The following is a 72,089-nucleotide window of genomic DNA, read 5'->3' as shown; positions in this document are numbered from 1 at the left end:
TTCACACAAGAGCCTTGGAGACTGCCCAGACCACAGATATCAGCATACCCTCAGGTGCAACACAGACCGTGGGCTCCCACATGTACAGGCTTTGGTGGTACCATGGGCCACAGGCATCAACACAGACCACAATAGGATAATGGGACCAGACATGGCCCTTGGTGATGGCACAAAACCAAACATCAAATGGCCTGCAGGCCACTCAAATCAGCCTGGTCCTCACTGCTGTGACATCTCCAGTTCTACCTCCCTCCTCAGTGTCCACATTGCTCCATTTTACTATCTTTCCCATGTCTATATCACATATTTGTTCATTGTGGTAATAGCCGTCCACCCATATCTCAAGGCAGGGTGCCTCAGGTGTGGCACATTGTAAAATTATTTTTAAGAGGCTATATGTAGTATTCCAAAACAATACTAATAAGTTTCTCATGAAGTTAAACTCAGTAGACAGTTCATTAAAATAGAAAAAAAATATTATTTGTATATAAAGCTTCATTTATTTTTCTTTCCTCTCTCTTATCACAGGGAGGAGGGTACCAGAGTGAAGTTGAACTCTTTACTGCAGACAAGGCTGTCATGGTGAGTCAACGGGTGAGTTGTAGCTTATTAAGTAGAGATTTTGGCAAAGGTTCGAGCACAAGGGATTAAAAGAAAGGGAGGGTACAGGAAGAGAGTAAGCCCTACCTGAGAATACAGGTGTGGCTTCTCATGGAAGAACTGTGCTTCTATGACTCAGCTCATATCTTACAGGATGCTGGAAACTTTTGAAATTTCATTGTTTAGTGGGCTTCTAATCACTTCATCTTTTCAATAAGTAACATTATAGGGTGAGTATTAAGTGCCTTGTATAGAATTGTTACCTGATAAGAAAAAAATGAGTCACAAAGGTTGCACAAGGAGCTTAAGACATCTTTTTAGTATAAATGGGATGTCTTGTAAGATTACTAGAAATTCCATGTTTGCAACAAGGAAAGAAAAAAGCCACACACATTGGCCTTAAGCATGATTTATTGTTACTTTAACATTCCTTTCTGTACTTCCACTGACAGAGAGTCTGGGAAACATGAAAGAACCTAAGAGATATATGCATCGTACCCCAGAGAAGAGGAATGAGGCAAGATCTTCTGAACAGATTGGGAAAAAGGCGAGGGGGTAGGGGGGAATAGGAGCTGGGAAGAAGAGAGGGGGAGAAGAGGAAGAGAGAGTAGGTCATGGGGGAACAGGAAGGTTGAGTGGGGGGTAGAATAGGGGGAGAGGGAATCATAGGTTAGAAGACAGATCTGGCACAAGTGAGACCTCTAGTGATCTAAAGGGATGACACCAACTGGCAAGCTAAGCAATAGTGGAGAGACCACCTCGAATGCCCATTCCTGATAATGAACTTGATGTCTATAACCATTCTGGAGCCTTCATCCAGTGACTGATGGGAGCAGAGGCAAACACCCACAGTTTAACACTGAACTGAATCCATGGGACCCAGTGACAGAGAGAGAGGAACAATGAGCAAATTGGCAAAGAATGGGCTGGCAAAACCAACAGAGACAGCTGATCTGAACAGGGGGGAGCTCTTGGACCCCAAACTGACAGCTGGGAGGCCAGCATGAGACTCATCCAGGCCCCCTGAGTGTGAGAGTCAGTGACTAGGCCTGGGCAACCTATGGGGCCCTGGGCAGTGGATTAGTGTTTATCCCTGTCATACAAATGGACTTGGTGTGTCCATAACACAGAGAGGGATGCTCTCTCAGCCTGGACTCTTAGGGGAGTGCCTGGACCCTGCCCTGAGTGAAATGACAGACTCCAGATATTCCCTATGTGGAAGGAAGTGGCAATAGGGTGGGAGGCTGGGGGGATGGGGAGTGAAGGAGGAGGGGAGGGAGAGGAAACTGGGATTGACATGTGAAGCAAGCTATTTAAAATTAAGATAATAAAATAAAAAAGAAAACAAAGGAAAAATTCCTTTCTGAAATATCTCCCTACACAAGGAATAGTGTCTCTATGTGATGATGTTGAGAGCAACTGTTAACTGGGTTAGAGTTCTTGAACTAGAATATTTGATCTTGAGCTGGCCAGAGGATTCACCCAGTCTCAACTCACCTCATTTTACATTGGAACAAAATAGTTCCTGATAAAATGTATTCAAGCTTTACCCAGGTTTTAAATATGAGGTAAAGACTGCGGGGGTTCGAATAAAATAGCCCCCATAGGCACATAGGGAGTGGTACTATTAGGAGGTGTGGCCCTGTTGGAGGAAGTTTGTCACTGGGAGGGGGTTTTGAGGTCTCAGATGCTCAAGCCTGGCCAGTGTGTCACTGTACCATCCTGCTGTCTGTGGATTCAGATGTAGAACCTTCAGCTCCCTCGTTGGTATCACATCTGCCTGCATACCTCTGTGCTTTCTGACATAACAATAATAGACTAAACCTCGGATCCAGCCCCAACTACATGTTTTCCTTTATACAGGATGTCTCTTCATAGTACTAAAGCCCTAACCAAGATAAAAACTGTCAAGTAAACAGAATTTTTGAAAACAAAATTCAGAATATAATTCTGCCACTGACATTTTTATTCTTACAAAGTATTTTGATAATACTTGCCTGCCTACTCACTTGACTATGAAGTTTCAATAGAGATATTTTCATTGATTTTGGTTTTCCCTATCTGAGGTATTGTCATCAGTTTTTACTCTGTCATGTACAGAGAGACAATTTTCCATTAGTATGAAAAATTAAATGATTCAAGCATGCTTTAATAGACTATGTTGGTGAACAATTTTGATTTTAACTTGGTCCAAACTTTCTGCCAACATTTTTCTTAAAAAGATACTAAACAACCTCCTACTTCAAAACTTCGTTTTCACATTATTAGTGCTGGATAGATCAATTCTAAGTCTAAAACCATGTGTGTTAAGAAAAAGGACTATCACAGGGAGGGATTTGGCAAAATAGCTAATGTTGTAGATTAGTTAAATGTAAGTCTTATGACTAAATGATGCCTGGACAACTCTCAAAGCTGTATATGCTAATAATTTATTCTTTTTATGTAGAGGTATATATAGCCTATGGCAGGCTTGTCTTCCTAAAATTAGAGAGAGAGAACCAAAAAAAGACTTTTTTCTTTTTATGAATATAATGAAGCATTAAATTAGTTTGTTTATCCCAGTACCTCTTTAAATAAACAATACAAACATCAACCCTAAAAACTATTATAACATCTGTTCTCTGTTGTTACATGCAATAGGATTGTGAACATGCCGTTTCCATCACAAAACATTAATTTCCTCTCTTTGGTTTATGTTACTTTATTGCATTTATTTTCCTCAGCGTTTGTTGTTGAACAATGCTCCAGGCATTTCAATTAATCAATTTACTAATTTTCAGCTGCCACATACTAAAGTGAAAAAAAAACCTGACAAAATTGGAAACCAGTTTTAATTGCATATTCCATTTACCTCTTCTATTAGAAATGATCTGCTTGGCAAAAAAATGCAGAGTTGTGTAACTGGGACAGAGAAGGAACTGGGTACGTGTGGCTCCTGACAAACCCTTTTTCACCAAGTGCTTGCAGACTGCACTGAAGTCAGCCTTTGTTTTAGAAGAATGCTGATGTGGCCTCATAATATCTGCCTTCTAGCCATCCTACAATCTGACATACAGGAATTCATATTATAAATATATTATAAGAAAATAAAAGATCCAAGGGTTGTAACAGTGTTGCTGAACAGATGAATTTGGAGGAAGCCTGCTGCATGAAAGAGTCAGAGGGAAGAGGGACACAGCAGGAGGAGGGCTGGTGGTGGCCCCAGGTCAGGGCATCTCTAATGGGTATCTCCTCCCTCTGGACAGGAGGAGTGCAGGAGGAAAGCACTTCTTCAAGAGTGTAGTCCTCCCCGAGTTCTTAATAAACTTTTATGTCTAAGTGCTGTAAAGTCAAGAAAACATCAATGTGGAGAAACACATGAGAAAAACTAAAATGTCGATAGGGCATCTGTTTCATATCACCTTTTTTTTTTTCAGACAGAATTTCAAAACCATGTCCACGCAAGTCGCCAGCAAGGTTACTAAACTACTCAGTTATCAAATTAAGCTCCTTATGTAAGATGGGGTTAGAAAAACAAGCTAAAGTAAAACTCAAGACTATAATAACTTGAAGGACGTTTTTAATCAGCACATTTTTTAGGAGTATCTCTGTTCTGATAATTGAGGACGCTTGAAAAGCATTTACTTTAAAAACATTTGAACTGAATTTGCTGACACTGGACAAACATATACGAGCCGAGATTCTAATTTGATTCTCATACCTTATAACAATTCCATACAACTATGATTTAATAATTGATGTTCACTAGGTACATTGACACATAAGTAATTTGTGTAGTTAGTTAAATATTGTGCCATATTTTATTTATATACAAACAACAAAGCCCTATCTAATTTTATTTCTCTTAAAATTTGATTATATACTAACTTAAAACAGAAGTTATTGTCAGAAAAACAACATTTCCCATTTTGTTTTGTTTGATGGAAGAATGTAAATTAACATAATTCCAAATTTAGTCATTTAGAAAAAACAGGAGTAAAAGTATTCATCTTCCAAATTACTTAAAGATATATCTACAAATCATTTTATTAAGGAAATATCAAATGTAACTGTACTTCTCCAGGCTATGTTAAAGACTTCAAATATGAATTAACACATGTAAACTTCCAATTGTAAACTGTTTTGAATCCTTTCATCTTTATAAAATGTTTTAAAACAGTGAGATCCCAGATTCATTTATGAAGTAATTTTAGCTTATTTATCAGAAATGCAAGATGTGGCTTAGAGTATGCTTTAGGTGTGAAATACCTCCTGTATGGTCCCCAGTGGGTGATGTTTTAGTAGGTGGTGGTGTATAAGGCAGGACCTTGCTGGAACTCAACCATTAGGAGTAAGACTGAGGATTACAGCTCAGCAGAACAGTGATTTCCCTTCATTGTTTCCTGGTCACCAAGTCCTGCATCCCCTCACACTCCTCCCCTCCCCCAGGGAGCTAAGCTGCTCTGCCTGTTGTGAGAACCAAAGTTATATTTTAAGTTTTAATTACTGTACCTAAGAGATCCATAAAATAAAGGCGCCTCTAACCTGCAAGCCCCTTGCCCAAGGGCAGCTACTTCCTGAAATGCTGGACAATGTGTTTTTGCTTCTCTAAACAAGTTTGTTTGTCCCACATACACCAGATGAACTTGATCACATGGTGATGGGAGAAGTGTAGGAAGGAAATACATCAGGATGTATGCTTAGCAGAAAGAACACAGACAGGAAGTATGCCCTGATTAGACCTGGTGGGAAATATGTAGCCCTATGGGTTTGTCTTTACAAGCCTCTGCAAAATGTCACTCATAGCTATTTTCTGGGAACCCCCAGAATGGTCCTGGCCACAGTTCATCATCTTGGTCAGCATTTAATTAAAGCTTCCTTCAAATTTGGATCAAAATTTTGGTAGTGATCTTATTCTGGCACAGTGAAATTGATACCTGCCCACAATGATACTCTGAAGTCCTCTCATACCATGGGCTACAATAAATTTTTCCACACGCTAGTTTTTCAGTCAGTTTATCTGTCACAGCGATCCAAAATTAACTAAAGTGATTGAGAACTGTTTAAAATGATTTAAGTTAAAGCAGAATGAAATGGGGAAAGGTGGGCATTATATTTTCTCCATTCTCCCCCTTTATAACACTTTACAGTGAGAAAGAGGCATAGATCACTGTCCTTCACTAGAGAAAGAGGCACACCTGTTCTAACCTCCTTCCTCACTGAGGCTCTTAAATACGTCACTACTTTCCTGTATAATTAAGTGATTAGATTTGATCATTGGTCTGATTTATTTCTAACAAGGCTAGATCTCTAATGACTTAACAGTGATCTTGTCCATAAGTACAGCAAAAATGTAGTCCAGTAAAAAGAATTGTGTGGGCTCTCACACTGGCTATAAATGTCCACACTCTCTGTAGCCAATGTAGACAAAACGATTCTGTCAGGAATCTTGAAAATGGTGTTGCAAATGATCAAAGAAGAAATGAAATAAGTTCAACCTCCATTTGTCAAATCCTCTCTCAACCAACATTAATCAAAGATCAATATGATCAAAATTATAAACTAACAAAATAAGAAGTTAGTGACCTTATATTTTTATATACGATGTGTTCAGTAGTTCCTTAAGAGGTCATTGGAGAGATGATCAGGGATTAAGAGCCTTAATGCTCTTGAAGAGGTCCAGGGCTAGGTTCCAAGAAATGACAAGACGGTTCATAACCATCTGTAACCCCAGTTCCAGAGGATGTAATGATTTCACCTGCCCTCCACAGCAACCAGCATACACATAGTGCACATACATACATGCATCAAAGTATCACATACATAAAAATAAATAAATTCCAAATAGTTTTTAAAAATAGAAAACAAAATATTCTTTGAAAATTATTTTACTACTTTAGCTATATATGCATGCGTGCTTGGTAATGTCTATAATAAAATGTGCAAGTAAATACTACCAGCTGTAATCTATATGTATATATACTTTTTAAAATTATATTATATATAATTTTAAATGTATAAACAAATTCTAACTAACTATAATTTATTGTTGGATGTTAGATACTTTTTGAAAGATTAGTTATTAATTTTAAGTCCATCTTCATCTTTTAATAGAAGCCAATAATAAAGTAGCAAAATTTCAAGTAATAAAATCTCAAAATTTCGCTTTCTAAAATACCTCTATTTTCATGAGCTAGAAGTGACAAAGTTTCTATCATGACCTGAACACTCTATTCCCATGTGGAGAATACTATATTTGAGAGTATCTTTATTCTCTGGAAGGAAATGAGGGCTATTCTAGATAATAATGACAGTATATCATAGAGGACGTTGTTTTGCACTGTGTGGGCAAGAATGCATGACTAGAGCAAACATATTTAATTAGTGAGGATCATCCTTGGAGGCCTAAGGAGTCAGGCTTGTGAAAAACAATGTTGTAAACATAATACTCTAATTGAACTGCATTCAAGTTTAATGAAGTTGAATTGATAGCTGAAAATTAAATCATGTGACATGTATTTTGGATGTTTTCAATTTTCCTCCATCAGTTGCTTTGAAAGCAATAAAATACAATGAAACATTTTTTAGAATGGTGGGGTTAAGGATAGATGAAATAACATTTATGTGACATAAATGTTTAAGATATAATTATAAAAATTGAAAAGCTTAATGCCCAAAATGTAAATAGAGAGACCTGTTAACAGACATCTGTTCTGAAAAGGCAGGTTTACTTTTATGAAGTTCCCTTCTTTGTTAAGGATTATGGCTAATTCATTCACATTTAGGTATTTTATTTTTCACTAGAACCCAAGGAGAAACATTTGCTGGAATCAAATTCAATCCTCTAGGAAAAGTTACACCACGATTATTTTACCTGTATGGTCCCCATTTCATGATGTCTTAAGGAAGATACAGGTATTGAGAGAGTAAAGGGCTGTGCTTTCAGTAAGTAAAGAATAACAAAAATCAAATTCATCCTTTTTATATGTTACTTTCTTATAACTTTCCTTCTTTTTTCTCCTCTGTTTCTCTTCCCTTACCTTCCTTAGTAGTATATAGCTTTGAACAAAATAGGAAATGTCCTTTTAACCTGGGAGTTGTCATTTTCTTTCTTTCTTTTTTTGGGGGGTGTGTGTGATAGGGATGAATAAACTTTTTCTAATTTAATAAGACATATATTGATAAAGTCCAATACCTACTCTCTCCGTTTGGAGTTGTGATATCCAATGGAAGTCAAAATTGCTGTTTATCAAGGAAAAAGTATTGAACTATATGAAATTAATCATTATTCAATAAAGGACAATGTAATAAAAGCTGATGGTGTAAAGTTTAGAATTTGCATTACATCCATCAACCAAAGAATTCACATTCATCACATAGAAAGCACTTCCAAATAGCAACCTAGCTGAAAATGTTTCTAAACTCACAACATTTGCTGTGCCATCCCTGAACTGGATAGGCAGAGGCAGGCAGATCTCCTTTCAAGACCAGACTGGCCTATGCTGCGAATTCGAAGGACAAGCTCCAAAGCTACACAGAGAAACTTTATCTTGAAAACTCCCCAAAACAAAAACAAAAACAAAAGCAAAAAAAACTTGCAACACCCAAATAAGGCATTTAAATGACAAGCAAGCAGTTGAAAGAAGCTTTGATCTATTTGTTTCAAAAAGCAATGAAAATTAAATTCACAAATCATTTATACCTCTGTTATAAAATTTAAAAAGTCAAATACTAAGTATTGTAAATTGTGGATAAGAAGAGCAGAAAGTTCCAAAATTGTGATTGAGAATAGCAAGGCATCACAACTGTACTGGGATGTCTTACACTCGCTAAACTTAAGTATACTGTGATGTCACAATCCTGCTACCTGTACATGTGGTAGCTATTCTTGATTTTGAACTTGACTATGTCTGGAATGAACTATAATCCAGAAACCGAGGGCACACCTGTGAACCAGATATTGAGGCTGGAAGACACAGGCTTTTGATCTAGACCTTGAGGAGGGAAGACATAACTTTAATCTGGGCCACACCTTCTGCTAGAAGCCTGTATGAGGACAATGGAAGAGGAAAGGGTTTGTTCATTCTTCACCTTGCCTTGCCAGCACATCCACTCCTTCACTGGCACTAAAGCTTACTTCTTTGGGATTCCAGAATATACAAAAGACTAGCTGGCATACCCAGCCTTCTGGGATTGAGCAATTACTAGAATCTTGAACTTTCTGTTTGTAGCTAGCTATTATTGTTGGATTAGAACGACTGCAGCTTGCAAGTTATTCAATCTCTCTGTCTGTCTTTCTGTCTGTCTGTCTGTCTCTCTCTCTCTCTCTCTCTCTCTCTCTCTCTCTGTGTGTGTGTGTGTGTGTGTGTGTGTGTATGTGTAGAAACGGAGAGATTCATTCTGTAAATTCTGTAACTCTAGACAGCCCTGAATAACACAGCATACTCAATACAAATGCATACATCTGTTCAGAAGAACAAGACCTAAAAAACATGTAAGCATTGACCTAATAGCAATTAAACTGTGCCATCTTCACAACATGGAATAAAATCTGATACATTCTCATTCAAGTCACAGAGAGCAGAAACCGGGTGTGAAAGTGCATGTATTATTTATGTAAGACATGAAAGCACACCACATGTGCTAAGATGTCTTAAAGCTTAGAAGAATGGTTGCCTTCCACACGAGCAATTTCTTGAGTACTATTACAGTTAGATTTAAATGATAATTTACTGAATGAATGTGTAATCTTAACTCTCTAACTAAATAACATTATATTTCTATCCTTTATTTTTTATATTTTTATTCATATCTTTATATATTAGTTGTATATTGTTTCTTGATAAGAAGTTTTGAAAATTAATAGGACATTGTAGCATATGGCTGTAATCCCAGAACTCTTGGTTCTGTGATTGCTTTTTAGACAGTATCTCACTAGCTCACCCACTCTGGTCTCAAACCTACAATGCTCCTGCTTCACTTTCCTGAGCTCATGACAGTGCCCTATTGTTTCCTTTCTCCTATCAAAAGGTCTTCATTGTTACTAAAAGGAGGCTTTTAAAATGCCCTCCTTTTGAGGAAAAGTATCATAAGTTTCTTTTGTTTCTTCATTTTTTAAAACTCAGTTTTAAATTTTCTTCCCACCAGAAACATATATTTATATATCTAAATTGGGGGAATGAAAGTAATAAAACAGATAAGATTAAAGCAATATTTTATTACCTTAGTTTTACTTTTCCATAGCTTAAGGTCAAATCCAACAGGCAAACTAGCGTAAAGTTAAATATATAAAAATAAAGCAACACTGCAATAACTTCTAATTCTCTCAAGGAATAGAGATTGCTGGGGAGCTTTTTATATTTTAATGGGGAGAATAAATCTAACTTGAGCAGGAGTCACAAAATCTTTCCACAAAACAGTATTCTGTAAAATATTCCATCTAGTTTCACATTCATCATAAAGGCATGAGTACTTTATTAAGCATATTTTAATGTCACTTCAAAAACCAATCTCATTTTCTAAACAGGCTTTTGGTCAGGTCTCACTGTAGGGCCAGGACAAGTCCCGCTTGGTCTCTTAAGAAAACTTTCTTTTTTGTTTGATGCATCTATGTCCCATTGTGTATGAGCAAATGGATTGATTCAACCACTCTAGTCTTCGTTTTTAAATTGTCATTTGACATAGTTTCCTAATTGAATTATTTTGAAGCACTATGGGACCCCATAAAGTCCTTCATTCTTCCATCCAGTAGCTGGTCAAGCGAGCATATGGGAAACCTTCGTTTAGAAGCTCAGGTTTCTATTTCTTCTCAGTTACATTTCTAGAAATTAAGTGTTTGCCAAAAAGACAATTTTGAGATTTCAAGTATACATTTCAAGTTTGCTTTGCAGGATGAAGGTATTCAGTCAATGTTAATGTGAATTAATTTTGTGCTATCAGATTCCTTAATTATTTTCTTAGCATTAAACCTTCAACACTTGGTAATTAATTGGGTTTTCTTTACAAGGTGTCTGCCGTTAAAGCGATTGCTTTCAGAGGAAATTGTATGCAATGAACCTGACAGGAGACTATTTAGAAATACCCAGATGATCATCAGATCAGGTAAGTTTCTAAATTGGTTTTATTAATGTCATCAACATTTTAGCATTGATGTCAGTACCTAATAGTACTCACAACATGTGCTCTTAGATGCTCAAGGGTCCTTGTTACTGGAACTACTATGAGCTCAGCACCATGCCAGTGGGCAATAAACAGGTAAACTACATTCAAGAAGTTAAATTTAAACACAACTTGTTTATCATTTGTAATTAATGATCCATCAACTATAATCCATAAGTATTTTCCTGACTTTTTATATTGTTTCTTCAATTATACAAAGTGAGATAATAAAGTAAAAAAGTTAAAGCAAATTCTTCACTATGAAATAAAACTGACACTAACGAATACCCACTTACTTAGGCATGACATTTTCATATTAAGTAACAGATCATGAACAGAATTTGTATTATACATTCTAACTATATGTCTTAAAGACGTTCAAATAGACTTTTCAAGGTGGCGATATGTACAAGCACACAAATTTTCAATCACTCTGTATTTGGCCATTGTAGGAAACAGACTTATTGGCTATATAATCTAATGAATATTGTCAATTAAAAGTTCTGTTTCTCAAAATGTTATGTGGAAAATATTGTGTTAGGTATTGGCCTCAGCATCATAATATGGTCACAATATATGATAAACAATGACAGGTCTTTGCAGAATGGACAAGAAACATGATTTTTAATTAGGAGACAATTTACTTATAAGTTTTGAGCATATTCACTTAGAATAAGTACATTAGGTCTCAAGGCATTTTCTAACATTATAATATGTACTCCACATATCCAGATGGATCCTACACATTCCATCCCAGGTACATACTTCTGGGAATTTATATGAGGATTATCTATCTATCTATCTTTCTATCTATCAATGTCTGTTGCAACATGATAGCATTAGACCTACCAAGTCAACTGAATTTTGAACCATCACAAGTTCCAAGATGTTCTTTATTCATCTCTTCAACATGACAAGTCCTTTCACAGTCTTGTCTTTGCACATACTTTCTAATTAGTCTGGTGGTTTGAATCATGCTTTCGTACTCCCTAAATGTAGATTACATTTTACAAAAGGGAGTTTATTTTGCTTAACATAGTTCCAGTATGTACTCTCAAATACTAAACATAGAATTAGGCTCTAAAGTTGTTGAATACTTAAGTGTAGCAAAAATGAATAATCTGCCCATGAAATGTGACCCATTTACCAGTACCTACAACAAAAGCATAAGACACTACACTGCAAGCATAAGACACTTTATGAAGGAGAAGGAGGCAAAGGAGATAGGTAGCTGCTGTACAGCACAAAAGATCATAGCAATTCTGTTCTCAGAATTCCTTTGGTCATGCCACGATTACAGGTTCCTCATGAGCTGTCCTCATGAGCAGTGTTCAACCTGCATCTTCTCCCACTCATCTTCCTCTTGTAAATACAGAAATGCATCATCCTTTTAATTTTAACATAACTAAAAGTCACAGGGTGTCATTTTTCTAAGTCATTTTCCCTTGTTTTCAAGCATTTATAGACTATCTCTTATACACCAGTGGTAATTCAAGATAAGGGATTTAGTATGAGAACAGTAGGGAGGTAGCCAGAGTGAAATTGAAATAATACATTTTCAAGAGTTTGGGGAATCATAATTCTTTCTTTAACCTTTATTTTTTGAGAATATAATATAATAATATCATTCCCCCTTCCTCTTCTTCCCTCCAACCCCTCCCATGTACTGCCCAGACGTGATCTCATTCAAATTCCCTTTTCTTTAATTGGTATTACATACACACACACACACACACACACACACACACATATATATGCACAAGGTGCTCTTAAATATATAAATAGAACCTATGCGATCTATATAATGTTATCCATATGTATATATGTTCAGGGTGACTATTTGGCATTGGGTAACCAATTGTTGTGCTCTTCCCAAGAGAAGACTCTGTCTTCCACTCTCAGCATTCCTTAGTTGCCTGTAGTTTTTGTGCAGGGTTGAAACATTTTAATCGCTCCACCTTTAATGTTAGTATGGTTACTGGTGTTATCCTGATTCACATCATGTTTAACTATCCACGTTGATGAGACTTCATGGGTGTAGCTTCTTTGATATTTCTTTTAGGAGATGCAATCTCTCTCACAGCAAACTTCCTATTCCTCTGGCTCTTACAATGTTTCTGTTTACTTCTGCACACATCCCAGAGCTGTAGGTTCATGAGAATCACAACTTTTAAAATAAAACATGCAGGACTCCTCTTAATTTTCAAGCTCTTTCTCACATTTTCAAAGTATCATAAGAAGTAGAATATTTTTCTCCAGGCGGGGAATTGTACAGGTAAAAAAAAACAAACACAAACAACAAAAACATGATTTCTTTCACAGTCCGTAGTAGAATATACATTACTTATCCTCCTCTTCGCTATAATCTTCTCCAAATGCATAACTTTCCTGATTTTTTAAATTGGGTATTACCAACAGATATGCCACTGTAATCACATTTTTATATGTGTTTTATTTTTATTTTTAAATTTAAATTAGAAACAAGGTTGCTTCACATGTCAATTCCAGGTCCCTCTCCACTTCCTTCCCCTCCTCCCGTGCCCTCCCACCAACCCCCCCAATATCCCCTCATTTCCCCAGGGAGGGTGAGGCCCTCCATAGGGGTGTCCATAGTCTGTCATTTCATCCAGGGCAGGGCCTAGGCTCTCCCCTAAGAGTTCATGGTGAGAGTGCATCTCTCATTGTTGGATGGGAGTCCAAAGTCCATTTGTATACTGGGATAAATACTGATCTACTACCCAAGGCTCAATAGATTACCTAGGCCTCCTCACTGACAGCCACATTCAGGGGGTCTTGGTCAGTCCCATGCTGGTAATCACATTTTACTTCAACCACATTTCAAAGGAAAGCATGTTCATGTGCACAGGGAGTCATGAAGGAATTTTGTATACATGATATACAAATGCATATTTGAACCTCATTTTAAAATCTCTCAATTCAGCAACCAATCAAACAAGAGCAAGGACTGACACAGCACTGAGTCATGGCAGAGGGGCAAGCACCAAGGGAAAACCTTACCTGAGGCAAAGTGGGAAGTGAAAGCATTCTCTGCCTCTCTTGATTTCTGCTGATATGTAGTCACATTGTCCATACTTCCCCTGGTACTGACATTGGTGAGACACGAGAGCCTGAGGATCAAAATCTTGTTATAACAGGGGACAAGCAGAGGCAGCCATGTGGCTGAATCATTTGCTTTTAAGAGAAACTTGGCTTTCAAGACATGGCATGTGCAGTACTTTGGGAAAATCTTTATGTTGGAAGTTGCTCCACAGGGTACCACTATTGGATGCAGGTGCAACTGTTACAAAGATGGCCATTATGGGAAGAAAGTAAGTCCTCAGGGGTGAGCCTTGAGAAAGTTTTTTTTTCATATCCTGGCATCTGTGTAGAACATAGTCTTCTTCTACCACTCAATCATACCATGAAGGGCTATGCCATCAGTGCCCCAGAACATCAGGTCCAAAAAAATCCTGGACTGAAATTTCTGAAACTGTGAACTACGACACACACACTTTTCCAAGTTTTTGGTATTTTGTTTCGATGACACAAAACTAACTGACACAACATATATAAATTGACCTCAAAGAAATAATTATAATATATGCATGGAAACTTCATAGACCAACTACAAACTTTAACTGATTTAATTTATTTGCAAAATTTAAGTTACTATTACATAGAATACATAATAATGTAGCACAGGTAATAGAAACCCAGAGACAGATATTGGGTTTGAATCTGAAGATCAGAGAAGCCCAGTCACTAGAGAGCTTTTACATCTACCAAGGCTAGGGAGATTCTATCCTCAACATGGCTGGAGACTGAATGCTAGAATACGAGACCCTGATCATATCTTATATACTACTCCAGTTCTGGTATTAAAGGCACGAGCTCTGTTACTTTTTTAGACTAATTCACTTACATATAGTCCTGGGTGGCCTTGAACTCATAGAGATCCATCTGCCTCTGTCTCATGAGTCCTCAGATTAAAGGTGTTTTCCACTGGACTCTATTGCTGATTAGTATGGCTGGCTTTGCAATCTGATCTTCAGTGGCTTTATTAGTTCATAAACAATATATCAGCACAGAATAAAGCAGCTAATCTCCTGACTTCAAGGTGCAGTTTAGTGAGATGGTTAAACACTGGACCACATGTAAAGGAGAACAGATACTAGGTAAGTGTCAACTGTGTATTGATTATTTTCCATCAATATAAAACATCCTAGTGACTTAATTTCTTAAACAGAGTAATTTGAAACATATTAATGTATTTTACTTCAGTTATATAAAATGAATAATAATTTTGATCACTATATATATATATAGCTATTTTAGAACTGCTTGATTGTAACAATCCTATTCCATACTAGTTCTTTCCATGTCCATGACAAGTAATGACCACATACATATATATATAATATATTAATGTAATTTATGTAAAATATTTAAAGTAAATCAATATCTTGAGCTAAAAGCATCTCAATTAGTTAGACATAACTTTTCAGACTTCTTCACTCTCTAGCAATGACAAAGGAGTGGCCAGTATATGAATTAGTGTCAGTACTATCTCATATAGGAATATATAGAACTATAACAATCCTCCATTATAACAGATACAAGGCAAGTGATTACTTGCTGTCATAAACCAAGCAATTGGACATTTTTTGAAACTTACTTTATAAAGTACTTATCTTGAGGAAGTATAATATTCATCTTTGAAACCCTAGGACCTCTAGAATATTAGGTGACATAAGACACTACAGATGATCACTATATGTATAAAGTAGATACATACACTTGATTCAGAACCATGGAGGAATAAGGTATATCTGCTATTATCTCCATGTAAAATCATTAAGTCCTCCAACACCCATCCAAGGAATTTCATTGAAAAGCAGATAAAGACTCTCAACTACATTATAGAAACAGTTAACAAAGATACTTTTAGTTAAAGAGAATAAGTAAAAAGTAGGATGTTTGGCAGTGATGGTGTCCAGGAAGAGACACAGAGAAGATAAAAGGGCCAAGAGATATAGACAAAGAAGAAAGGAAAGAATAGATGAAGGCTTGGAGGAGCAACAGATACAAAACACTAATAGCAGATATAGTGATGAATTCAATGTTTGAAATAGTAAGTTTCAGATAACCCAGCAGAAGACAATGGGAGATGTAGAATTTATATTACTGGCAAGCTATAAAAACGTTCTGGAAAACTAAGTTTCAGATACCTACCTCATAGAAAAATTAAATATTTACACACACAATGTGCTTATGAGGAAATCACAGTAGTTTATGTAAAGTAGCTCTTGTAAAAATTCAAGAGAAGTTAGCACTTGGTAGCTACTTTGAAAAACATGAAAAAATTGGTTTTGAAAATACTTGCTTTGTATAGTATATCCATGGATACTTTTGTGTTAATTTCAAAATTAAAATAAACCACCCCAAATTGAAGAAGCTAATCATTTCAAAGATAATCTACATTGTTTGCAAAAAACACAAAGCATTGATGTTCTGTGTTAAATTTTGTCTATTAGCCTGTGATACGTTCTCCCTTCACGAGTAAACCATTTATCATTTTTGTCTTTTGGATTGTTTTACCTTGGAAATTTAAGGAAATAGAAATAAATGAACATTTCATAAAGATATTTAGAAACATTCCTATTTGACATATGGTATAAAGCCCACACTGATTAGAGTGGAAATAAAGAAAATTGGACTTTTATAGGCGATATAAATTAATAATTACAGGGTGCTACTGAAGAAATTATTTTGTAGGAGTATTTTTTTCAATTTCATTCCCATCCCTAGGAGGGAATCCAGCAGAAGCAAATAGGTGTAGTGACTTTCATTGCCTGTTAATATGAGACAATTTTTAAATATACCCTGGGGCAGAAAAAGGCAGATGCTGTCATGTTATAATAAGACTAGAGTTATTAGTTATTTGTTTCCTATAAATAAGGTCAAAGTTATGTTAATAGAAGCAATATGACTTTCTCACAAATACCAGATGGGGACCTTGGAAATTTGTGAATCATCACAAAGACAGCTGTGGAGTGTGTGTGTGTGTGTGTGTGTGTGTGTGTGTGTGTGTGTGTGTGTGTGTGTGTGTCTGTGTGTCTGTGTGTGTGTGTGTGTGTGTCTGTGCTTTGTGATACTTCTAGGCTGAACTGAAGCATTCTGCCATACTCCATAATCTGTTTCCTCACTCTGACTGGGAGGGTCACTATTACATTACCTCAACAGAGCCAGCAGATAAGGAAGTCCTAACACCCTTCTTGTCTCTTCAGAATGGAAGAAAAGCTGACAGCTTGCAGAAGATGCTTCCAACTTCAAAGCTGGAAAGGTGTGGATGATTGGAAACAAGGTTTTGGGGAATTTTGAATGTGTATGAGTGGACGATAGTGAATCAAGCAAAGGGGGAAAGAAATTACAGAGAGAACTGAAGGTAGGGAATAGAGAGGGGTAAGGGTAATGAGTCCACATTTGACAGCTGTCGAGTGTGCATCTGATACCTGCTTCCAGTCATAGATCGTGTTGGAAGTAGCCAAGCAGTTACAGCATCTCAACCTCCATTCATATAATTTTGAACAAGAAGTATTTTAGCTTTATTTTTGTCGCTGTGATAAATACCATTACCCAAATCAACTTGCAGTAGAGACAAAAGTGTTTATTTCCTCTTTCTGGTTTTATCGAAGGGAGATGATACAAACCAGAACACAAGCTTAAGAAAGGGACCTGGAAGGAGGAACTGAAGCAGAGGACATGAAGGAATGCTGGTTACTGGTTCTCATGACTTTCTCAATGTGCCATTATCCAATACTGGCCATCATTCTAGGAATGGCACCAACCACAGTAGACTGGATCTATCCATCTCAATCATTAATTAAGAAAGATATACACACAGGCCAATCTGATGAAGGCAATTCCTCTGTTGAGGATCTTTCTTCTCAGATGACTCTAGTTGTGTCAAATTGACAAACTACCTGGCAGAGGCTTTGGGTCAACTACCTGAAACAGAGAAACATGTCTTAACAATTACTATAGGAAGAGAAGCTTATAGTAAAATCAAGGTTGGAGAAGACTGATGGTATCATAGTCATAAACAAACTTTAATAGCATTCTAAATGTGGTTAACTGGCAGCAGGGTGGGATCTACCCATAACTGTATCAAGCAGCTAAAGATAGATACTTAGAAAAAGACAGCAGTAAACATGTACAGTAGAAGTAGGAAAGCCCATGGGGCCTAAGCCTTACACAAAGAACTTTGGGTAACTAAGGAATGCTGAGGGTAAGAGAAATAGTCTTTTCCAGGGAAGAGCAAACAAAATAGACATCTAATGGTCAGATTTGAAACATTCATACAAGTATCATTATATAGACTGAGAAGGTTGTGTTTAGGACACATATGTATGTAACAACAATTCATGAAAAAGAGGCCATTAATTTGAAAGAGAGTAAAGAAGGGTTTCTTAAAGAGTTTGAAAGAAGAAAAAGGGATAGAGCAATTGTTATAACATAAAAATGTCTAATGGCTACAAACAGTTCAGGATAGGGCATTGAAAAAATTCCACATGGTTATTTCTTTTACAGTACTAAGATCACCAAAGCCAGATTCGTAAAATGTACACTAGGGAGTGCCAGCAAGATTCCTTCTCTAACCATGGCCCTGGAGTTATCATAGTAATAGGTTTTCCAACAGGATGATGACCTACATCAAGATAAATGACAATATCATGGCAAATACTCACATAGCCTGGATCCCTCAGAGATAGAAAGAAGGATTTGAATACCGATTCTGAAGTGGGAGGAGAGAAGAGATCCTAGTCTGTAACGTTCTTCAGGACCTCAGGAGGGAACAGACAGTGAAATTGCTGTTTATATGTTGTGCATATGCATTATTAACATTCTAGGAAGGATTATCCCCAAGCCAGGTGCTCCAATGTGAAAGCTCACATGGAATATTTTAATGCTTTGCAGACTTTATGTCACCCAGTTAATAGCAAAGACTACAAGAAAAGAGTATGGACTGGGTAAGACATGAAAGAGATTTTAAAAAGAGACTTACTGATTTAAAAAGCTGAGCAATCAGTTCTTTCTACAATACTCCACTCAGATTGGCAGGGATGTAAGTGCATATCAGAAAAGACATGAGGTTTTATAAACAATAAAATACTAATAAATTATTATAAAATACATTAAATAGCACAAAATATTTACATCAAATATATAACACTTGTCTATATATATATATATATATAATTGGATTTAAACACATACAATTTGGAACACTATTTCAATATATCAATGCACATAAAAATACGATTTAAAAAACTCAGTATTAAGGCTTCCCTGAACAGATAATCAATCAGGAGATGCCATGTACTTATGAATTACATTGCCATGGCTGTGACTCTATGGACTCAAGCTGTTTGGCTTGAAGAAAGTAGTCAGTGGAACAGTGGAAGTTGCAAGGTTTTCTCAAAAGGTTATATATACATACACATATATATATAAGTTATATTTCTAGATATTTCTATTGTCATAGCAACCATCTAAGAATAAACAGAAATGATGACAGAAATGTATCAAAACACAGATTAACATAAGAAACAAAGGGGAGTCACACTGAGTTCAAATTAGTATTGTATTTCACTATAGTAAAATGAACTCTCCCTGTGTCACTAAGATGGTTATTTTCATTGTTGCAACAACATCTGCATTGCTTGTGTCTGCCTTGTCACCTGTTTACAAACAGAACAAGGCCGACCAGAGAAACAATAGGACAGTGATGGGAGGACAAGTCTCTCAGTTCACTCCTCACTCGTTTATCCTGTATCTTAATGTATTTTCATGAGGTAGGAGTCAAATGCTGCATAATTAGGACAAAGACAAAGTGTTCTGGAAATGGGGATTTATTCCTTCAGAAGAAATATCTCCTTCTTATCTTTCCTTTCTCCTTGCTCTTTAAAAATGTTCGCCCAGCAAACTTATTTACTTCTTTATCACATGTTTTGTTTATCTATTTTCTTCCTTCATTCTCTACCTGTGCTCTAATTTCTCCATGGTCCTTCTTCAAGGTGCTTTGTTGATCAAATTGCCAGACCAAAGAAACAAGACAAGAGAAGATGAATATTATCTCTACATAGTGAGATTCCTTTAAGGGAATAACAACAGGACATGGGAAAAAATCACTGTTCTGAAATTCTATATGAAACCATGCTTTAAAACTTACCTTTAAATATACAATCTGGAAATAGGCCTTATGTTTCTGGACATATTTTTTCAACAGTACAATTTATTAAAGATTTAGTTCAGCTAATTCATAGGCCTGGTAAAATTTTTCTATTTTGAAACACATTCCCAAGCTCATCTCCAAAAGGAAAGCTGCAGCATGATTTCTTAGAAAGTTACCAACTGTTACACATAAGAAATCTCAACAAAAAATCTCTTACAAATGTTATTTCAACTGAATGATCTGAATCTTTCAAAAGCATTTGTGAGTAGGGGTTTATCTCTCTCTCTCTTTCTCTCTCCCGTGTGTGTGTGTGTGTGTATGTGTATGTGTATGTGTTATGTGTGTGTGAGTTCAGACACAAAAATAGGTCTGTGTATGGACATGTAGCTAGCACAAGTCAACAATGTCTGTCTTCCTCAACTGTTCTTTCACTGAACCTGTATCTTAACACTTTGAGTACACTGATTGGTCAGTAAGCTCTGGAGAGTCTCCTGTCACCATCCTAGAGGGATTATTAATATTTGCTATCTTGTGATTTTTATGTGGGAACTGGAAATCAACTCCAAGTCCTCATTCTTGCAGGGAAAGCACCCCATAAATTCATCCACCTCCTCAGCCATAGTTTTACATTAGATTTCCTTAACATTCCTTCTTATCATTAATAGATTACTTCTACATTTTGCTTGTAACATTTTATTACCATATGATTCTAGATAGTGTTTCCTAAGTTCATTTTTGACTAAATGTACAGAGTATCCCAAGAGTAGTGCAGTTGTATTTGGCATTTGGTATCCATAATTTGTCTTCTTATACTGACATATTCCTGCTGGGGATTACAATGTGATCCGTAGATAAAAGAAAAATATCTCTTTTTCTTATACATTTACTGATTTTCTTTTGTTGACATACATTAATTGGGCAAAACAATAGCATTCAGGATGTTTTGTTAAGGCAGTGAACCAGAGGCTGTGTACAAACACTGACCTAGTGAGGAAAGAGTCAGAATAAAAGTACTTGCTGTAATCCAGAGGCAGAATAAGATGAAGAGCTCTGGAAATTCACTAAAGGAGGGCAAGGAGAGCTTAAATAGTGTGAAAAAACAGAAAGAGGAAACGCCAAAATGAAACGAGCTGCTTCCAAACCTGGGGAGGGGAAGCAGAAGCCTCATCCAAAAAGAAGGCCAATATTGCCCAGAGAAAAGATACAGGAGGTTCCACCTTTATGACAATGCCACAGCCCTCAAAATCCTTAAGCCCAGTTGCTGGTCTTGCTAAAATAATGACTTCTCTGGAGAAATTGTTCAGGAGTGTGGAAGTAATTCCTCAGTCAAAGGGTGATGGCTGTATCAAATATAGAAATTATTGTTTGGATTTAAGATACGCTTGGTCCTGAGAATAGGCATACTCATTGAACAGGGAGCCTGAATTCAATTGATAAATATCCAGGCTGAGAGATATCTCTGGGAGACAATCCTAGACAGTAGGTTGGCTTAGTGTTTATAAGCTGAGAAGTGCTAGTGGCCAGAGGCTCAGCTTAGGCAGTCACTGTGAAGGGCAAGGTAGTCCCAGTCTTTTATATGGGAGCAGACCTCTTCAACCAGGAACATCTGAAGTTCAATAGTTTGTGGTCTCAGGTCATGAAGTAGATCAGTATCTGGAGCCACATACCTGATGTGAACTTCACTGTTGCCCCCATCACCACCCTACACTGTGGACATTAACATTAATCCACACAAGAGGCACAAACCGAGAAATCTGAAGAAGCTGGGAGAACCTGTCTAAACTGGAAAACTACAAAGCTAAGTGAGGCCAACAGAGGCTCCTGGAACACAAGGAAGGGAAGCTACTAAATGGAAGACACTAGATACTTTTCCAATACAGGCCCAATAGCAGTGTAAATCATAGGATAGTTTTATGGAGGAAGCTTTCTGTGTATCTGTGGCTACGCTTTAGTCATTCTTCATTATGCGTGTCTAGGTGTTAGCCTTCAAACATATGTCTTTAGCTTTTCTTTCTCCACTACAGTGAGAGAGGAAGGCTAGAGATCGCTAGAGATAGGTCCCACAGCCCTTCAGATGAGTGAGCGTTCGTAAAGCACAAGCTGTTTAGAGTCTAGCAAAAGACTTTCCATTAAGTAGAGATATTCTATCAACAACAGTGCTTTGTGTTATTTCAAAATGGCTATGTCTCTCTTTTCCTTACTGGAAGTTGGGAGAGAATTTCTTCTAATTTATCTTCCTGGGAACTTAATGGAACTTATAGCAGTAAACCTCAGAAGTGGGAACCTTCCTCAATGTAACATGTGGGCAAAAACTGACTCTACAAGGTAAAGAGAGGTTCCTCCTCAATCTAATTCCACAAGTTTTTCTCTCACTAGCGAGTCTATGCTCAGCATCAGAAAATCAGCGGACTGCCTTGGGGAGATTTCCATGAGACTACAGCTGTGACTTTTGTGACCAGTAACATTTGTGGCCAATGTTATTTGCATTTACAGTTTGAGGGGCAGCAGTTTTCCCTGTGAGTTCAATTCTCTGATAAATTTATACAGGGGTATTGATTTTCAATTTGCTCATGGTCCTTCTTGCTGTAAGAATAAGAGTGATAAATTCTAAGCTTTATATATGACAGGTTAAGTGTTTTTAATGGGCTACCTGAAAAGAATTACCCTTCCTAGTGCATTTATGAAAATGTATAATTGTTCTTTAATTATTAAAAAGATGGCTAATGTGGGATTAATATCTGTAGTGACCAATTTTGCTAGCTTCCCTTGAGTTATAATGTAAGCTTACAGGATAGATTTCCCTGATCTGCCGATAAATAGGGTTGGTTCCTTTGACCTTCACAATATGAATCCCAACTCATAATCCAAGCTGTTGTTTGAGAAGGGCTGTTTATAGCTTGAGATTGATAAACTGAATCAGGCTTAGAGCTACCTTTGTTCATTACCTCATAATGAACTAAGTACGTAAATAAGCTGCAACCTACCTCTGAGCATATTCTTCCAACAATTGCCGGCGTCTCAGTGCATCATAGCAGCCAAGGTTCAGCAATCTCATACCATCAAGCCATCAGACCGTTTCACTGCAAGGCAAAGCCTCATCATAGCTTCCCCAAATGAGGCAGATGCTGAGCCCCAAGCAGTCAAGCTGTTCCTCTGTATCACTGCCTTTTCATGTATACACTGCCTGCTGACATTTGTGCTTGGAATGTTTTGAACCCATCCTCATTCACAGAGCTATCAGATTCACAAATAATTCTTTGTTATAAATTAAAAAAAAACTCTGCTAAATTTAAAGTCTCTTTAAACAAAGAGCACTTGGCATTTTCAGACAGAAGAATACCTGGATTGCCAGAAAGAGCTAAGGTGCTATTATCATCTGATTGGCAAATCTGCTTTGTCCTTTATTTCCCCTGTGGAAGGGAGTATATACTCAAAACTAACAGAAAGATCACCTTTGTAAAAGAACAGAAATTATTAGAAACTTCGAAAGAACAACTGAAAGTAATTTTGCCTAATGTAGCAGAAACATTGGTGGGGACCAAAATGAAACAAAGCAATAGTATACTACAGTTAAATAAGTAGCCTTCAAATAAGGTATAGAAAAAGATTGAAAAATAAACGTTTCTCTAAAAAAAACCAACCTTGGAAACAATGGTGATGAAAGTTCCCTTGTGATTTAATCACTGAAAATCACAACAGTCCAAGTCAGGTCTTTTGGATGACCACTGTCGTTTTTAACATACACAGTGCAGTGAATTCAGCAGTAACTACATTCAGGCAGATTCTATGAGCTATTCATATTGGGACCAGCAGGACTAAGTTAGAACAGTTTCACAAAAGCACACAAGCCACAACCTTACCCAGTTTTTAAGCAAAAAAGACACAAGAGAATCGTATTAAACTGAGTGAGCTACTGTTCAATAGGTTCCCCTAGGTGAAAGGAAAATATCTTTGTGGAGAGAATGACATAAAGGAAAAATACAAGCTAAAGTTGTAAGGGAGGTGAGGACTAATGAAATGTGAACTGTAATAGGTTTTAGTGTGCCTACTATGCTGAACTTCATTTGCTGATGAAACGTAGAAAAGGCAATTCTCTGGGTAATGTGCATAAAGGGTTATTAGCAATAGTAATGGCTTGCTCACTGATAAATTTGCAGATTAAGCAACCGCTGCCAGGGACGTTAGTAATATTTCAGAAGTATTGCTCAAAGGAGAATAGGGTAGGTCTTTTATTTTTATATCGAGAAAACTACCAAAGTGTCTGGCAGAAGGATGGTTTCTACCATTTTTTTAAATTTAATGTGTAGTGAGAATTCTACCTGATACTGAAAATTTTACAGCATTTCACTCATACAGTCAGGCAGTGTTCTAGAATAACGCTCAGGTCATCTGCACTGTGCTGTGCAAGAACTAAGTAAGAAATAGAAACAACCCATCTTATGTGCAGACTAGTTTTCAGACAAAAATAATACATTGTGCCCATAAGTTTATCAGCTATAATTCCTTTTTTGCCACTTTGCAATTAAGACATAAGATTAAAGATAACTAGATTATTAAAATGACCATTTGTTGAGTGAGGCCTTCCTTCCAGCCTGGTTCCAGAGCCGCATCAGTCCCAAATAAACATACTGGAGGCTATATTAATTATGAAGCTGTTGGCCGTTTGCTTTGTTTCTTACTGGCTGTCTCTGATTTAAGTATTTAATCCTTAACTGTAAATCTAAGTATTTCTTTTACCGGAGAAAAGGGTCCGGATCTCTTATTCCTATGGTGGCTATATCATGACTGCCTGTGTCTCTCTTTCCCAGAATCCTCCTCAACCCACCTATCTTGCTTCCCTATTGGCCAACAGTGCTTTATTGATATATACACAGGATTTCCCATCAACCATTAGGCTTGCAATATTTAAATTTTCATTTTAGCAGTCAATTTATGACAATTCCATAAAGAAATACTGTGGTGCCAAGGCGATCCAAGTCACCTTAGGGGACTTTGTGATTGACTCATGCTCCCCCTACTCCCCATCTATTTATGTTTACTTCTTAATATATTACACAGTAGAAAAAGTATGGGAAACATAATTGAGTGTAAAGATTGTGAGAGAGGAAAACTATGCTTCATCAGGTGAATCTCATAGTGTGATGTTGAGAAAAACAAACAAACAAACTAACTGCAGAGTGATGTAACAACAGAATAATTAGAAGGCCTTCATCTTTGGATAGTGGAGAAGTGTCACATTATCAAGGAAGGTGGGCAGCCCCTGGAAGATGGGAAAGTAATGTCTCCATTCCTTCCTGAAACCCCCTTGGGAGGAAATCCAGACCTACTCATACCTCCATTTGAGACCAGACAGACCAAAATAGTGCTCTGTGAATGCATACCTCTGTGCAGTTGCTGAGGAAGTCAAACAAAGGAGCCAGGTCTCCTGAACCTGGGTTATAGACGTCTTTGAGTAAACATAACATAGGTTCTGAAAGTCATATCCCTTTCCTCTGGAAGAACACAAAGCACTCTTAATCAGTGAGCCATTTCTCCAACCACTCAGAGTATTTCTAACCCTCAACAACATAACATGACAAAATTATGTTATTTTAAGCCCCATAAGATACATCCATGCATTTATCAGTAGGCCTATACATTTTCAATTTGTGCAACTTTAGAAGCCAAGACTGGGATCCATTCTTCTAATAAGCATAACAGAATAAATAAACTCAAAGCAGATAAATGGTGCAAAATACTATCGTTTCCACTTGGGCCATGGTTAAGACTGTTGGCAGAGGCAGGCAGAAGTGGCTGTTTAGATTCTTTTCACTCAATCAAAAGAAAAAAACTCACTTTAAGCATATACAGACAAATCATAATTACATATGAATGTGAACCTTTGTACTTTTCATTTCCAGCTATGAAAATGATCCTAGAAATTGGTGTTTTCTTAATCACCAAAAAAGAATGTTAGATTTAGTACAGCCTCCACTTTCAGGCATAAATCAGACCTTCATGGAGCATAAGAGAAGGATAGAGCCTGAATGACTTGCACTCGCCTACTACCTCACTAGTAGGACAAGAGTGTAAAATTCAGTCCTTATGCCTGTCAGTAAAACATGTACCCAACTGCACTATACAACCTGAAGAAACACATCTAGTACTCTTGAGAGGAAATTTAAATGGATCACTCTGTATCCATGCTTTTCCATGCCTGCAAACCAGCATACTGTTTTGGAATTATTTTCAAGATTTACAATTTTAATTTTAAGTATGAACAGGAACCTGGAAAATCATTAGCTTCTGAGGAGTTTTAAGTGAGAGATGGACCTATTCATGGAAAATCACTTCTACAGATATTTCTTCCCGCACGCCAAATGGGATACAGATGTGTTCTCATGACATCTTTGCTGCTTCAATGACAAAAGCATCAACTTCAGTTTAGCATACATTAAGGGTTTCGTCATCTTCGTGTAATGTAAGTAAATGTAATTTTAGTGAAAATGTAGTCTAAAATTGTCTTTGTAACTCAAGAGATACCACAATGATGAGCTGGATCTTTTCTCCCTTTCCTTGGTTATCTTTTTTCTTTTTATGCTAAAAACCATAAATGACCCTGTTGTCTTTAATTTTCCTAAGTTTCAATTAGATGATTAAATATTCCCTGTGACACTTTATTCTGCACTTGCTTGTTTCAGGATTACCCCACACTGTAGACAACCTCCAAGCTGGTTTCATTCAGCCCTGGTGATTCCACTTCCATGTGATTTTGCTAGTGAATAAGATTTTTACTTCCCAGCAGAAATCTGACCCAATTATATAAATCCCACAGCTAAGTAGGGAGTGTCTAATTTTATATGAGTAGAATTTGCAAAATGCACTTGTAAACTGAGTCTGCTTGCTTCTCATTTCCCCCACTGAAATCAGGTCAGTCTGCTTTCCAATCGAACACTTCCAATTCTGGTCAATACTAATGTAATTTAAATGTTTTACCTCAGCAATGTGGGTCATGAGGGTTCATGAATGCTAAGCACCTGTCTACCCCATTGTACCCTCTACTTGTCTGCCAAGAAGTCTAGACTACCTCCAAATGAACATACTTTGGAACCCCCTAACCTGGGATGACAAAAGCCCACAGACATAACTGATTCTTTTTGGGGAATCTTGAAGTTTGCAGAAGTGTTCAGATTAGGACTCTTCCTGAGACCCAATGAAGAGTAAGATCGCCTCACTCTCTATTCTCCTAAGTTCCTGAATAATGACAAGGAGGGAACACTAGGCAGATAATCCTTAGTCCAGTTAGACCCTCCCTAGACAGATGGCATTAAGTAAGAGGAACAGTGAAACTACTGAATGAAATGGGTTGCATTAAAGAAGCACTGTGTGAGCCTAGATGGTTATTACGTGTGTGAGGGTGACAGTGATCTTCAGCAGGACTCATTCCTCAGGGGTCATCCACCTGGGATTTTGTTTTTGTTTGGTTGGTTTTGAGACAAATTGTTTCTCTTACATGTAGTTGGGACTTTCCTGGCCAGCAAACTCCACCTGTTTCTATTTTCCCAACATCAAGACACGTTGCTTTTTACATGTTACTAGGGATTGAACTCAGGTCCTCAGGTTTGCATGGCAACAGTTTCCCAACTGAGTAGTTTCCTGAGAACCAGCCTAGAGAGTCTTTGGACAAGTGCCTGTGGTGAAGCACCTGATAGAGCCTATGAAAGATGTCATTGTGAAGGGATCCATGAAAGAGATGCTGCCCAACTTACTTGTTTACTACCCATTCTCTGGCAAAAGTACTATGTGAGAAACTGGTCTAAGACTCAGATTCCTGGGACTGAATTCCAGCTCTACAAATTTCTGGCTCAAGCTTCCTCTGGAAAACAAATTTTCTTAAGCTTTGCAAATCTGTGAAACAGAGAGTACTGTTTACAAATAAGATTGTCATCAGCATTAAGTAGAAAATCTAAAGACTAGCCTAGTCCAAGACATGTCCTGTGTACTAAGGAACTACTGCAAACTCTGCAGCTGGGATATGGGTCTTTGATTTAGTAATTGTATTTTAGATTAATTTTAAAATGTTGTTCTTGTTCTCGAAGAATAAGAGTAATTGGTAAAAAAGTACCACTGTAACTGCAGCATTCTAGTCCTGTAAAATCATTATAGACTTCAATGTATGTCAAAGCTACCTTGTAAAAATGGTATTAGAGATGACTCCAAGTAACAAACCCGAGCTACCCATATGACTCCTAAATACAGAAACAAATATTTTTAAGATTCATTTTAAATAATTAATGTTTCCAAACTGGATCACAGCTTCTCCTTCTAGACTCTACTTAAATCTACCCTCTCCCATCCAATCCTCCTTTTTTCTCTTCAAAAAATGGCAGGCATTCCATGTATATCAGCCAGCCATGTTATATCAAGTTGCAGTAACACTAGGCACCTCTCTCTTGTTGAGGCTAGATAAGGCAACCAATCTTAATACTGTTCCTACTCAACCCTGGGGGATGACGTTTCAGATGACCAGAATGTTGTGAACTTATTATTAGCACAACTGGTGTTTTTCATCTGTTGTTGTTTTAACACTCTATGTCTAAGAAAATCACTATAGTTTGTAAATCTTTTTTCTGTTGTTCTTTGTTTAGCTAAAAAGCTGTAACAGTTCTAAAAAATGTTAGTTGCACAGCATATTTTCTTTTTGTATTCTGGATACTACATATGTCGAATTATTTTACATCAAGTTCTCCCAGTGGTGGAGGGGAAGTCTTATAAACTAAAAGCATCAGGATGCAACTTAAGGAACACAGCTGTTATTGTTTAAAACAATATTTTTACTTATTCACATATGTTAGTGGAAAAAATATCATTTATTCCACCACTTTCTATTATCACATGAACCTAAATTTTTCAAGATGCATGCCTAATCTACATAAGCATATTTGTTTACAGTAATTAATGCATAAAAACTAAAGATTTTCACAGTGAATTATGTATCTTGGGAAATGATTATGCTTCTTGATAAAATACTTTTATATTCAAACCAATTAGAATTACTAACACAGGGAAGAGAAATTAGATGACCTATGGGTGGCTACATAATTTTTTTGGATCAAAGACATTTGTTTTCATAACACAGAGAGCTATGAACTAAACATTACTACATTTGCTTGAATCACTAACTCTTTAGGGAGGGTAAGAGGAAGCAGAGGTTCCAATTTTTCAATTGTGAGGGATGTACTAAATATGAAAATCACTGTTTCAGGAATCTACAATATGCCTAGTTCATTATGGACTATAGCCTAGACTCATCTTCTGTCTATGAGAAAAGACTGACCTAAAATAGCAGTCTGTGTAACTGGAATAAATCATCGGTGTACTCTGCAGCCACAAACCAAGCAACCTGAAGAAGCACGAAGGATTCTGTGCATGGCACTGGAAGTAGATCAAATCAGGAACTATGTAACACTTAAAATATGGGATTTGGCAAGTCTTTTAAGATGAGGTTATAATTACAATGGCCAATTTCATGGAAAAGTTATGAAATTACATGGCCACCATGCTCCCATCTCCTGCCATGAGTGAATAGGCTGACTCATCTATTGTGTGGTGCTTTGAGTGTGCTGGTCACTGAGTCATACAAGGAGCAGTGACCTGCTTTCACCCACTACCAACCTCATTACAGTCTCTGGAGGTCGAAATGCACAGCCAGAATTGAGAAATACCAGCCAAAGGATCAAGTACAAGGGGATTATTCTTCTGAGGCACACAAAACAGATGAGATGTGTGTTTCTACAACAAAATCCCTACATTCAAACCTTCTGGGGACTGTGCATTGAAACTACCAAGGCCAAAGGACTGTATAGTCCCCAGCACCCGTGGGGAGAAGCTTATGAGGCACTAAGTCAGTTCAGAGAAGTTCCTCCCGCATTCTATACTAGAAAAGAGAACCAATTTGCCAGGTGTTGGTGACGCAGGCCTTTAATCCCAGAGGCAGGCAGATCTCTATGAGTACTAGGCCAGCCTGGTCTACAGAGCCAGTTCCAGGACAGCCTCCAAAACAATACAGAGAAACCCTGTCTCAAAAAAGAAACAAAACAAACAAACAAACAAACACACAAAAACAACAAGAGAAGCAATTTATACATACATGATGTTCGCAAGAACAAATAACTCCAAGTGGCTTATCTCAAACAGTTATGCATTAGTGTCTTGCATAATAAGTACCAGTTAAAAGCAGCAATGAAGGGTGTCTCCGATTCATAAATTCATAAATAACCAGTTTGTTCACTTTTGTTTAACAGTTTTCTAAAGGTCCTAACATATAAGCTGCTTTTATCCCAAATACTCAGTTTTTAAGTGCCCAAACAAAAGAAAATAAAATCCTTCAAAATCTCTAAAACAACCATTACAGTTACTACATGTTCTTCTTCTGAAAAGCAATATGATTTTATGTATTTCCAGATGTTTTTCACCTTAACTGTGCAAATGACAACCAAAACGGGACACCTTCATCCTATGACTGTATCAGGAAAGGTACTTCATCCTTTGCCCTGAGGAGGTTAGAGTCTTCTTGGAAGGCGTCCATCATTAAAACATTGCTGGAAGGAGTTTACCTGCTTGTATTTTCATTTATGTTTTATTCACATGATTTACATTATTTCCATGACAGTCAACCCCAAAGCTACTTCCTACCAATTATCTTCCTCATTTATTAAGGTAGATTGGTATGTATGCCAGAATACTGCTCTGCTTTTTAAAATTCATTGCATTCTCTAAAGTTGTCGTGAAATAAGTACATCTGTATCACGGTTACTAGGGGACAAGATAAACATACCACATATGCTAACTTTTAAGTCTGGATCAGCAGGATAATATAAATTATTAGGGAACTCTGCTGTACTTGTTAGCATACATATATCAGCACAGCGCACAAATTACCTTCAGTGGAAGACCCAAAATCACTCTTAAATTTTAGCATATTTACTCAGAAGCCTCCCACATACATATTTCCTCTCTGCCAGGGGGAGACTGAGGAACCTAAGATTCAAGAATGAAAAATTTCAACATATTTCAGCCTTGGAAAGACCAGGATTCATTTATACATGAGTTGATTTTCTGCTTACATGTAAGCTGAGGAGGACAATGCTGCAAATCCAGGGAAGGGAATGGAACAAACATTCATACTGAGCAGTGTGGGGTATCCTCCAGAGGAGATACTGAGACCATACAAATGCACTTCCAAATGAAAGCAGCCAAGAAACCATCAACGCGTTGATTGAAACATGAAGGCTGGAGTTCAATACTTATACAGTCCTAGAGGATAAAGATTAATTTTTAAAGGTTGTTGAAATTCAATGGAGCTTTCTCTGTTCTGAGAGCAATCTCAGTGAGAAAGAAATGTTTCTTCCTTCTTTCAACACCCACCTTTTCAATTCTCTACCTGTAATTTAGACAGCTCCATTTCATGTGGTTAATATCTAATTCCTTTATGCTAAAAAGTTCCTCACCCTCCATATTGACTCTGTAGTATTGTGGTAGTACAGTACCTGAAAATTCAATTCAATACACTCAGGGCATTTCTGAAATGAGTCTTTTTCTGTCCCACTAGCCAGATCACCAATAATGACATGGAGACTAACTATTAATTATGAAAACTATAGCTTAGGCTTTCTCCTAACTATCTCTTATAACTTCAATTAGACTCTTTATATTAATCCACATCCTAGTATGTGGCATTACTTCTCTTCCATATTGCAACTCCTGTTTCCTCTCCATGCCTGGTTGGTGACTCTGCCTTTTTTCTTCCCAGAGTCCTCTTTCTCTTCAGAAGTCCTGCATAACCTCTTCCTGGCTAACTATTGCCCATTCAGCCCTTTATTAAGCCAACCAAAAAACACCATGGCCAAAATAGATCTTTACATTGTAAGCCAAAATTCCAAAACATGATTCCACACAGAAGAAGTAACTAGAAGTTCCTTTGGTGACAGGTTCCATGTGCAAATAAGAATCCTATTTATCACAGGAAATTAATACATTGAAAATAATTTTAATTGAATACTCAACTTGACAATGTGTCAAATAAATAGTCATTTTCAAAACTGTGAGTATTAATAGATCCAATAACAAGGAACTGTTCTTGAAACAGTATATTCAAATGCATGCTTTGATCAACAATGAATGTAAACCAGCTCTCTAGCATATTTCCTTTCACCCCAGAGATCCTATGTCCCTGCACTTCCTACTGTATGTGTAATGATGTGTCCTTGAACTCTGAACTTAGGACAGAGACTGCCAACACTTCATAAATGTCCTATATGTCATAGAAGGCATAATTTTGATAGTAATAATTTTTAAGGATTTATTTATTCATTAATTTTGTGTGCATTGATGTTTTCTCTGCATGTATGTTTGTGTGAGAGTCTCGGTTTCCCTGGAAATGGAGTGACAGACAGTTGTGAGCTGCCATATGAGTGCTGTGAATTGAACCAGGGTCCGCTGGAAGATCAAGCATTTACTTTTAACCACTGAACCATTTCTCCAGCACCAGTAATGATTATTAGTACCACTATAAATTACACATTTTTCCAGGAATTAGAATATGAATGATCTTTTTATTAATTTTTATTTACATTAAAACAATCTGATTTTACATACCAATACCAGTTCTGTCTCCCTCCTGTCCTCACATTACCTACACCAACTGCTCATCTTTTTCTTCATATAGAAATTCTTCATGGTTAGCATATATTTCTATATTTGTCAACTAACAGTCAGGATATTTTCTATAAGCATGTAAGTAGTGATATGTATGAAGAACACGGTGTAACACATAGCTAGAGATGATTGTCAAAAACACCAAATTCATTCATGTACTTAAAACTGATACACAGTACTAAACTGAAAAAATAATTTTAGCAATGGTATATTATTTAATTAGCATATTAATTAAGTATGATTGTAAGAGCAATAATAGTCATATTGAGATAGAATCTCAGATTTTCAACTTTGAGCTCAGAGGATGAGAGCTATGATGAAATCAATCTTGAATCTAATAGCTGATGCACAGTCTACACAAGACTGGACCCATCCACATTCAGTCATGACTGGGAGATCTGATCAAGAGACCCTATCTGTCCCACGATACTATTGCCTATTGATGTTTTCAGAGGAAGGAGGAACTCATTGTCTTTAGTGTTATTCTCACTGGCCCAGTTCTAGAGAATAGCTCCATACTCATGGACTGGTTAAACTCACAGGTCACCAAACAAAAAAATAATAAAATTAAAGTGGGGAAGGACTTCTAATTAAGAGGGTAGGATTGGCAGAGGCCAGAGGAGAAATGAAAGAAGTTGGGGGTGGGAAATGTGATCAAAAGATCAAAATGTGTGTGTGAAACTATCAAAAGATGTATGAAATTAAAAGAGAGAGAATACTGATTTTGACCAACCATTAAAAAGAAAGGCTCCTGGCTAGGTAAATAGCTCAGCTGTAGCTTCTTGTACAGCATGTGTTCCTTCCTTTACCCAATACAAATGAAGTTACAAACAGTAAATAAAAGGAACAAAAATAGAGAAGGGTATATGTGCCAAAGACAAATTATTCATATATAGTACTTCAGTTATTACAATTATAACATTGTAATGAATGTTGGACCATTTTACATTTTAGGCATCAGAAAAAATTTCAAAGTTAGAAGTAAGATTTTTTTCACAAGCTTATACATCAGTGAACATAAGTCACATTCCTCCTCTGTCCTATAGATGACCCTTGAAAATTAATTGGTGATTGTGAATGAAGTACTAATGATAGAGAAAGTTTTTCTTATAAACTTGTACAAACCATCTATAAAAGGTAGCAATCATTAAATGAATACTCATGGGTTATGGTAATGTTAATTCACAAGTGAAATTTAGGAACTAAATATTTCATAAAATGTAATTTGCCTCCTAACTACTTTTCTTGAATCAATCACTTCATTGTTTCATTTAAGTGCTGTGTCAAAACAGTAAGTTAGAATTGCTACTAAATGATTAAATATCTGATTCATCTCATGTGCCTTTCCCATTTGTTTGGACAGCTATGTGAAATAGGCTTCTGGTGAAATTGTATATTAATGGGCATTTGTAATAATTCACAGTGTTGAGTTATATACAATAATAAATGGGCATTTCCCCTAACTCACTGAAGGACAGGGCTTTCATCAGAATCTGAAAGTAATGAAAGAGTGAAGATTCCATACACAATCGTGCATCCTTTATGTTGGTTATCATGATTTTTACTGTCCTTATGCTCTAACATTTTATATGTTAGCAACTGATTTATTACAGGATTCAAGCAAAATGACTGCAATCATAAAAATTAAATAGGTTAAGACTGTTCTTCAAATGTGTTCCCAGTTACTCATGTGGCTTGAAGTTCAGTCTGGAAAATTATTTCATATTTTCTTTTTCAATGGCATGTTGTGAAGTCAAACATTGAGATGATGTACTTACTGTCAGGTGCAGGTATAACAAGCTATTGAACCAAATCACTCACTCTATGCTAAGTATCTGTTACGCCTATTTGACTGTGCAGCCCAGTATAAAGTACTCACTACTGTTTTCTCACAAGGATACATTTAAGTACAATATTCTCAGTTTCTGAAATTTTCTTCCAAGAAGTCTACAGAGGACAGCGTACCTAAATGTGCTTTTATGGTTATCATCTTCAACAATGCACTGAATTTTTTCAGAAAAAAATTTTGCAGACAACTGCATTTAATGAGATTGGTAGAAATGTCCAAATTCCAAATTATACCAACTTGACGGCAATAGAGAATTTAAAAGGCTATGGGTGACAGGTCATGATTCCAAGTAGGAAATGTAGGGCTAAGCCAAGCCTTCAGTGCTACTATCACCTTAAAGTATCTAAACTTGCATACAAATGCTAGGAGGTTAAGACAAAGAGCAAGTCTCTCAACAGGTAGGGGAGCCTGAAACTAGTGCACGTGTGTTCAAAGGGTACCCTGTTACATACCCTGTTTGGGAGCCACAAACAATGATATCAATTCTATTTTTCTAAAAATCATCACACATCAGATATGATTATATTTGTACTTACGTATTTGTATGTACTCACACACAATCACTGCACAAATATATTTCAGGCTGAATACAAAACAGCATTCAATAAGACTGAATTCTCTGTAGAAGCTTCCATCACTGATTGACTTGAACTAATTTAGTCTGTCCATTCTCTCTGCATGAAGAAGGCAAACATGAATTCTCCTGTGAGCAGTAAAATAATATTTAGAGACTCAAAGTAGTTCCACAATTTTCCATACTCAATAGACAATGTCCTATTCAATAATCATTAGGCATAGTGAGTAACAAGACCAACTGTCTCAAAGCCAGCAAGACAAAAGAAACAAATGCTTGACAGAAATAGATGCTGGAGTTGTCAGACAAGGACATTAAAAATAAATTTGGTGAGTATAACCATGTTAAATAACATGATGGCTTAATTTATTAGAGAAGTGAGAATTACAATCTCAGTCATTCTGTAAATAATAAAATTATAATAACACGTAACAGGGCTAGTGAGATGGCACAACGGCTAAAAGTATTTGCTGCTCTTCCAGAGGACCCAAGTCTAGTTCCCAGCACTCACATACAGTGAGTGGTTCACAGTGCTGTAACTCCAGCTGCAGAGGATCTGATGCCCTTGTTCAGTCTTCTCCCCTACAGGCACCTGAACACGTGACACACAGCCATGCATAAGTCAAGTTAATAATAATAAAATTTTCGAAAGTTTACCTACCACTCTGTGGATCTAAAAATATCACTAATACTGGCAGTTATTAAAATCTGTCCAAATGTGACTATGCTATTCTCTTCCTAAACACTTTTTAATTGGAAAATTTTCATGAGCTACGCTCCCTGGAAGTATTTCCAGTAATATACAGTTGACCACTAGGCTGCCTTTCTTAAGCCACCCAAGAAAACATAGTTTCTTAGATATACATTTCAGATCATTGAAAAATCTTACATTTACAGGTACATTAGATTTGAGCACTGCTCACGATTATGTTGTATACAAAGCACCCCAAATAGCTATAAAATAGTAAAAGGACCTGATGAAGAATGCCCTTCTGTATATATGTGTTTCTCTTACTAGTTGATGAATAAAGCTGTTTCAGCCAACACCCAGGCAGGAAGTATAGGTAGGGCTATCAGACTAGGAGAATGCTGGGAACTGGAACCCAGAGAGTGTGTTGTCAGGGAGAAGCCATCGAACTGCTAAGAAAGAAAGGGGCTCGTGCATCACCAGTAGGCCAAGACCTAGTGGAAATACATTGATTACTAGAAATGGGTTAATAATTAAGAGAGAGCTAGTCAAAGAAGAAGCCTGAGTCATCAGTTGAACAGTTTGTAGTTAATATTACTCTCTGTGTGCTCAATTTGGGAATAAAAAGCCAGGACTGGGTGGGACAGAAACTTCCATCAACATGGACTAGGAAATATTATTTTATTCATGCCATCATGTATATCTTTTCATGGTATTGCTGAGCCTTGATGTACCATTGAATGATAAGTTAAAAGGAAGTTAATTTTACTTTTCCTATTTGTATTTTGAACCTCAAATAATTGTATATATTATATTATATTAATTGTATAAATGTAAATATATATTTCAGAAAATGTCTCTAAAAAGCAAATGAATATATTTATCCACTTTTACCTAATAAGTATGAAAACATACACAAACAAAATATATAAAATAAGCAATTCACTGCTGAAAGTATTGTTAGTTCAATAAGTATATCAATTATCTATTGATATGCTATCATGGTTTCATTACTGATGTATGTATTACAAAGATAATTGACTTGTTATTTGTACAAAGAAAGTAATCTTCAATATCGAGGATGCTTTTTATACGACTGGATATTTGTTATGTTTTTGTATTGATTTCTGTTGTTTTATGTTTATAACTCTTATTTTCTCAGTCAAATACTAAAAGCATATCTTCATCTTAAAAGACTCCTTTAATATATGTAGACTTTTAAAAGTTATTTAAAATCAGATTTGGAGTTAAAGCATGAAAGTTAAGAAAATGATATAGCTTACTGGTATAATACTTGCCTAAGATGACAAGACCCTCGTTTTGACTACCAGCATTAGGGGAAAAAAAGCAAAAGATTCAACAAAACCTTTCCCTACTCCCCTTCCTAGCACAAGAGCTGAGCATGACGGCACAAGCCTTTACCCCAGCACTTTGGAGTCAGAGGAAAATGGATCTCTGAGTTCAAGCCCAGAGATCTTTGTCTACAGCATGAGTTCTGGGACAGTTGGGGCTACAAGGAGAAATGTTTTGTCAAAACAATCAAATAAATAATCCTAACAAAATAAGTCCTAGTATTAAAGCAAGCCATGGCATTCACCAGCTATTTTGTATAGTATACAAATCTCTGTGTCCGAGAGGGAGGACTGGGGGCTGGTTTAACCCCCAGAAACAGCTGACCTGACAAGGGTTAGCTCTTGAATCCCAGGCTGATGCCTGGGAATCCAGCATGGGACTGATCAAGACCTCCTGAATGTGGGTGTCAGTGAGGAGGCCTAGGTAATCTATTGAGCCTTGGGCAGTGGATCAGTATTTATCCCGGGTATACAAATAGACTTTGGACTCCCATCCAACAATGTGAGATGCACTCTCATCCTGAACTCTTGGGGGAGGGTCTAGGACCTGACCTGGATGAAATGACAGACTATGGACACCCCCATGGAGGGCCTCACCCTCCCTGGGGAAATGAGGGGATATTGAGGGGGCTGGGGGGAGGGCATGGGAAGAAGGGAGGGAAATGGAGAGTGACCTGGAACTGACTTTGGAAGCAACCTTGTTTCTAATTTAAATTTAAAAATAAATTATAAAAATTAAAAAACAAATCTCTGTGTCCATGTTCTCTTACTTTTTAAAAAGACAGAAGCACATCGTCTACTTTACAAGACAAAGATAAAAAATAAACAAATTAAAATACAGGAAGGGCATAAAGCAAGTTGGGAACTTATTAAGGATTATGTGATTGATGTCACTGTTTCTGGGTGATAATATTGTTACTGCTATCCTCTTAATTGGTTTATGTCATATTATTTGGATATATCTACAAACTTATTTACTGGTAAAATATTCATCTAATTTAAAACCACTCTTTCACACCTAGGACAATTTCCATTTCTTTCATAGTACTCTGCATTGCTGTGTCATTATCAAATATATTGTAATTATGTAGTTGATTGTTTAGTATTTACTTCTTTATACATGACCCTCAGTTTGCCTAAGCAAATTATTTTGCCTTTCATGGTGTCTTCAATTTGTTTGATGAACAGCTCTGTCAGCAAGCTCCAAGACCACCCCAGTTTCACCAGCTCACAAGGAGAGCTCAGCATATAGGTTCATTGAAGCTATGGTTCATTGTAGTGAAAAGAAACAAATCAAAAATCCTAAATGTTCAAGGTGCATAGAATGAAAATTAGAAGCAACCAGGAGTACAACACAGAGAGTCTTCTCTTTGGTGAAGACTGTGGGCATGATTTTCTATCCAGTATAGAAGACGTATCATATACCAGGAAAGCTCATTATTGCTTCAGTGTCACAGATTTTCACTGAGGGGTGGGAGCTGGTCAAGAGAGCATTCTACTTAACCTATAACAAAATTCTGTGCTTACATATAAAAGCAGGTACCTGGCATATATCACATTGTTTATATCCATTAAAATCTGGAGTCAAACATGGATATCTACTACATCCTTTCAATATCGTACTGGAAGAACTAATTAGAGCAATGAGGTAAGAGAAGAAAATTAAAAGGATACAAATAGGAAAAGAAGAAACAAAATCATCCCTATTCACAAATGGTGTTATATTATGCATAAGACCCCAAAATTCTCCCAGAAAACTTCTACAAATTGCCAACAAGTTCAGCAAAGTGGCATAGTGCAAAATCAACCCCCAAAAATTATTATCCTTTCTCTCCACCAGCTACAAACTCATTGAGAAAGAGATCATGTATATGCTATCATTTGCATCAAAGACAATAAATATTAGGAATAAGTCTAACAAAGGAGATGAAAGACCTCTACAATGAAAATCCTAAAATTCACATGGAACTGAAAAGGACGTTAGAAAGCCAAAATAATCCTTAGCAAAAAGGAAGAACACTGGATTGACTGGCATTCCAGATTTCATGACAGATATATTGTTATAAAAACAATATGGCACTGTCACAAAAATAGACATGGAGCCGAATGGGATAAAATAAAAGACCCAAACATAATTTCATAAAACTATTGTCATCTGATATTTGACAAATGGTCACAATGCAAAGATCAGTATATTATGGCCCATCCAACCCCAATGGATACATCTGTATATGGCACAGCTCCCGCACCTTTGACTCAGGGAACACTAGGGAGGGAGCTTGAAAGTATGTAGGAGCTAGGATGCCAGGAAGTCAGCTGTGGGACTGCCTGTTTTAGGAAGGGATGAATAACAAGACTTGAACAACATCAGTAGACATGTTAACATAGAAAGGGTAAAATTTCCTGAGGTCCCACATCTAGACATTGAACTATAGACAACAAAATGACTGCTGAGAAGAGACTTAGCCTCTCCTAGACATAAGCTCCACAATTGGCTATGTCTAATGCCAGGTTGTCAGCTGTAAAATATGTACAACCAAAAAATCAACTCAACGGATTTTATTTTTATATTTCTCCATGTATCCACATATAACAGTAACATAAAGGAGCCTATCAACCTAGGGGATAAGACAAGGAAGGAGTTGGAAAAAGAAAAAAAACACACAAACACATACAGACATGCAGAAAGAAACTAGAACTAGGCAATTACTGCCCTTTATAAAATAATCCAGACACAAACACTCCAAGATTCTACTGTACGAGGTAAGTAAAATAGTTAAATTAATATAAGAAAAGTCATCACGCAAATCTTTCAGGGGCTGGGTAAAGAGAAAAAAATGGGAAGTTTGTGTTCAGGTCTGAAGCATTAGTTATATAAGAGTAACAGTTATAAGGATCTGTTGAACAGCACTATGCCTACAGGTAGTAATACTGTGCTTTGCACTTGAAATTAGACAATAGAATACTTTCATAATTCATGGTCTTCATTTATCATAAGACAAAATTAAATTCAGTTATGAGAATGAGAAGAATCAGACATGAAGGGGATGATAATTTGAAAGACGATCAGCAATACCAAATACCATGGGGAAGCAAAAGTGAGGAGTGGACTAGCTGGGCATCATGGAATCAAGAGCAGGAATGAAGAAATACTCAGAAATACTGTAACCACTCTTTCCATGACGACAAGATGACGAAAGTACCATGTGGAGGAACTTTATGTTCTTCAAGTAAGAACTAAGAATTGCTAGGGAATATCATTTTCAGCATAACTAAGGTTGGCCCTGTGTGCTCAGAAGCAGGAGGACACCTAGACTGAGAAAAAACAAATATGACTATTGCACCAAGAGAATTGGGATATATGGTGAAGATAAATAGAGTAGCAGATGTTACTTGGCCTTTTTCCTTTGCTGTATGTTCGGGGTTTTTACTATTATGTGGCAAGGGGATTTCCCTTTGTGGTCCACTCTATTTGTTGTTCTGTAAGCTTCTTGTACTTTCATTGTCATGTCTTTCTTCAAGTTGGGAAAGTTTTCTTCTATGATTTTGTTTAATATATTTTCTGTCCCTTTGAGGAGGTTTCTTCACTTTCTTTTATACTGTTATTCTTAGGTTTGGTCTTTTCATGGTGTCCCATACTTCCTGGAAATTTTGTGTTAGGGATTTGTTGGACATAAGATTTTCTTTGTTCGATGAATCTATTTCCCCTTGTGTGTCTTCAACACCTGAGATTCTGTCTTTCGTCTCTTGTATTCTGTTGGTTATTCTTGTACCATAGTACTTCACTGTTTGCCCAGCTCTTCTGTTTCCAGCATTCCTTCAGACTCTGTTTTTTATTGTATCTATTTCAGCTTTCAACCCTTGTACTTTTTGAATTGTTTCTTGTAATTTTTGCTTTGTCTTTTCCTCTCTTTCTTGCACTTGTTGAAGTTTTTGCTTTGTCTTTTCTTCTATTTCTTGCTTTTTTTGGATTTTTTTCCTCTGCTTCTTGTAATTCTTATATTTTTTGGTTTGTTTTTTCTTCCATGTCTTTAAGGGATTTTCTCATATCTTCTTTGAGGGCCTCTATCATTTTCATGAAGTTGGTAGTAAGGTCTTTCTAGTCTGCTTCTTTTGCAATGGGCTGTTCAGGTTTTGCAGGTGTAGATTCTCTAGTTTCTGTTGGTGTCATATTGGTTTTTCTGTTGGTAGGTGTGTTTTTGTATTGTCTCCTTCCCATCATTTCTTTCTGTGGGTGCGGAATGAGTGGCTTCATCCCCTGCTGGGTATGTGACTCCTTTCCAGTGGGTGGGAGCAGGTCCAATACCCTGGTGGCTTTCCTCTTGCATGGATGGCTGGGTAGGCTGGACCCTTGGCTCACCTGTCCCATGGGTGGAGACTGGGACTTGGAAGCTGGTGTTCTCTGGGCAGCCTGAATCTAGTTGGTGTGGGATCTGGATCCACTGTGTGCAGTCCTCAGGTCTCCAGTGTTTCTGCTCAGGCCACCAGAAGTTAGGCTTTCCTCACCTTCCCTGTCCCATGGGTGGAGACTGGGTCTTGGAAGCTGGCAGTATCTGGGCAGGCTGAATCCCTTCAGGCTGGGATCCGGATCAGCTATTTGCAGTCCTCAGGTCCCTGGTGTTTCTTCTCCAGATGTGTGTTTTTCATAGCCTTTCTGACATAAGGTACAGGTGCATGTGTTTCATGGTGACTTTGTGCTTCTTGTTATATAAATATTATTTAGTTCATATTGTCCGCTATAAGAAAGCTGCTTATTGAAATAAATGTCATACTAATAGTACTAGTATTTTTGAAAAGCAAATAGGAGCTTTCTTTCTATATAAGGAAAGTAAATTGTGGAAAATGTGGTCAAGAGAAATGGACAGACTTATTTTCAAAGGAAATGTCTCCACTGCTGTCAGTGACCTTCAGATGCAGTAAACTGGCCTCTGTAAAGACCACTCTGGAGGCTTTGCTTTGTTGCTTTGTATTGTAACATTTATGGTCCACTTTAAGAACAAACAAATTCCAAAAGAAGTTTTTATCTATTTTGAGTATTTCTTAGTTTCAGAACCAGTGGCTATACATACAGCTTGCTGTGAATTTCAGTTTCTTTTTCAATTGTATGTATGTACGTATGTATGTATGTATGTATATTTAAATAGGCTATATATATTGATTTTAAATAGGCAAATACTTCTTTAAAAACTGAAATTTTAGAACTTCAGTTCAAATAAAAAACATATTTGACTAATTTCTTCATTTAAAGGAAATACAATTCTGTGACCGGAGGCATTATTTCAGATTGATTTTAATGCAGTCATAGCTCTGGTAAAGAAACCAAAGCTGTGTCCTTTTAAAAAAACAAAAATAGGAGAACATCAATGTTCTTCTTTTTCCTAAACAGAACATTTCTGAGTATATTTCTGTTGACATATTCCCATGTCTAGTTTCAAACATTTCTGTGGAAAGTAGGAATAGTATCATGAGAGAAGAAAAATAAATGAAGAAAAAATAGTTTGCATCTAACTCCATTAATAATCTACCTAAGTTTAAAGCACAGAGGCAGCATGGGTCAGAGAGAAATGCCCTTACTTCATCTACATCTGAGGCAGGTGGGAGAGCTGGCCCTGAGGTGATAAGAGTAGGAGAGCTGTACCTGCCTCTCATCAGCTAAAGTACTCTGGAGAGTGACCTCTACAACTCACCTAAGCAACCCAAGAGAGCTGGAGTTGTAAGTGGGGGAGGACCATCCCTGTGGATTTTAAGGCTAGAGAACTGGCCCTGCCCCTTGCTTATCACTGCAAGGAGTGAAGTAGCCAGCACAATGCTGGAGAGTTCATTGTGGTGGGGATGACAGGGCAGAGCTGGCATTGTGACTAGCCCTGCAAATACCCAGGTCCAAAACCAGGGTTGTGTGCTGACCCACCCCATCTGTGATCTGCTGGAGCATGGGGCTGGGATTGATCCTGCAGAGCCAGGGCTACCAGATCTCCATGACATAGTCCAACAATGAGATGTTCAAGGAGAGTCCTGGTGAGCATCCAGTATTGATGGTGTAGTAGAGACAATGGGCCTGAAACCAGACCAATGATTCTTTGGGATGAACACCCACCTGCATGTAAAAATGAATGGATCACATGGTATACTGTATAACACACATGTCACACTGCAGCTTCCATAATGAGATTTTCCCTTTTTCTTCTTCTTTCTCTTAAGCTTTATTTTGTATTATCGGGGTGTGGGTAGGTTTGGGAGGCATAATGTGAAAGACACGAAGTGTAAATAAAAAGAAAGTTAAAAAATAAAGAGGTAGGAGTTCTGCATTAGTGGTTAGAAACAGCTCTAAGAGTTGACTGTGGCTAGCAAGGTCCATTGGGATTGAGAAAATGCTTTAGGCTGCAAATTTATTCAGTCACTCACTTAGTGAGCAAGCATGTGCTGTATGTCCCTGAGACTAAAGTAGGGAAAATACACCCTTTTTCAAGTGCCCAGCGACCTGTGTAACAGGAGTCAATACAACGCACAATGGAGTACAATATAGTAACTTATAACATCTTAAACCCTGGTTACTAAGGCAGCAGGGAGGGACAAGGTAGGTAGTCAGAACAGTACAGGTGTAGACAGACAAGAGAGAAAATATATCTAACTCTCAAATACAACTTCCCTGCATATTTGACACAAAATACTTTGAGAACAAAATAATGAAAAGTGACTGAAAGAAAAAAAGTAGACACGGCTTTTCCCCACCTCATCCCCAGTTGGGGGTCTTGGGCAGTGTGTGAAGCCACTAGCAGTGGAACCAGTTTTTATTCCTAGTGCATGAACAGGTTTTTTGGAGCCGATTCCCTATAAAGGGATACTCTCTCAGCCTAGATACAGGAGGGAGGGCCTCTGTCCTGCCCCAAATAGTGTGGTGGACTTTGATGATCCCCCATGGGAGGCCTCACCCTCCCTGAGGATTAGATAGGGGGATGGGATGGGTGATAGTGAGGGGAATGGGGATGGGAGGGAAAGGAAACTGGAATTGGTATGTAAAATAAGATTGTTTCTAATTTAAATAAAAAATTAATAAAAAGAAAAAAGGTGGAGTCTCAGAGTCATTATAATTTGCGGGTTAGCTGATGACTAAGGATGTTGAATATTTCTTTCAGTGCTTCTAGGCCATTTGCGATTACTCTGTTGATATTTCTCTGTTTAGATCTGTACCTATTTTTGGTTGGATTATTTGATTTGTTGGTGTCTACTTTCTTGTTTTCATTATGTATTTTGGACACAAGCCCTCTTTCAGATATGGGTTTGGGGAAAAATTTTTCCCATTCAGCAGGCTGCCATTTTGTCTTTTTGATGGTGTCCTTTGCCTTCTAGGAGCTTTTCAATTTCTTGAGGTTCCATTTACTAATTATTTTTATCTTAGTACCTGCACCGTAAGTGCAGGAAGTTTTCTGTTTTACCAATGCTTTCAAGACTATTCCCTACTTTCTCTTCTATTAGGTCCAGTTCTCAGCTTATTTGTCATTTCCATTTAGGGGTGTTAATCATGTATCCAGCCACTTCACTGAAAGTATTTATCTGCTGTAGGAGGTCCCTGGTAAAATTTATGGGGTTGCTTATATATCATATCATATGCAAATAATGTTACTTTGACTTCTTCCTTTCCAATTTTCATACCTTTGATTTCCTTCAGTTGCCTTAATGATCTAGCCAGAACTTCAGGTAGTATAATGGATAGACATGGAGAGAGTGGATAGTCTTGTCTAGTTCTTGATTTTAGTGGCATTGCTTTGAGTTTCTCTCCATTTAATTTGATCTTGGCTATATGCTTGCTATAAGTTCCCTCTATTATGTTTAGCAATGCCTTTTGTATTTCTGATTTCTTCAAGAATTTTATCATGAAGAGGTGTTGAATTAAGTCAAAAGTTTTTTTCAACATCTAATGAGATGGTCATGTGGTTTTTCTCTTTCATTTTGTTTATATTGGGGATTACATTGATTTATTTTTGTATGTTGAATCATCCCTGAATCTATGGGATGAAGCCTACTTGATCATGGTGGGTGATATTTTTTATGTGTTCTTGGATTGGGTTTGCAAGTATTTCATTGAATATTTGAACATCAATATTCATAAAGGAAATTGTTCGATAATTTTCTTTGTTGAATCCTTGTGTGGTTTGGGTATCAGGGTGATTTTGGACTCATAAAATGAATTTGGAAATATTCCTTCTGTTTTGAGTTTGTGAAATAATTTGAAGATGGTTGGTATTAGCTGTTCTTTAAAAATCTATTATAATTCAGTACTAAAGCCATCTGGCCCTGGGCTTTTATTGGTTGAGAGACCTTTAATGATGTCTTCTAATTCTTCAGGTGTAATAGGTCTATTTAAATTGTTTATCTCATCTTGATTTAACTTTGGTAAGTGGTATCTATCTAAAACTTATTCATTTCTTTTAGATTTTTCAATTTTGTGGAGTACAGTTTTTTAAAGTATTGCCTAATGATTCTTTGATTTTCCTGTTTTTGTTCTTATGTCCCAATTTTCACTCTGATTTTATTGAGTTGTGTATTTTCTATATATCTGTTAGTTAATTTGGATAAGGGTTTGTCTGTCTTGTGGATTTCCTCAAAGAATCAGTTTCATTGATCCTTTGTACTGTTCTCTTTGTTTCTATTTTATTGATTTCAGCCATCAGTTTGTTTCATGTCATCTACTCCTATAGGACATGGTTGATTCTTTTTGTTCTAGAGCTGTCATGTGTGTTGTTTGGCTGCCTCATGATATCTCTTCAATTACTTTTTGTAGGCACTACTTAGTGCTATGAACTTTTCTCTTGGTATCATTTTCATTATGTTCTATATTTTGGGGTATGGTGTGAATTCATTTTCACTGAATTCTAAAAAGTCTTTGTTTGTTTTTCTTAGTTACTGTCTTGACATACTAGTCATTCAGTAGATGGTTGCTCAGTTTCTATCAGTTTGCAGGCTGATTTTTCTGTTAATGTTGAAATCCAGCTTTAATCCTTGATGATCTGATAGGTTGTAGGGGGTTATTTTCTTGAATATGTTGAAACAAGTATGTAGTCAATTTTGGAGATAGTTCCTTGAAGTGCAGACAAGAAGGTATATTCTTTTTGTTTGGTTGAAATGTTCTGTAGATGTCTGTTATGTTCTTTAGAATCATACTATCTAGTACTTTTCTGGTTAGTTTTTGTTTGGATGGCCTGCCCATTTTTGAGGGTTGACTATTTACCACTGTCTATGTGTAAGGGTCAATGTTTGATTTACAGACGTGGTTGAGGAATAGATGTTAAGAATTAAAGATCAACCTGTTTGATTTTCCCTTTTATGAGTATAATGTATCCTTCATTTCTTTTGATTAATTTTGGTTTGAAGTACATTTTGATAGATATTAGAATGGCCATGCCAGCTTATTTCTTGGGTCAATTTCCTTGGAAAAACTTTTTCCATCTCTTTATTCTGAGAAAATGTCCACCTGTGATGTTGAGGTGTATTTCTTGTATGCAGCAGGATAAATTCTATTTTCTCATTCATTTTGTTCTTCTGTGCCTTATCACAGGAAATGGAGTCTATTGATACAGAGAGATATTCATGACCAATGATTGTTTATTCCAGTTATTTTGCTGTTGGTATGTGTATGTTTCCCTCTTTTTGGTTTTGTTTATATAAGAGTATTTCCTTTGCTTTCACAGGTATAGTTAACCTCCTTGGTTTGGAGTTTTCCTTCTTGGTTTCAGGGTCTCTACTAAGAAGTCAGGTATACTTCTAATAGGTCTATCATTATATGTTCCTTGCTCTTTACAGCTTTTAAGATTCTTCTTTGTTCTTTTTTATCATTTTTTATTTTAAATAGCTTGTTTTACATGTCAATCCCAGTTCCCTCTCCCTCCCCTCCTCCCGCACTACCCGTCCCCCCCCACCCTCCCACCCTATTGCCAAATCCTTCCACATAGGGGATATCAGAGTCTGTCATTTTACTCTGGGTAGGGTCCAGACACTCCCCCTAAGAGTCCAGGCTGAGAGAGCATCCCTCTTTGTGCTATAGGCACACGAAGACTGTTTGTATTCCAGGGAGAGACACTGATCCACTGCTCAGGGCCCCATAGGTTGCCCAGGCCTTCTCACTGACACTCACATTTGGGGGGTCCAGATCAGTCCCATGCTGGCCTCCCCACTGTCAGTCTGGGGTCCAAGAGCTCTCCCCTGTTCAGATCAGCTGTCTCTGCTGGTTTTGCCAGCCCATTATTTGCCAATTTGCTCATCACTTCCCTCTCTCTGTCACTGGGTTCCTTGGGTTCAGTTCAGTGATTAATTGTGTGTTTGCCTCTGCTTCCATCAGTCACAGGATGGAGGCTCCCGGATGGTTATAGACATCAAGTTCATTATCAGTAATGGGCATTCAAGGTGGTCTCTCCACTATTGCTTAGCTTGCCTATTGGTGTTATCCCTTTAGATCACTCGAGGTCGCTCTGGTGCCTGATCTGTATTCGATCCTATGATTCCCTCTTCCCCCTATTCTACCCCCCCAACTTCCTTTTCCCCCATGACCAACTCTCTTCCTGTATGTTTAATCTTTTGATTATTATGTGACAAGGGGACTTTCTTTTCTGATTCAGTCTATTTGGTGTTCTTTATGTTTCTCGTACCTTTTTAGACATGTCCATCTTTAGGCTAGGAAATTTTTGTTCTATGATCTTGTTGAAAATATTTTATGGGCCTTTGAGCTAGGATTTTTCTTCTTCTATTCATATTATTCTTATGTTTGATCATTCATAGTGTCCCAGATTTCCTGAATGTTTATATCAGAACATTTTTAAATTTTATACTTTCTTTTACTGGTGTAATTGTTTCTTCTATAGTATCTTCAATACTTGAGATTCTCTCTTTCATCTTCTATTCTATCCATGATGCTTGTATCTGTAGTTCCTGGTCATTTTCTTAGATTTTTTATTTCCAGAATTCTGTTTGTTTTCTATTTATTGTTTTGATTTTCATCTTGAGGTTTTACACAGTTTTATTCATTTCCTTCAACTGTATCTTTATTCGTGGCTTTCATGTTCTCTAGTTTTTGTTTGTCTTTTCCTAGATTCCTTAACAGATTTATTCACTTCTTCTTTAAGAACCTCTCTTGTCTTCACAAATTTGGTTTTAAGATTTTTTTCTTGTGCTTTAGCTGTGTTGGAATAATCTGTGCTTGCTGTAGTAGGATACCTGGGCTCTAGTGCTGATATACTGTGCTGGCTAATGTTATGTTCTTATGATGTTGTTTAGGTATATGGTTCATGGTTGGGGCGATTTTTAGCACACTTTCTTTTGGGGCATTAACTGGCCCCTAAATCATTACACAGAGACTCATTGTTAGCTATTAATGCTTAAGTTTTAACTTATGTTTGTCCCACTAGCTCTTACAACTTAATTTTACCTGTTTCTCTGCATCTACATTTTAGCTTGGGACTTTTTTATCTCTCTTTCATTCTATATGTCCTACTCTCTATCTGGCTGGATGGCAGGAGCCTGGCTATGACCCTCTCTCCTCTCCGACTTGAGCCTAGACCCCTCCTCCTACTTTTCCTCACAGTGTGTCATCCCTGCCTGCATCTCTACTGCCTAGCTACTGGCCATTCAGCTATTATTAGATTAATCAGATTGCCTTAGGCAGTCAAGGTAAAACAACAACACATCTTCACATAATTAAACAAATGCAGCATAAACAAATGTAACACATCTTTGCCTTTTTAAACATAGACAAATGCAACACAGCTTTACACAGTTAAAGGAATATTCTGCAACATAAAGAAATGTAACACATCTTTACATAGTTAAAGTAAATCCATAACCATGATTTTAGTCCAGGTGCTGATTTCTGAGTTTGTCATTGTTGGGTGGGTATTTTGTTCCTTGGTTTCTGTTTGCTCTTTAGTCTTCTTGCCTATGTGGCCTATGGTTGAGCAGGGGTTCTCCACCAGAGTTGAGGGATTGAGTTCTGCAAGCTAATGCAACCTTTGATCCAGCAAGGAATCTCTGACAGAGTTGGCCTGCCTGTTCCTTTGGCTAAAGTGGCCTGGACTTGAGCAAGGGATATCTGTCCAAGTTGGGGACAAGAATGTGGGTAGGGAAAGGGTGGCAATGGATTAGGTCTTTGGGAACCAAACTGAAGGTATGGGAGATTTCTGCAGGAAAGTGGCCAACCTGTTCTGGCTGTTATGGCCTGCACCTGAGTCTAAAGCAGGGATTTTAATGCTATGCTATAGAATTGGGTATTAAGGAAATGTCAGTAACAGATATTATGTGGTAATAACATACTGGAGTTTCACAATAATTAGAAGTAAAAATTAAGTAAAAGTCTAGAAAAGTCCTTAAACTAAAACTATATCAACAATGATTTTCATTTTATTACTATTGTTAATAGATATATGGATTAAAATTAAAATCATAGAATTAGTAGAAGATTGAAAAATAGTAAGGCTACCTTGATGAAAAGACAGAAGAAAAAGTTATGTATGTGATATATGTATATCATATATACATGTGTGTGACTATATATATATATATACATATATATATATATATACTGGCTTGGATCAATATAATGGAACTCAGTGAGCAGTTTTACTTTCCTTTTGCAATGCTAGGTAATCCCTAGGGGTCCCTAAACCAGAAATTAGGAAACTCAGTGAATATACCAATGAATCATCAAAAAGTCTTCTTTCAAGCAAGGATCTTACTGTGCAATCTCATGTTACCTTAAATTCACCATCTTTCACCTTAGTCTCCTGAGCACTGGGATTGCAAGCAGGGGCTACGATGTGGTTTAGTGAAGAATAATTTTGAAAGTGGAAAATGACCTTAAATATACAACCAATCTGGAACCAAACTGGAAGAAAATAAAATGACTGACATAGGCTTCTGGTAACACCTTCAAAGTCTACTTTTGTTAAGCTTTATTTATACAAGTAATGTTCTATCTACTTGTGCTTACTAGTACGGAAGTCAGTGAACTTAACACTCTACTAAGAAATGATTGAACACTGTTACAGATATTACAAACCCTGAACTCTCAATCTTTGTGTGGTCTATGTTAATATTTGCAATTTTTTAATTAGCTCTCCTTTTTAGAGTCCTCCCATGTGGTATTTTAATATCTTTAAGCCAATAATAACAATGTTCAAGGCTGATTTCTAGAGACTTTCTCAAGTTGCTTGCCCCTCATTAAAGTTATAATACCCACATAAAGATGGAAAGTAAGCTATTAGAATTGAATAGCCATACACATCATTCTTCATGTCTCCTGACCTGAACATGGTCGCTTATACTCCTAACAGTGAAGCATCCTTCTTAAGCAGCTTTAGGGTTTCTGAAGAGCAAATGTAATGTTTTCCTGTGAACATTTCTTCATCAGGGCTTAGTATTTAGTAAAGGATACCCCTTATCTGTATCTGTAGAAACAAGACAAGCCTGCAAACAGCCATGAATCAATATAATAGAATGTAGTGAGTAGGTTTACATTCTTATTGAAATGTTAGGTAATCCCTAGCAACTCCTAAAGCAGGCCTTATGAAACCCTGGATACATGTCTGTGAGTCTCAGTAACTTACACAGATATTTCTAAATCAAATAGCAAGGATACAAATGACAGAGAAGGACACAATAAAAATGGTTAAGAGGGAGCATTGCCCCATTCACATGGCATCAGTGAGGATGATTTTGGTGTCCATACCAGGGCTCTATGCAAAGATACAAAAGGATGAGCTACAGCATGGTGTCTGCCCAGCAGGGATAGAATGTGAACCATTTACCAACTTTCTGTGAGTACAGAGTTTGACAGTGAACAGTGACATTCCCTCAGCATGCAAATGCATAATTTGTGCTAAAAAATAATTGAATCTTAACTTTCTATACAAAGACTCTGTGGCCTATGTGAGGGTCTAATTGGAACACAACAACAGATGTAAGGCAACACAGAAAGTTTCACAAATTAAAATATTTAGAGGAGAAAATAAATCATACATTGTCTATGTCCTTGAAAAGTAATGTTGCTGGGGTAAAACTTAAAAGAGGGGCAAATGACTTGCATAAATGTTGCTTAGTAACTAGTAATGATGTGAGTTAATTGACACATATAATGAGTTCATTTTTTAATTTATCATGTGATACCATGAGAAAAGATCATTAGAAACTAAAATTTTATACTGGTCTAAGATATTTATATTAGGGGCAAATTCTGCTATAGATATCTGATGTGTGAAATGGACCCAGTTTTACTGAATAGTAAAAATTGCATACCATCAAACATAGAGGTAAAAATTAAAAATCTATGTAAAAATGAAAAATCTAGGCTTTGCAATTTGACTCTCAATTTTAGTTTTTTAATTGTTTCCATAAAAATGAAGGTTATGTTACATTTTCATAGGTGATAATATATACTAAAAGTAGGTTAGATGTAAAAGGATGGAGTTGATATTGATTGGCGTGACCATCAATCTGTAACAGCGAGTTCAGTTATAAATGATGAAACTGATTGTCTTGACACTGTGTATTTACAAAAGGTTCCAGAAAATACTTCACAATTTCACACAGTCATATGGATAATAGTTCCAGTGAAGTATTTTGCATACTGTAATTTATAAATGTGTAGTTAGCAGTTTAAATTCAAAGATAAATTAACTTGATCTCTGAAGAGTATACTGTTGAAAGTAGGTACTAACAAAAGATTGGAGATGATTATGTCTTACATTTTTGAAGTTTATTTAAAATCTAATTAACTCAGGTCAGGTGTAGCAGCACCTGTCTTTAACCCCAGAATATATAGGCAGAGTCATGAAAATCTCTGTGAGTTTGAGGACAAGCTGGTCTACATAGTGAATACTGGGATGGCCATAACTACATAGAGAATCTGTCTCAAAAAAAAATCTAATCAACCCAGCAGAGTTTTGATTAGTACACAAGAAACCAGCTCATTCATTGCAGTAAATATCAATATACACACAAATATTTGAAATGTGCATGTAGGTGCTGAGAAATCCTTACTTTCTTCAGAATTAATCATCTAATTACAGAGACACTGAGAAAAGATTCTGAGTGAAATAGAACAATCACTGTATGATCTTCAGTATATCACTGCTGGAGTGTAACACACCTTGAGAGCAGAGGGGATGTGTATTATAGAACTAAGCACTAATGTGTCAAGGATTCCTAAGCCTAAGCCCCATGGGAATGGCATGGCTTTAACTGAGTCAGGCTAGAATAAATGCCAAAATCTCTGGTCCAAGTATAGATGTTTAGGAACCTTCAGCTAAAACCATTGTATGTAGACACTATGAACCATAGCTGTTTGTTTGGTTGTTTTTTGAGACAGGGTTTCCATGTAGCCCTGGTTGTCCTGAAACCTACTCTGTAGACCAGCTGGCCTTCAACTCACAGAAATTTGCCTGCTTCTGCCTCTGCATCTGCCACTTAAGTACTGTGTTTAAACGTGTGTTGCCATCATTGCCTGGATCAACCACAGCCTCTTCCTCCTGGATAACTGCAAGCTCTGCAGAGAACTTCTGAGATAAGCTTAATTGTAGATGGGGAGCAGCAACTTGGGGGTTGGGGTGGGAGCCATAGAATGCCACGGAGTCAAATCATGCAATAATTATCACACAAGAGGTTGATTGTGGGGTGGAGAGAGATGCAGAGGCTGTCTCTAAATGAGGATGCAAAGGAAAGGGTATGGGGGGAGAAGGCACTTGCTTTTTATATGGGGATGCTTTAGGGAGGATACAGTGAGATCATGTAGCATCTTGGTAGCTAGTGCTGAAGTGTCCTGCTGTTCCTAGGTTACGAAAGGTGAGATTAAGGGTAGGGTTTTCCAACATTGCTTCCTCCTCTTTCCTTTTCTATATAATAAACAAGCTGAGTTCCCCCTGCTGCTCTTAGTATATCTCCATCAGAGTACACAGCCAGTCTAATCATAGTTTTATGGCATGTACAATTCATTTCTTCATTCCTTCTCACTCCGGTTAGGTCAGTCCTCAAATCCTTTATGTTTCTTCTGATCAAATCTATTGAATTTATATAATCTAATCCCACTGAAACATGTAGAGTGTTTTTGGGGACGAGAGACATGGCTCAGTGGTTAAGAACACTTGTTATTACAGAGGAACTGGATTCCATTCCCAACACCTACATGGCAGCTAAGAATCATCTGTAATTCTATTCCAGAGGTTCCATTGTTTCTTTTGACCTCTACAGGCCCAAACATACACACAGGCACACACACATTTGTGTGCCCATCTACTCATGGATGTAGGTCCATCCTCATAAGTTTTAGTATAAATGAGTTAGGTTTTGAATGGGTGTGGCTATATACTATGTTACATATTTCTGTATGTATATTTGCATACAAACACACACACATACACATACAACACACACACACACACACACACACAGGGGAGGAGAAACAGGAGGATATAAGAAAACTGTGAAAAAGTAAAGAAATTTAAAAAACAGAATCAAGTGCCCAGTCTTGAAAGAAAAATTCTTCCTTGGTGAACATAGGATTAATTCCATGAGTATCAGATGCTATTTTAAAACCACTACTGCCCAACTTGCAACCTCCATCACCATCCCTCACTCCAGCAATAAATATTCCATATCACAAACCAGCTCTTGGTCTTTAATTCAAGCATCAATTTTTTTCTGGGTGTGTATCTCTGTCTGTGTGTGGTGTGTGTGTCTCCCTATCTCCCCTCTCTCTCCCCAAGAGAGGCATATATGAGGTAGAGTTGATGAAATATTCATATCTTAATTTTGAATTGTTACAAAAAAAGCAATGATATGTTTAATGAGCCCCTTTACGTACCATACATCATTCTAGACATGGTACATGATTGATTTCACTTAATAGGCAGCTGGTAGATTATTTTGCAATTGGAAGAATTTTCAATAGTGAAAATATAATAAAAATTAAACCTAAATATCTCAAATATCAGATGTATAAAAGACTATACCTTTCTACTTTCTACTCATTTTTAAATGAGCTCAATTTATGTTGTGACACCTAAACTAATTCACATTTAATGACCTTGTTTTGTTCAATGTAAAGACTTATCTGTCTGACAGCTTAATATTGAATACATTGGAACTACGACCAATATTGGAATTTGAGGGTCAGCTATTTTGAAAGTATATGACATTATTGACTATATGGGGTTAAAACTTATGAAGCCTTTAATATACTAGAAAAGGCACATTTGTAATAGAAATCACCAGCCATGTTAAAGTTACATTATTATAGAAATAACTATTTCATAGTCATGCTAGAGACTTTAAAAAAGTTTTCTTCACTGTACGATGAACTTTTGCCCTCTAACGTGTATAATGTGGAAGCTAACTCGAGGTCTGCAGTACCCCGTTGGAAATGACTATGAAACTGGATCCCATCAAGGACAGTCACTGTGAACACACTCCCATTGCGGTTCCTATCACTGGAGCTATAAAATAGGAAGAACAAAGTAAGATGAGAACATGCAACCAGGAAAGCAGAGTACATTGGGTCATGAATAGCTCTTCAGAACAATTTGCACCAAAAAAGAAACAAAAGATGACTTAAAACAGAAAAAAATAGCAACCATAAGTTCATTTTGGAGCTGCACAGAGTCCTCAAAACTTTAGGGGCTCTACCAAGAATCTTTTCACAGCAAGTGAAGTCTTTACAGTGCCCTACCCCAGACCCAAGCAGGCTGTCTGACTCTTTTACTCTTTCCAACATTAACATTTTGAGGCACAGGGGTATGCTTAATTCAGTACACTTCTAAGACATAAGGTTAAACTACTCATCAACAGATGGCATTCCTGAAACCCTTCCTATGTGCCACTAACACTGTTTATTTTCTTTGCTACATAGAAAATCTGAGGCTAGCCTAGCATACATGAGAGACTATCTCAAAAACCCAGTGTCTTCTCTGTTTAAAACTCTAAAATTCCCTGTTTGGTCATGCTTTTTTTTTTTTTTTTTTTTTTTTTGCTTTTCATTTCTCAAGAAAGCAAGACAACATTGCAAAATGAAACTATTGATTACAGAACAGAAGTTGTCGAATTTATTGTCTTCTTTACGCAGGAAATATTCAGACTGCTATAATTTCTCTTAATTTTAGATATGTATTAGAATTTGGTGTTCATTTTATTAGCTAATATTACTTTCCCACTGCCAAACCATATATATTATATTGAATACTTTCCATGTTCCAAGCATCCCCTATAGGATGTTTTTTTTTTTTTTTGGTTTTACGAGACAGTGTTTCTCTGTTTTGGAGGCTGTCGGTCCAGCCTGGCCTCGAACTCACAGAGATCCGCCTGCCTCTGCCTCCTGAGTGCTGGGATTAAAGGCGTGCGCCACCAATGCCCGGCTATTTGTTCTTTATAGACAAGAAAAGTAAGTCATAGAGTTGAAAATCTAGCTGTACAATACAACCCAAGTGAAAAAATGACAAAAGTGATTCAGATTCCTTCTGTCTAGCTTGCTAGGAGCTCAGCGATCTGAGTTGCTGGGCCACAGTTCACTTACAATAATTGATGTATTCTTCGGTAGGATGTCACTTACTTTGTTTTATCTAGTCATCACTTCTTAGCAAGCAAACAATGTGGATAAGAACAGTGAGAGTGCACAGACTGAGCAGAAGATAAAGGGAAAGGACTGACATAATTCTAAGAGATTTTGAAAGTATATTCTGGCAAAAGCCAGTAATTTTGCAAAAATAGAATTATCTAGGCCAACCTTCCAAAATTCTAAATGAATTTTCAGAGCCATGTTCTTATGTCCACAAGGCAATTCGAGAAATAAAAGATATTATTGGAGACTGCCAATTAAACAACAGTTGAAATGTATTCATCTTCATATAAATAATTCAACAAAGACTGGCGATTTACAGAGTTGTGAACCAGATGAATACAAACTATGAATTCTTGATTAAGATTTACAGAATGACTGTTTTTAATGAGTCAATTTTGGAAGTGCTTTCTGTAGAAGAATGACTCAGGCTAAAATAGCAGTGCATAGAGTAGTGTAAGTACCCACAGTGAAGAACTAGCTGAGGGAAAGTAGGGCACCAATTCCAACTCAATCTAAGAAAATGCAGAGTAGATGTCAAAATATTGTAGACATATCTGTGTTATGGATGTATATGCTAGCCCATATGTTATCCCATAAAAGAGAAATTGCTTAGGGAGCAAAAATACTTTCAAGGTTACCATTTACATTATTGATTAATTAATTGACTGTAACACTGAGAGTAGAATTGGGGGCCTCATGCAAGCACACACTTGACTAATAAGCTACATTCTCACACTGTTTCTCTTTGTGAATTGCAATTGTTTAACCTTTTTGTTGCATAGTTCCTGGGTGGTTTTTTTTAATTTGACAAACCCGTAAGCATCAAAATATATTAATAATATATTAAGCATATATTAAGCATCAAGATATCACAGAAAATAAATCCACTGCCCTGAACATCCTTCGAGTTTCTTGATTCATTATTTTGTGGCAATTTCTCTACTGTCTCATTAAGTTCCGAATTGCTTCACATTGAGAACACTGCATGGTTGCTGCCCTTTAAGTTTTGAAGGACTACACTTATTAAATATACAGAAGCAGTAATAAAAGAATAATAGAACAAGGACTAGATCAGTTGTGTCTATCTCCCAGGAGAAAAGTAAATAGCCAGCTGTAGCCTCTGAGGAATAAAGTGTATTCCAGGCAGCATATCTTCTGGTTGAGACCAACGGTTTTCATCACAAGCATTTTTATACCATGGGACAAACATGGCTGGCTCTTGCTTTGCGAATGTACTTAGTAATGACTTGCTTCCTGGCTGTATTTATGAACACAGAGCTTCCTCTCAAATACTTTTCTCTTCTGTTCTCAAAGGACTTGATATTCTCTTTCTTGGTTTGTTTTGCTTTTCTCCATTCCCTTCCTCAAGAGGTCTTGGATGGAAATGTACTGGTAGCTTATTCTGGACAATGGGACTAGGGAGAGCATTCTAAGATAAACAAGCTTGGATCTGAAGCAGTGATGCCAACTCTATCTCTAGAGCTTGCTTCTAGGTGAGCTTCAACAGCACATGACACTACTAGTATATTTTTATTATTTTTATAAATTTTCCTATGGTTGGTGGCATATAATATGTACTTTTTGAAACTGGCTTCTTCACTTGTCAATATGCATTGAAGAGTCCTCCATTAAGAGTGAGAAGATGATAGTCTAAAAATATTTACTTAAATTCAATAAGCATTCTATTAAAAGTCCAAACTATTATGATATTATGGTTCAGTTGTAAATAAATTCAGAAATATTATTCTAAAAGTACAACTAGCAATAGGAATAAAGAGGAAAGGGGTTGACTTAGGTAAAATATGTTAAATTTATATTTTTAATGAACTATATTTCTCTAAGCCAGATTAAAAAATAACCATTCTCATTTAGAATAAAATCCCAAGTTCTGGAATGATTAGAATAGAATTTTTTTCAACTAAGATGGAAAACAATGGAATTCTTTGCCATAAAAATGATGCTCATGAGTAAAATCTCCTAAAAGTTAAGATAATGAGAAGAAGAGATACAGACTGGAGAAACGGTTTGGAAAACATATATCTGAAAGGTACCAACCACACAGATGTTTAAAACTCAACAAGAAGATAACCACACAATCAAAATGTAGGCAAAAATCTAAATATAGTCTTCATCAACGAAAAGCATACAGATGGCAAATAACCATGAAAAAGATACTCAGCATCTTCTTAAATTAGGGTTTTGCAAATTAAAACAACAACTAAATACTATTACACACTCTTAAAAAAAAGCTAAAATCCAAAATACTAACAATACCAAATGTTAACAAAGATGCAGTATGATAGGAAGTCCCTTCTTGCTTATGTTACTAAAAGGAGGTGGGGACTAAAGTAACTAAAAATCATTTTTACGTTATTCATATTTTACTAAACTTCTCTTTAGCCTTGTGCTTATTTTCATATTTATGATTTCTGTTAGCTATATTAATGATACATAGCAATTAGTTTCACTATGATATTTTCTTAATAATTAAAAAATACACTTTCACCAGTTACAGACATAGGCAGTGAACTACGTCACTAGCCGGGCCCACTTTTGGGCATGGTTAGGGGCATGTACAGAGGAAGGAATAAAAGACTGAGCAGCAAAGCCTCTCACCTTTTTCAGCTTTCAGTTTGGTGGCAGAAAAGTACTCGGCTCATCTGGGTTGCTTGTTTTTCTCTTGTGAGTAATTTCTACAACAGTTAACTATACTCTCAATAAGTGTGCCGTTTATAGTTGTAGCATCATGTGCGTGCATGTGGGCAAGAGGCACAGAAAGAGAGATGTTTCTTTTGTTGAATATTAGTGTTGCATTCATTTATGTTGTAGAATATTTGTTTACTGGTGCAAAGATGTATTGCATTCGTTTATGTTTCATTTGTTTGACTCTATAAATCTGTGTTACTTTGCCTGTGTAAAATACCTGATTGATCAAATAAAGAGTTGAATGTCCAATAGCGAGATAGGAGAAAGGATGGATGGTGCCAGAAGGCATAGAGAACAAATAGGAAGAGAAATCTAGGCTCATTAGTAAGGGGGGGAAGATTGAGTAAAGGAGCAGGGGAGGAGGATGCCAGAGGTCAGGCCCCCCAGACATACAGTAAGACATGGAGTAAGAAAGAAAGCAATATATATATAGACTAAAACAAGATAAAATTCCCAAAGACAAAACAGAGGAAAATTGGATAATTTAAGTTAAGTTAGAAAAGCTAGCTAGAAACACTCCAAGCTAAGGCTGAGCATTCATAAGTAAGAACAAGTCTCTGTATATTTATCTAGGAGCTGGGTGACGAGGTCCCCCCAAAGAGTTAAAGATCCAACTACACATTCCACTAGTGCTGCTTACAAGAGCATGGGTGTGTGATTATGGACAGAAGCATAGGTATCTTGCCAGGAGCTCCACCACTGAAGAATTCTCTTCCCCACAGATAACAATTACTTTGTTATAAATTCCCAGAAATTGATATAGGCTGGTGAGACCTGCCACCTAATCAGACAACTAATTATCAATCTTCAGGGATGTGTGGGACCCCCCAAGTCTATCACTATTCTACAGAAAAATATCAATTGACCTAGTCTTGTGCAGATAATCACACCTGCTATAATACTGTAAACATTCTTCAGGAGGGAAAACTTAGACTGTAACTTCAAAAATGTTAGAAGAGCCAGAGAAAGACAGTGTGGTTGAGCACACCTTCAAACCTGACCCTTAAGGAGGGAGAAGCAGGATAATAAGGAGATGAAGGAAAAGCTTGACAATTCAAAGTAGTTGAAGTCCCATGAGATCCCAGTTCAAAACATAATTAAATAAATTAGACAAAGAATCAATGATATTCTAAACAGAATGAACATCATGAGCAAGAGTTAAGGTACAAAAATGAATCCTAATACTTTCTGACAGCATAGGGTAAAGGCCGGAAGGAGTAGATTTATTTAAGAAGCAAGACACTGGCATCCACCCCTACACCTGGGGACAACCCCTGCTCAGGTTCAGGCCACACCAGCCAGAACAGACAAGAGCCTCACCTGCCCTCTGAATCCTTGCTCTGCCTTGGTTTGGAGCCAAAAGACACAAGATGCTGACACCAACAACAACACTTAACCCTGCTGCTGTGACCCCACACCTATGTGAGTCCCCAAAGACCCAAGCCGCTGATATGACCCCCACTCCAATACACAGCAGATGTCCACTATTCAGGTGCAGGTCAGGCCAATCAGAACAGCTAAGAGCCCCACCAGCACTCAGAACCCTCCCATTCCCTTGGTTCAGATTCCAAAGATCCAGTCGACAGACACCACTTTCCATGCCTGCTCCTGTTCCCGGACTGTGCTCCTATCCCCAAATAGGAGAGATGTCCACTCAGGCACAGACCAGGCACAGAATAGATAAGAGACTCACCTGCAATCTGAACCCACCCTCGCCCTTGTTTCAGAGTCAAAAGTCCCAAGCTGCTGACACCATCCCCACCCCTCCCCCATTCCAGTGCCCCTGCCACTGCATGGGCACATACATACCCATTGGCCAAGTACAGACCATGCTAGTCAGAACAAAATCCCCTATTAAACTAAAGGACAAGCTAACTATCACAAGTCCAGCCTACAGCTCTGACTGAGACTCCCTACTGGACAAGAAGTCACACCAGATGCCAGAAATACAGAACACAAATACAAGAAGACCAAAGGGAAAATAGAAACCAAGGAATAAGAAAAAATACCTTCCGAACAAAACCAAACTCAGAAGCTGTCTCCTAGAACTACATTCATCCCAAATCCAGATACCTAGACAGTCAGAATGATATGACACCACCGGAGATCAGCTATCCAGCAATACCAACCCTGTAATATTCCAACACAGCTGAAGCACAGGAAAACAAGCTTACAACCAACTTTATAGAGATGATAGAGGTCCGTAAGGAGGAAATGTATAAGTCTCTTAAAGAAATACAGGGAAAAACAAACAAGGGGGGAGGGAATGAACACATCCTTAAAGAAACAACAAACAAAAACCACAAACAGGGGAAGGAAATGAATAAAAGTGCTCAAGACCTGAAAAGTGAAATAGAAACAATAAAGAAAAAACAAATGGAGGGAATCCTAGAGATAGAAAACCTAGGTAAGTCAATAGGAACTACAGATGTAAGCAAGAGAATACAGGAAATGGAAAACATAATCACAAGCATGGAAAACAAGCTAGAAAAATTGATACACCTGTCAAAGAAAACATCAAACATGAGATGTTCCTAACACAGAACCTCCAGGAAATCTAAGACATTATGAAATGACCAACCTAAGAATGATAGAAATAGAAGAAGACTCCCAACTCAAAACCACCAAAAAATTAACAACAAAATCATAGAATAAAAATTTTCTAACCTAAAGGAGATGCCTATACAGTACTAGTAGCATATAGGACATGAAATAAATTGTACCAGAAAAAAGCCCCCACCTGCCCACCCACAGTGAAAGTGGTGCTGACAGGAAAGTTAATAACACTAGGTGCCTTCATGAAGAAATTAGGGAGATCTCATAATAGCAATTTAACTGCACACCTGAATACCCTAGAACAAAAAGAAGAAGACACACCCAAGAGCAAAAGATGGTAGGAAATAGTGAAATTAAGGGCCAAAATTAATAAAATAGGAAGACAGGGAACATTACAAAGAATCAGTGAAACAAAGAGTTGGCACTTTGAGAAAGAAAACAAAATAAACAAACCATTATCCAAGCTGGGTGCTGGTGGCACATGCCTTTAATCCCAGAACGTGTGGTTAGAGGCAGGCAGATCTCTGTGAGTTAGAGGCCAGCCTAGTCTACAGAGTGAGCTCCAGGACAGGCTTCAAAGCTACACAGAGAAACCCAGTCTCAAAATAAAATTAAAAGCAAAAAACATTATCCAAACTAACTATAAAAGACACAGAAAGAATATCCAAATCAACAAAATAAGAAATAAAAAAGGGGAAAGAAAACAATAGACTCCTTAGGAAATATGAATAATCATTTAAGTGACAAAGATGGAGGAGTGATGAGCAAAGGGTTCAAGACCATGGTGATGAAACCCACAAAGACAGCTGACCAGATAAGGGGGAGCTCTTGAATCCCAGACTGATGGCTGAGAGGCCAACAGGGGACTGATACAGATTCCATGAATGTAGTGCCAGGGAGGAGGCCACAAAAATCACTGGAGCCTTGGGTAGTAGATCAGTGTTTACCATGGTTTATGAATGATCTTTGGGAGCCCATTCCAAATAGAGGGATGCTCTCTCAGCCTGGACACATGGGGAAGGGCCTAGGTCCTGCCATGGATGAAATGACAGACTCTGGAGACCCCCAAGGAGGGCCTCACCCTCCCTGGGGAACGATGTGGGGATTGAGTGGGGGCCTGAGGGGCTGGTGGAGGGACAAGGGAGGAGGGGTGGGAGAGGGAGCTGGGACTGACATGTGAAGCATTCATGTATCTAATTTAAATAAAAACATATATTGAGAAAAAAGAATTAAAAAATTAAGGTCATACTTAAAAATCTGTACACCACAAATTTCAAAACCTAAAAGAAATGGACAATTTTCTTCATATATATCAGATATGAATATTAAATCAAAATTAGATGAATGATTTAAATAGACCTATAACATCTGAGGAAATAGAAGCAGTCTTTAAAAGTCTCCCAACCAAAAAAGAAAAAGAAAGAGCAAGATGGTTTTAACTTTTAGCACTGACTTTTAGCAGACATTCAAAGAAGACTTGACACCAATCCTCGTCAAATTATTCTACTAACTAGAAGCAGAAGGAACATTGCCAAATTCATTTTATGAACTCCAGTTACCCCGACACCAAAAACACACAAATACTCAACAAATGAGAATTACAGATCAATTTATCTCATGCAAAAATACTCAACAATACTCTCAAACTAAATCCAAGGATACCTCAAAATGATCATTTGCCATGGCCAAGTAGGCTTCATCCCAGAGATTCAGGAAGGGTTCAACATATGAAAACTTGCCAGTGTAAACCACCATAAATACAAATGAAAAGAAAAACAACACATGATCATTTCATTAGATGCTGAATAAAACCTTTGACAAACTCTAGTACCCCTTCATGACAAAATCTTGGAAAGATCAGGTATACAAAGAACATATCTAGATATAATAAAAAACAATATACATCATATAGCAAGCCGACAGTCAACACTAAATTAAATGGAGAGAAACTCGAAGCATTTCCACTAAAATTCAAAAAAAGACATGGCTATCCAACTCTCTCCATACCTATTCAATATAGTACTTGAAGTTCTAGCTAAAAAAATAGGACAACTAAAACAAATCAAGGGAATATCAATTGAAAAGGAAAAAGTAAAAGAAGTATCACTTTTTCAAATGATATTATAGTATACATAAGTGACCCTAAAAATTCTGCCAGGAAACTCCTACAGTTGATAAACACTTTCATTGAAGTGGCTGGGTCCAAAGATTATTCAAAAAAAATCAATAGCCCTCCTATGTGTAAGTGACAAATGGGCTAACAAAGAAACAGGGAACCAATATCTACCACAATAATCATAAATAATATGAAATATCTTAGGGTAACTTTAATCAGGCAAATGAAAGATATATGACAAAAACTTCAAGTATTTGAAGATAGAAATTAAAGGAGATATCAAAAGGTGTAAAGATTTTTCAAGTTTATGGGTCAATGGGATTAACATAGTAAAAGTTGCCTTCTTACCAAAAGCAATCTACACATTTACCTCAGTCCCCATCAAAATTCCAACACAATTCTTTACAGACATAGAAAAAGTAATGCTCATCTTCATATGGAAAAATAAAAGACCCAGGATAAAAAAAATCCTGTACAATATGCTGGAGGTATCACCATCCCTGATCTCAAGCTACAACAGAGCTATAGTAATAAAAACAGCAAGGTACTGGCATAAAAATAGACAGGTTGATCAGTGGAATCAAATCAAAGACACAGACATAAATCCAAACACCTGTGGATACCTGGTTTTTGACTAACTAGATATCAACATGTAGAAGAATGCAAATAAATCCATGTCTATAACCCTGCACAAAACTCAAGTGGATCAAAACCTGAACATAAAACCAGATACACTGAACCTGATAGAAGAGTAAGTAGGGAATAATCTTGAATGCATTGGCACAGGAGATGACTTCCTGAACAGAATGCTGATAGTGTAGTTATTAAGATCAACAATTAATAAATGGGACCTCATGAAACTGAAAAACTTTGCAAGGCAAAGGACACTGCCATTAGAACAAAAAGGCACTTATAGAATGAGAAAAGATTTTCACCAACTCCACAGCTGACATAGGGCTAATTCCTAAAAATACATGAAAAACTCAAGGAACTACACATCAAAAAACAAAATAATCCAATTTTAAAAACTAATTTGAGATTTTATCTTACATCTGTCAGAATGGCTAACATCAAAAACACAAGTGACATGTCAAGGTTTTGTGGCAAGGAGAGCATTCCTTCGTTGCTGGTGGGAGTGAAAACTTGTGCAGCCACTTTGGAAATCAATATGGTGGTTTCTCAGAAAATTGAGAACTGATATACCTCAAGACCCAGCAATCCCACTCCTGGCTCTATAGAAATGGAGACTTGCTTGACTACATTCATAGCAGCTCCCTTAATAATATCCAGAAACTGGAAACAACCTAAATGCTCCTCAGCTGAAGAATAGTTAAGGAAAATGTGGTATATTTACACAATGGAATATTACTCAGCTGATAAAAACATGAAATCATGAGACTTGCTGGCAAATGGATGGAACTAGAATAAAAGAATCATCCTGAGTGAGACAAACCACATTCAGACAGACAAACATGTTGTGTGTATTCACTCGTAAGCTGATATTAGCTATAAAGAATTACCATGCTATATTCCATCGGCCCAGAGAGGGTAAGAAACAAGGAGGGCTCAAGGGGAGACACAGAGATCTCCCTGAGAATGGGAAAAAGGATAGATATCATAAGTGGACTGGTGGCACTTAAGGACAGGAACAGGAGGGACGAGGTGTGAGGGAGACCAAGGAAGAGAGTACCGGGAGAGACAACTGGAATTGGAGGCATTTGGGGCATAAGGTAGAAACCTAATGCAATGGAAACTCCCGGGAATCTACAAAGGTGACCCTAGTTAAGACTGCTACTAAGGGGAAATATGGAGCCTGAGCCAGTCATCTCCCGTAACCAAGCAAGACAGGCGTTGGGACACCAACCCAACCTCAGAACCGTGGTCCTACAATTTGTCCTACCCTCAAAATGTGCTATGATAAAGGCGGTGCAGACACTGGGCCACCAGCAAGCTGTAGTCTTTAAAGATGCTTTTAGTTAAATGTTGAGGAGAAAAAAAGTTTTTTCCCCAAAATATCACGTGAGAACCTACAATACCCTGACCTACTCTCCTCCTTGATTGTATGGATAACCCTGAGATCACCTCTTAGACTGGTTTAAACATTTAGCTGCAGTAGCTGCTCTGCCACATATGAATATATATGATATTATACATTGCACCTACCCTTGAATCTCCAGTTTGGTCCCGTTCCCAGCTACCCCTTTATAGTACAACAAGTTAACAAACTGGAGACAGCCACAAAGTGAGACACGGCTATTTAATCTCTCTCGAGACTTCACTCTTCTTGATGCCAGTTTGGAAAGGTCTCTGTTAAAAGTCCTTTCTGGTTTTGCAGCCAATCAACTTATAGTTTACCTTTTCTGGGTTTTTGTCTTGTTTTGTTTCCTCTCTAACTGGGGTGTGAAAAGTTTATAGGTTTAGTTGAAGTTTCTGATGAAGAAACACAATTGAGATTTTTTTTCAGTGATAAAATCTGCATATTTGTATTTCAACAATGTAGCTCAAAACTTCATGTAAATTCCTCCTTTTTCCCTTTTTTGGCTTAATGAATATCATTTATTCAGTATGAAATCTTTATACTATATGTTCCACATGTAAAGAATAAATGTACATTAAACCTTGGCTTTGTTTCTTTTCTTTTAAAGGAAGTTAGGAATGACCAGATAGAGGGGACCAAATGATTAGCCAGGAATTTTCACGTTCTTTGGTATGTCCTATTTAAAACAATGCAATTGCAAAATGAGTTTCTCCAAATAGTAATATGAGTTTCTCTAAATAGTAATGCATAAGGCTCACAGACAAACTTTTGGTCTTTCATATCTTGCCACAGAGAATCATATTGGACCTCAGCGTCTAAATTATATGATACAGCAGCAGTTTCCTGTCTACGGGAGAGGCACCATGCACATCACGCTCGTCTGTATTTAATCTCATAGGTGTAATTTGGAGGGCTTTTGTTTTTTGTTTTTTTGTTTTTGTTTTTGTTTTTGTTTTTTGTTTTTGGTCTTTCGATAAAGTTGGAATCTTTAGCTCCCCAGTCTGTAGTGTCTGTAGTGGCAGACACCCTGGAACAGCAGGTTAACACTTGTCCCTATTTCCTTTGTTTACTTGAAAAAGCAGTGGAAACACTTCAGCTTCCCTTGCAGACATGCTTAGTTGTATCTTATTCTTACCAGCTTCCCCTGCGTCTTATGGCCTTTCAAGTCTGGCGATAAAATATTATGATACACTCTCAAATGATACTTCATACTTCCTTAGCAGAGCATGGCTCAGGATACACATACAATAAGTTACCTGAGTTACAACTCCCAGGGCATCTGTAGTTATTACAGATATCCTTAGATATCACTGCTTCATCAATATGATATTCTATGAAGTGTTTATAAGTGAGTTTCTATCCATAAAAGAATGTTATATTTTTGTATCTGGGCTTATTTTCTCATAACACTTTGAACTCTAAATACCAATAATATTTTAAAGATTTTCAACATGTACTTAAAGCTGTCTCATGGTTATTATTAATATGTGGTACAGCTATAAGTTGGGCCCATTTATAAACATCCTTTTCAAACAGTGATGATATTTCAAATAAAGTGTTGATTTTATGAATACGGATGAGCACAGTATTCTGGGCATCTATCCCTTAGGCAATTTAAAATGACTTGTTTTAATTGAAGATTTGCTTGTGATCATTTAGTGTATTTCAAAGATGTTACATGACTTAGCAAAGCTTTTAACCCTGCAGCTGTTTCTGGCCAGAAAGAAAAGTCTCAATAATTGCTTATTCTGAATTCTTTATTTTTAACTCACAAACACACAGCCTTCATTTTATTTTGGACTTTTATCTAAAGTTCTGAAAAAATAGAAAAATGTATGTATGTGTATTTGGAAAATAGAGCTATTTTCTATTTTATATATCTTTTATTAAAAATACATTAAACTTTCTGGGTTAGAGTTGGGTTGGGGAGGGGGTTGGTTTACTGAGATGTACTTAATGGGTAAATGTTATTGAGCTAACGAGTTTCTATTTGTTTACTCAACATTAAAAGACTCTCAACTTGGTGAAAACTGACACTTGGGAACACACCGATTGCTTTATTTGTAAAAAGAAATGGTGGCTCCTTTTGTTTAGATTTTACCTAGCAGAAGAAGCTACAGTTCGGTACACCTGGAGGCAACACTGCCAGGACTGTCAACACAACGGAGGACATAAACAGATGTCAGAGCTGTATGTCAGAAGATGTAATGGTAAGGAGTTGAAAATGAAGCCTCAGTTCCAAAATCACTTTTCTCTCACTGTGGCAGTTCTTTGAAGCCTTAAATGAAGTATGGCAAACCTTATATGAATTGAATGTACAGAAATATGACAGGTACAACTATCAGACCATTTTGGAGAAGGTGTCTGGTTAAGTAAAGTATACAAGGTTACACTGCATCACTTCTCTTACGCAACCTGACAAACAAATAACTACCATACTAGGAAATTCCCACGTTGAACTTCTAGGATCCTTTGGTTGAAAAAGTTTTACTATCATGTCTATTACACAGCTTTACTACCAACAAAGGAACTTTCAAAACTTTGGAGATAAATGGTTTGATAATTATCTGGTGCAAGATCTATCCTGATCTCTGAGTAAGAGCTATAAATACCTACTTAAGAATTCTCCTACGACATAATAACTCCTCTACTACTAAGTTACCTCTTCCCAGTAAAGAGTAATTCCAGTGCTTCTCACAGGGCATCCATCAAAACTCTGCTTCCTTTACTGGTTTTCTTTGCGTTTCTGTATATGTTTTATGTCCAAATAAACAGACACACACACACACACACACACACACACACACACACACACACACACTTTCTAGTCAAGCTTGATTCACGTATCTAGGGTCAGGGAAGAAACTAAAATCAGGGTTAAAATTTAGCATACTATATTAATGTGAAAGGTTCTAGAGCAGGACAAAGAAAAGTTAGCTGCCAATTAATATTTATAGATGATTGCCACAAGTTAGAAAAATGTTAAGTGCATTAATGAGTTAAATGTCACAGTAACCATTTAGAGAATTACAAACTCATTATTTTACAAATAAGTGGAGACCGAGACTTGAGGAGTGTGGAGAATTTAGCACACAAATTTCTAAGGCAGAGGAAATAAAAGTTAGGTGCTAAATAATGTTTATTGTTGATTGTGACATATTAGAAAAATTCAGAGCACAAGGCTGGGGAATTATGTTTTGGTTTTATCCTGCTGTCTACACAAAAGTCTACACTGCTTACTGGGCACATTAATTTCCTTATTGTTTCTTGAAATTAGCAATAAAAAACAAAAGGTACACTCCAGTTGACTGATTTATACTAGGGAGAACATTATTCATTCTTTCCTAATAATGATAAAAAGTTAAAAACAGTATCATTGTAACAGAATCTAATTCAACTCTGGAATAACATTTTTAGATATGCTTTAGATATATAATGGTAAAATGTATAAAATATACAAAAATTCATACAATGTTTTTTTTTTTCGTTTTACGAGACAGGGTTTCTGTGTATTGTTTTGGAGGCTGTCGGTCCAGCCCGGCCTCGAACTCACAGAGATCTGCCTGCCTCTGCCTCCCGAGCACTGGGATTAAAGGCGTGCGCCACCACCGCCCAGCTCAAATTCTTACAATGTTTAAGGTGTAAATTTAAGGATACACCAGGCTCCCATAATTAGCAATATCAGGCTGAAATTTCAAGATTCTTATTTGTTATTTGGTGACATGGATACTGACTTATTGCTCTTCAGAGTAGTGTTCATTGTCATTTATGTGTTTGAACTCTATCACATGATTGGTTGATTAGAAGGTATCATTTTTTACATTACATTTTTACATTATATTTACATTATATTGTGGAAATTGATATGGGAAGATACAATGAAAGGAATTTCGTGATTAGATGGAGTATTAAAATCTGCAGAAACTCTTGAAAGCTATCAGAAAAGTAGAATGACTCTTCCATGATGTGTATAACAAAGTGTATTCATTTAGGAATGCAGTGCACAAATCAATTATCTTTTTTTTGTTTAAATTTTATTTTTAAATTTAAATTTAAATTAGAAACAAGGTTGCTTCACATGTCAATCCCAGGTCCTTCTTCTTCCTTCCCCCCATGCCCTCCAACCAATCCCCCAATACTCCCTCACCAATTATCTTAAAAATAGTAAGACGCTTCATACTCCATGGCACTAATACACATATGAACTCACACAGTCTCCAGTTAGATGGGGTTCCAGTAATGAAGAGGAGAAGCAGGCATGATCTCCCATACCGAACCCAGCAGCTGTCTCCAACTGACAAATGCTCATAAAGGTTCCAAGGAAAAATCAGTTTTCTCCAATGGAGTCTTACTGGGATTCAAACCACATATAAAGGAGATTTCATGCCTATAAGTAGATGACCAACACAAAAAAACTCAATGGCATTTTTGTAGAAATTTTTGGCTCACATGTTTCCCTCACTGGACTTTTGCTTTTGCATTATGGTTTGTGTGTGTGTGTGTGCGTGTGTGTGTGTGTGTGTGTGTGTGTGTGTGTGTTAATGGTTTCAGTGTGTGTTTATTATGCGTTATAGCTTTTTAAAAATATTCTACCTGCTTATTTGCCGATTTTCTAAAGAGAAAGGGGAAGAAAGCATGGAGTTCACTGAGTGGGAATGTGGGGAAGATCTGAAAGGAGGTGGGGGAGTGGGGACATGATCACAATATATTGTATAAATTTTCAATTAAAAATAATAAAAAAGAATCATTTTGCTAGTTAACAGTTTTCAATTTTTAAATAATTATAAGTACAGTCTAATTACACTTAAAATACTAGTTTGGGGATTGTTGAATATATTTTAATTTATATATACTCCCTTTGAATCCTTTCAAATGTATTTCCAGTTTTTCCATTAGTATTGATTAACTAAACAATTTTATTTCCATCCACTAAAATTCTTACAATTTCATTTCATTAGAAAAGGAGCTACCATGCATGCAAAGCACCGAACGGTTATAGATGCTGAAATTACTTTGAGTTCATTACCCAGCAAATCTTTTCTACAGAAAAATGTATACCATGTGTAAAACATACGATATAATACTAATTGAATTTGCAAGTATTTAGTGTTCAAGAACAGCATAGCAGATTATAATAGAATACTTAGTATCTATAATTCTGAAATGTAGAAGGTTATAAATTGAGAATACATGAAGTAAAACTACTTAAAATTCCTGAAGTATTCTTTCTCCCCCATTAATAAAAGACAGAATACAGAAAATATTCTGAAAAATAAGAGTTTTCAGAAAGGCTTTCATACAAAGAATGAAAAGATTACGGGTCAAAGGCCTATGGCATTGCAGATGATTACTCAGTGTTCTCACTAATAATTCAGAAGTATAGATTTATAGTTATAAAACTAAAGATTTATGTAAACTTAATCACTATTTAAACATATTTAATATTAGGTTATCAATTTATTATACCAAATGATCTATGTTAAAGTGGCCAGGGACAACTTTTAAGGAATACAATCAACAATATAAACTCGGCAGTTTTCCTGACCTACTGTTTATCATAGAGACTAAATGCTCAGCTTTCAGTTTCCAACCTACATTTTCTAATTGAACTAGAGTTTAAAATTAATTGTAAAGAAAGAAGTAACTGCCTATGAATGTCCTTTGAGTTTGTAGTATTTCAAGCATGATTTCAACTCAAGATGAAAGCAGGAAAGATTGGAAACCTCACATCTCCCTTTATTTCCATAAGAAACCTTTTTACTATGATGATAATATTTGATTATTCTGAAAACTTGGCTATAAACAAACATCTTTTTTATTAAATTTTTTATTTTTAAGATTAAAGTTAGATTAGAAACATGGTTGGTTCACAAGTCAGTTCCAGGTCCCTCTCCCTTTCCCTCCCCTCCTCCCGTGCCCTCCCCCCCAACACCCCCCCAATATCCCCTCATTTCCCCAGGGAGGGTGAGGCCCTCCATGGGGGTGTCCATAGACTGTCATTTCATCCAGGGCAGGGCCTAGACCCTCCCCCCCAAGAGTTCAGGGTGAGAGTTCATCTCACATTGTTGGATGAGAGTCCAAAGTCCATGTGTATACTTGGGATGAGTACTGATCTGCTGCCCAAGGCTCAATAGATTATCTAGGCCTCTTCACTGACACCCCCATTCAGGGGGTCTTGATCAGTCCCATGTTGGATTCCCAGGCATCAGCCTGGGATTCAAGAGTTAACCCTTGTCAGGTCAGCTGTTTCTGGGGTTAAACCAGCCCAGTCTTAACTCCTTTGGTCATCAGTCTTCCCTCTCTGTTACTGGCTTTCTTGAGCTCAGCTCAGTACTTAGACGTGGGAGTCTGCCTCTTATTCTATCAGCCACTGAATGAAGTTTCTGTTTCCCAGACTCTCTGGCCATGGGATTATAGGCTCCCACAACCCAGATCTGTGTCTAAAATCCATATATGAGAGAGTACATGCCATGTTTCTCTTTTTGTGACTGGGTTACCTCACTCAGGATGGTTTCTTCTAGTGTCATCCATTTGCCTGCGAATCTCAGGATTCCATTGTTGTTTTCTGCTGAATAGTACTCCATTGTGTAAATGTACCACATTTTCTCTATCCACTCTTTGGTTGAGGGGCATCTAGGTTGCTTCCAAGTTCCAGCTATTACAAATAATGCTACTAAAACATAGTGGGAATGACATCCTTGTTGTATGAATAGGCATCTTTTGGATATATGCCTAAGAGTGGAGTTGCTGGGTCTTGTGGTAGGTTTATTCCCATTTTTCTGAGGAATCTTCATACTGATTTTCAAAGTGGCTGAACCAGTTGGCACTCCCACCAGCAATGGAGGAGTGTTCCCCTTTCACCACATCCTCTCTAGCATAAATTGTCATTGGTGTTTTTGATTTTAGCCATTCTGACAGGAGTGAGATGGTATCTCAGAGTTGTTTTGATTTGC

The sequence above is a fragment of the Mesocricetus auratus genome, unplaced genomic scaffold, assembly GCF_017639785.1.
Source record: "Mesocricetus auratus isolate SY011 unplaced genomic scaffold, BCM_Maur_2.0 Super-Scaffold_100019, whole genome shotgun sequence".
Lineage (NCBI taxonomy): Eukaryota > Metazoa > Chordata > Mammalia > Rodentia > Cricetidae > Mesocricetus > Mesocricetus auratus.
The sequence above is the reverse complement of the archived record's forward strand: the minus strand, read 5'-3'. Positions refer to the sequence as shown.